Here is a 72,089-nt window from a genome sequence, read left to right on the forward strand (position 1 = left end):
ACGCTTAATCTTAGTTCCTTAAGCTTGCTTGCAAACCATGCTTTACAAGTGCCAATTTTCTATTCGTATATTTTTAAGGATTTACGAGTTAACATTTTTAGAATAGTGTAATGCTTATATACCTACTTAAAAATATAATTTTAGATCACAATTTATAAATTTGTTAATTACTACAATATTGGCTAACTTAAACCATATAGCAAACAAAAAAAATAGATGAAATGACTTTTTTGGTCAGACAATACAAATTTAGCGAAATTGTATTTTTTTCTTGTTCAAATGCACTTTTGAATACATAAATGAATTCGCAATTTGAAAACCCATGACACTCAAACTTTGCAGATTAAATAACTTAAAATCATGATTATTAAAAATAATTATATGATTTTGCATAAAATTGACTAAAAAATATTACAACAAAAAATTATTTTGTCTATTAGTTAAACAACAAGCTATTAAATGTATTCAAAGTTAGATATAATTTTTAAAATGATAAACATGAAGTGAATTAAAAAGTGAATAAACTTACCCTCTTCTTTCTTTTTTTTGGGTTAAAAAAAATAGTTTTAATTTATTTATTTTTTAAATTTCAATTAAAAAAAAAACTTTGAAAGCGAGGTCAATTAAATTTCAATTATTCTTATTGATTTATAAATATATTTTTAGCAATTTTTTTCTAAATTATAAATAATTAACTAAAAAATACTTATCTAAAAGTATAAGTGTTTATGAGGCATAGAATAGATGTGATGGGTGTAGTGTTAAAGCACTCCTTGATGTGAAGCTTGTGTGCAAAAATTGGACTATATTAATGTGGCCTAGGTTGGGTGTGATCAGAGGTGATTTTGACGGCTTAGATGTCCTTGGGTTGTAGCTTCTCAAGTCAAAGGTTAAGCGCGGAGTCATCTCAGGACTCACACAACTTGGAAAACGACCAAAAAAACAAAAAAACCAAAAAATGGGTCGTAGCTTCTCAAGTCAAAGGTTAAGCCTAAAGTCATCTCAAGACTCGCACAACTTGGAAAACGACTAAAAAAAAAAAAAAAACAAAAAAATTTAATAGTTTCGCAAACGTCAAAAAAAAGAAAAAGGAAAAAAAAGATACAACTTAAGTGGATTTAATAATTTGACCCAAAAAAGAAAGAAAGAAAAAAAGAAAGATACAACTTAAATGGATTTAATAGTTAAGAGCATGTTTTTTTTCGTTAAAAAAATGTAAAATCACAAATTTAAAAACAGAAACAGAATTTATACATTTGTGCAATCAAATTACGACACATCCCTTACCCTCAAACAAAAAAATCTCATACATTAATTTAATATAAACTTTGATAACAACATTAAAATTAAATTATTATATATAAACTATCATATAATTTATAAACTAAATTTATATTAATTTTTAACCTACATATTTTTTTTTCTCCCAATAAAATAAAAACATTAAACATTTTTTTTTCCGAATAAAATAAAACATTAAACATTTTTTTATTAGGTTTTGCTTCATTCAAACAATGTGAGGCATTTAAGTAAGAGTTTCTTGAGGCACACATGTGTCCTTGAGAATTGAGGTGTAAACTAAATTTATATTAATTTTTAACCTACATATTCTTTTCCCCAATAAAATAAAACATTAAACATTTTTTTTCCCAATAAAATAAAACATTAAACATTTTTTTTCCCAATAAAATAAAACATTAAACATTTTTTTTATCAGGTTTTGCTTCATTCAAACCATGTGAGACATTTAAGTAAGAGTGTCTTGAGGCAGGGCACATGTGTCCTTGAGAATTGAGGTGTAAACTAAATTTATATTAATTTTTAACCTACATATTTTTTTACCCCAATAAAATAAAACATTAAACATTTTTTTCTCAATAAAATAAAACATTAGACATTTTTTTAATAAGTTTTGCTTCATTCAAACCATGTTATTCAAACCATGTGAGACATTTAAGTAGGAGTGTCTTGAGGCAGGGCACATGTGTCCTTGAGAATTGAGGTGGGTGTCATATTATATGAAACGTAACTGTTCCCGAAATGGGCATTTTAGCGAGGCTGAGATGGGATGCCCACGTGAACTTGGCATACTTTCTATTTTTGGTATTTAATATGAGAAATCAGAGGAGACAAAGTTTGTGGTCCCTTTCCCATAGATCGCATTCCCTATGTCTGTCCTTCAGTGTCTTTTCTTATGTTTCTCTCTCTTTTCTTTATCTCTTTACCTTGGAAAGTGGTTGTACTTTTATGATTAAAGAAATGTCAGTTTGGTTTTATGTGACGTACGGATGTGTATATCATTTGTTTACTCTTTTCTATATACATGTGTGGGGTATATACACTAGTTACACTTTCTTTGAGATCTGAACTGGGTTTCACATATATATATATATATACACATGTGGGGTATATACACTCGTTACACTTTCTTTGAGATTTAAACTGGGTTTGACATAAACATAAAGAATATTCTCATAATGAGTAAAGATCAATGTGATTTTATATAATAATATGTATTAGGTTTAATTTATAAAATTGATGGAGAGCTATTAGTTTAATTAAATTTAGTAAGTCAATACCTAATATATATATATATATAAATAAAGTTAGAGGGTTAATTTTTTTAAGTATTTATGAGATTATAAAATTGGTTAAACAAGCATTTTTATTAAATTTAATAATTAAAATATAGAAATTTAGGTGAGCAGTTTTTTTTTACCAAATCATTTATAAGAAATTTATGATAAAATATACATATTATAAAATATCAAAAAGTATAGGTTAAAGAAGTTAGATATAATGTTGAAAAGTGAGACATTTTTTTAATTATTGGATAAGATTTAATTCTTGTGAGATTTACTTACTTTGGAAGCTATAAGGACATCTTAAGATAGTGGTTGAGCTTGTGGTTGTACCCAAAGAGATTGTATTAATGGTCTCATGATCTATGCATACATCAATGGATCAAAGTCCACCCCATGTCTTTTTAAAGAATGCCAAGTCCTGCTACTGCAATTGGATTTAGAGGGTTTTTTCTATAAGGCAACCACGATTTGAAACTTACGGTAGTTGGGAGGAGATACCAAAAAAATATAGCCATGCTAACGATTGGTGTGGCCTAAGTTAGGTGCGATTTGTGCATGACTTTGATGTCACATATGCCACTGTGTCATAGTTTCTTAGACCACAAGCTAGTCCCACAAGTCACAAACACTTATATATATATGTGTGTGTGTGTGTGTGTGTGTGTGTGTGTGTGTGTGTGTATGTATATGTATATGTATATGCATATGTATATATGTATATATATATATATATATATATATATATATATATATATATATATATATATATACACACACACACGTATGTATATATATGTGTGTATACATACACACACACACACACACACACACACACACACACACACACACACACATATTAACTTCATTAGATAATTTCCTAATTCACTTTAATATGTTCTCAAGGAATTTCTTCACTTTAGAGAAAACAACCAATCGTGACAACATAATAACCCTTTCTCAAATCCATTTTCATATATTCTCTTACCAAGTTACATTTTTTGTGATACAATAACATCCACATTGAAAGAAAGAAGACCTCTTCGAAGAATGGCTTTATGAGAGATGCTTGAAGGAGATGAGGCTTGGATCACATAAGGGCATGATTTCCTCAACGATATTGCAAAATGAGGATGTATTGGCAAGATTTGAGAATAAAGGAGATCTTACATGTGGTTGGTAATAAGTAGATTTGGAATCGAAGAAGCATAATACAACATACCTTGAATGAGTGAAATGACAATTGATGAGTGTGCCAAAAGCAAGAACATGCTACAAATGTAGCCTAAGACTCAATAGAGCGCTACATGAGGCAACAGGAAAAAGGGGCAAAACATGGATGAGAGAGTTTTGGATCCCCAAACATGAAGCAACATGGAAATACAAGTTAGTTAGAACAATACAAATATGGCAATGGCGAGAGATCATTATAGTTCCATTTGGGGAAGTTTAAAGGTTATGATATGAAAGGTGAATAATTAACGACACAAATACAAAGAGAAGTAGAACCATATAGATGCTACAAATTAAAGAGGGGTGGGATTGAGCTATTACATGAGAATTAAAAGGAGAGGCCTAAAAGGATCTAAACATATTGTTGGGATTGGCCTACCATGGCCACTAGTTTACACAATATGAACATACATAGAGTGTATAGTTGAGACAAAATAGAGGATTTTGTGTGTCCATACGGTAGGGATTTTTTTTAGCAATTTGATGTAGCTAGAAATTATGCCTATTCTCTTTGAGATATAGTGTGTAAGTCCTACAAGACAATATTTGATCTTTCTATTGTTTTGGATTGAGAACTTTCCAAAGCAATACTTTTCTCAATCTTGTTTTTTGTCTCTTCTGTGTCTCTCTCCAATTCTTCCCTAAGAGTTTGATTTTCCTCTTCTAAGTCCTTAATAGTGTCCATGCTTTGCATTTTCAAGATTTGATATTTCTATTAGAGGCCAACAATTAATATTATGTTCTCATTCATTTTTAGGAATGGTAAACAATGCAATTGTGCACTAAAGAGAAGAATAGTGCGACCAATGAGTAAAATGGAATTGATCAATCAGTGGCCAAAGCTTATAACATCCAGCTCAAATTTTGAAGCATTTGAAGGCATATCTAATAGCCCTTAAATGTTCCTCCTTTGGTATCAATTGAAATGAAAGGAATTGAATGCTCCCTTGCTACCAGATTTGAACCTTAGAAATGATGTATCCATTTTTTACCCAAGCATGTGCATGTCCTATAGGTTGAGGAGGTTTCTCTTGATTTGCATTGAGCTCGTTCCCACTGTCATACTATTCTATGCATGCATATAGATTTGCAAGAGTTCATAAGGAATCTTAGATAGCTTGGAGTGCTCTTTAAATGAACCCTTGTAGCAGTTTGAAGGAGTGAACCAACACATACATGTGTGAACCCATTAAGTGAAACCTTATATGCAATAGTATATGCTTTGCATATTGGTAGTATATGTTTCTTGCGCTTTGTCAAATTTTCACATTCCTTTCAACTCCACTTTGAGAGATATATGAAGAGTCTAAAGTTGTTGTTGGATTTCTCTTGCATTTCATTGATTTTCAAATAGGTACATTGTGAAACTCACGTTTTTATCATTTTGCTCGATGGTGATATTTTTTAGCTCTTTTCTCGAATTTTTTGTGTATAAAATTGCAATGTATGTATGCTTGTAATCTTGAAAAGGGACAATTATGGGCATGCTCCCTCACATTCAATTCAAATTTTAAACCTTTTGGGAATACATAGATGTTTTGTGATACTAATATCTTGAAGATGTCAATGTTCTTTGAAATGAGTGCTACTTTGATTCCTTGTATCCTTAAATTTCATTGTTGCAATGCAGATCATATTGTTCAACCATTGGCGTACATTTGATGCTTTATGCTTGATTATCATTGTATCATACCCCCTGCTATCCCTAGGCCCTACTAAGGGAAGAAGGATGCAGTTAGTTTGATGACCTGACCTCCAAGGCCCCGTTATGGAAACGGGGTCTAAATTTTATTGACCTTTTTCGACTTTCTCAAAATAGATGACATCATTTCGTTTGTCTCATTTAGACTTTTCCAATGATATAAATTTTGTCTTAATCCGACTCTTCAATCAAAATATATGTCCATTGGCCTATCAAGCAGTGCCAAATCATTTAACCTGCAACATGGTGCTTACACGGTCCCCACGTAGTTGTTCAATCCATGCGCCATGTCACACCATGTGGCAATTTATGACCCATTCATACCAAATCATAGATTAACCCCTCTCTACGACTCATAAAGCCCAAACTATAACATAATATATAATGTATATTCAATGTATGCAGGTGCAGACCCTCTATGGCCACGCCATACCAGGAATAAAATCCCAACGGGTTTTAGTTCAACCCCTCATTGAAACTACTAGGGATGACCTTCTGGGACTACATGGTGATATACACCTTACAATAAAGCTTCACCACCCCCCTAAATTATATGTAAAAGCATTACGCCATGCGACACTTGTCCCCACTAAATGGGCCCCATGCAAAAAATCACATTGGGACTTAAATCTTGGGAGTCCTACCATGCCCTCCCTCCAAAATATTTGGGGTACCAAACCTTCGGGACATGTGGGTAGCTATAAGCATTCAACTCTTGACAATTTAAATCTCTACATTGTTTAAACGCTAGATCATCATGCTTGACCATTGAATCAAAGAGGGTTAAGCCATTTCCTTGTGAAGTCTCGTGCTTCAGACTTAAGAATTCTCGACCCATGATTAGTAAATGTTATAGCACATATAAGGGCCTTCATTAAGGCCACCAACACATGGTCTATAAATATACAAGGGTATAAGCAAGCCCTTCTAGGGCTATCCCTCCTAAGCTTTACCAAGACTCGACCATGGCCTTTATCCAACGTGTATACATATATATGTATATTCTTACACATATGTGTATAAGTAATTACACTATCTATTATGATATTTCTATAATTACTCAGCTAACTCAACCTGCAACTTGCAAAACACGTATATTTAAATAATGTACATATACATATACAAATAATATCCCTCCTGAGCTTATGGGTAAATACTATCTGATAGCCAAAACATTTTGATGTAGGCATTTATTGATTAATGAATATTAATCCATCTCTTCATACACATGCCATTTAAACCAATTTGTAGGCTCAGGATGGAGACAGGGATTTCAATGCAATTAATTGTCTCTTTCAAAAAGCACTTCTAAACAAGAAATCGCATTCCTTATTATTATTAACATGAAAAATTTATCAACATCGTGACCAGATATCCAAACATGTTAGTATAACTATTTAATCATTAGCAAATATTCCCATCTCCTCATGCTCAAGCATTCCTAGGTCAACTTCCAGCTCAGAAATATTCACAAAAAATGATCCATTCCTTGAAATCATTGCACAAGATATTGACATTCCTCATTCATGAAGGAAAACAACACTCCTCAACATTAACATGACATTATTTCAACACAATAAACAAAGACATTATAATCACTTGCATAAAGACATAAGATTTTACTTATCTTATAAGAGATCTGACAATTGAGATTGGGAATCTAACTCTCCACCCAACCTTAGACAAGTTGCAACCAAGTATTTCTTGCAGGTGTCACCCCGAGCCATATTCCAAAGCTTGAGGATGGAGTGCAAAACCATGTAAGGTCAATAATTCCAACTTAAACAAGGCCTCAAAGGTAACCCACCTTTACCCACCAGCCAATCACATAACTAAATGCACATGGAATCACTTTCCTCAACTGTTCTCATCAACTACCCATTATCATATCATAGAGCCCGATCTCTGTTAGTTTCATCATAGGGGGCTTTTATATCATAGAGAATCACATCTCTGAACTAGGAGAGAAATATTATTATGTTATGGGAAGGTTCTTAGTGGCAAGCTATTGATCAATCAACAGGTTCTTCGAACCACAATCTTCCTAATGACTTCTTCAGTCCTAAGGTAAGCCACTCTTGGTGGTTTCTTCAACCGTAGATAAGCCACTTCTCAATTACCAGAGGAGGATATATCGATATGCAAATATGGGAAATTTCTTCAGTGGAAAGCTACTGATAAATCAATAGGTTCTTCATACCACAAGATTCCCAAAGGTTCCTAAGGCAAGCCACACTAGGTGGTTTCTTCAGTCCTCGGGAAACCATAAGAGGATGAGGGTTCAACATGGGAAGGTTCCTTAGCTGGATAAGCTACTGATGGGTAAAGAGATGACCTCTCCAGCTACTTCATCAATGATTCAAGCACCATAGATTCAACCCCAAGGCAACTCCTGGTGGTTCATCAACCCTCACAAATACCTGAGTGTCCCTTCCCAATTCAGTGGTTTCATCAATCCACAAACTTCCCGGTGGATTCTTCAATCCAAGGAAAACCACTCTTGGTGGCTTCACTAGTCCCTGGAAAGCTACTGCTCTCTATCCCCCACCAACAAAACCTCTTGGCTTAATCAATTGGTTTGTTTTCAGTTTTAGTTCTCCCTCTCTGTCAAGTTTCCTTCCTCTCCGTGAGGAATTTATTGCTTTATTTTCCCCTACGCCGAATCTACCCATTATAAGTGGAAGAATTGTTACCAGGAGCCTCTTGGCCTCCAATCACTTCAACAGGATCCTCTCATACTCCCATACCTTCAACAAGAGCCTCTTGACCTCCCATCACTTCATTAGGAGCCTCTTAGCGTCCAATCACTTCATCTGCATGCAAAAAGTCTTCTGCTTGTGTACATGAATTGTGTGTCATTACACATACCTTTCAGCCCCCTTTTTCATTCCCCTAAGGAGTCTCCCCCTGGTCTCCTCTTCCTTTTTCCATTATTTTTTATGTGCACCTAGGGTCCTCCCTCTTCAGCACGTAAGAATCTATTTCGAGAATGTTCTCTTTTCCATCTTGACCACGATGGTTCTATCCACTCTGAGTGGTTTACACGAACCCACCACTTGACAACGCAACCCATACTCTCTTTAACTCTCATCATTTTCTTGCTTGTAGTTTTTGCTCCAACATGACATGGGTGTTGGAATCACGATTTCTACTACACCAAAACCCATAGTGTTATAGACAATTTTGTGCCTTACAGCAACAAGCATGAATTGTCAATAATCCAAGGGATCCAAAGTTCCCTAAACATGATGTTCCTACCCCTAGAGGAACAAGGTCAGCAAACCAACAGCTCTCAGATCAGTTCTCCACCTGAAAACACTCAAAAACAAGCAATCCTGAAATCAAAGCAGGTGCTCCACTAGGCTTCTGCGCTGAAACACAACTGCTCCATGGTGTACCTGCGTTGCAAAGCAGGCAGAACAAAGCCCACCTGCGTTGGGCGAGTTTGGACATGTGGCACAGTGAGTCATTGCTTTGGAATCTTCCAAAAATGACACTTGGATCAGGTATTTCGCCTTGTGATGAGTCAGAGGCTTTGTTTCTCCAAGTGGAAGCAAGGTTCACCAAGTGGACTCAAGAACTGAAGATCAACTAAAGATTAACTGAAGAGAGAGAGGACACAAGGCAGCTACACATCAGTTGCAAGCTGACTCATCCTTTCTCAATTCATCTATATATTGAGCTCTCTCCTATGAGCTCAGGAGGCTGGAATTTTGTGCAAAGTAATGATATGCTGTTGGTTTCATTCTTGAGTTATTGGGTGATTGTTTGAGAGAGGTGAAGAAGAGCAATTCTTTCTGCTGGGAGGTGTTGCTGGGTTGGAGCCTGCAATGGTTGTAATCCTCTCAGAACCTTTATTTCTTCATTAATAAAAGCTATTGAGGTTCTTCTATGTGCTCTTGTTTCAATTATGTATTGTGATGATTGCATGTTTGGTTTACACTAATCCATGAACCAGTTATGATTGCATGCCTCTTGTAGTTTCCTTCTTTGTCATTGTGCAGGATCTTATTGCAGCTGGGCGAGCAGAAGGACAAAGAGCTAGGAGCAAGCGGCCAAAGAGGAGAGTTTGGATTCGACATTAAGCGCAAGGCAACGGTTAGTGCTTTCTCCATCCTCTTTTGCTTTCATAAAGAAGTAAACCTTCAGTAGTTTGTTTTACAGTTGTTGCTAAGGAACTGTCACCCTTAGAGTGGGTTAGGGTCATCCGAGTCGGATAATTTTCCCTACAACAAACTGGCGACTCCGCTGGGGATCGTATCCGTTTGATTGTGTTTGTAGTATCTTTGCTATTCATTTCCTGAAGAAAAGAGTACCAAATCGAAAAGCTTTTGACTATATCAAAAGCGAAGTAGAGGGCAGCTACTCTTGCTCATTTTCTGAGCAGATTCATGATTTGAAGAGCTGATCTACAAAGACCCTTGTAAGCTCTTAGTGATAGCTTTGCACCTTCTAAATCATCCCTTTGATTATGCTTGACTGAATGCTTCTGATTTGAGCAAAAACCGTGCATTTTTGAGAAAATTATGACCCGGAAACTGTGAAAACGCAATTCTCGTTTTCCAAAGCAAGTAGTACACAGGCTACCTGCTTTGCAATGCAGGTCCCGAACTAGCTACCTGCGCTGAGAGCCAGTTTGATTGTGCAGAGCCTGCGTTGACCCAAATTTGCTTAGTGCATTTGGGGTTTCCTCCTTTCTCTTGCCTGTTTTCACTTAGTTTTGCTGCTAGGTGTCAGTCTTGTGCCTGTTTTGAAACCAATATTACTTGCCATCATTCCGCCTCTGTTATATAACGAAATTGTACTTGTTCTTTGTATTTCTTACTCATTTACAATTTCCCATAACGAAAAGTAAACTAGTCATGCTTTAGGCCTCTTAGATCTGAACCTGTGTTAGGCGTTTTGCTGGTCTAAAGAGTTAGCTTGTTTGTTGTCCATAGCTGGTTGGTCGTTTCACTTTCGTTCGTATGGTTTGATTTCATGTATTTCCAGTGATTAAGCAAGTGAATCTTAAGGTGTCTTTTGATTTTGGACAAGCTTGTTTACTTTCGCTTTAAATCGAAATCAAAGTTATATAACCACTTTCTTTTTGTATCCATCCACATTAAGAAAGGGAAAATAAAATACATGCATTGTGCATTTTGCATTTGACTGTGTGCTTGACGATTTAGAAAAATTTGCATTTTAGTGTGTGCTCTATGATCTGTGTGAAAAGATTTGCCTTTCTTTTCCCTCAGTAGTTAAGGTTTTCAAAGTTGAAAGATTGAAAAGTTTGCTTCTCATCTTAGACTGCATTCAGGAATTTGTTATATACATCTCGTGGTGATCCTTAAAGGCAAACTGATAAGCAAGATCAACATTAAAATAAATCCAATTTACATAACAACGCTTTGTAACATAACGCAAACACATAGAGGTCTAGGTAGAGACGTGTTCCGGCGTCGTTAAACATAGTGACTGTCGATCTCTACGAAGGTGGGTGATTCCTCCTGAGAGTCGGTGGCACTAATACGGACTTGTGCTCCCACGTACCGTCGCATATATATTGGGAGACCCCTATAGGCATTATCCTTTATCCATAGGAAGCCGTGTCGGCCGCCCTACTGATCGCGATGCAGTGAACACAGCATTCACGAAGATCGACCACCCATACCGTAAAACGTATTCTGTGGTTTCGCGAAAAGTTTGGCACACCCTCTGCCTAGAACTCCAGAGCAGTTTCTTTTGGCCTTTTTCAAACTCTATAACTGAAAAAGTCCATCCGAGCATTTGTCACTTCGGGCTCGTTAAAACATCGAAGGCGACTAGAGTCATCTTTAGCTTTTTCTCGACTCTTAAAACATGAAAAAGCAAGTTTGTGTCTAAAAGCGTCGTTAATAAAATTTATTTTAAGCGGAACAAAATCACCTGTTATTCCCACGTTGATCTTTCAGTTGAAAAGTATGGAGCCCACCAACCAAGGAGGCAACCTTGGCGGAAGTCCAAATTCCTTCTCCTCTTGGGGAGATGTTGGTGCGCCTCATATGGCGACATTGTCACTTCCAGGATTGACAATTGGCCTACCTGTATGGCTCTTTTCAACTAATGTAGTCCAGATCGCCACTAATCCTGAGCAGTCGAATCAACAGTCAGACCAGTCTAGGACTACCCACCAGCCTTCCACTTCTTACAATACTTCCTCTGATCCTTCATCTTCGCAAGGTAGAGCTGGCAAAAGTCAGCCTCCCAAGGAGAAGAAGGAAAGGAAGAAGAGAGAAAAGAAGCAGAAGGAGCTTATGGCGAAGGCGACTGGGGGCAAGCAAAAGACAGCTGACAAAAACCCACACACTGCACCGACCGGGCCTAAATCGCCGTGTGTCATTTGCGAAGGGGCCCACTTCCATCGTGATTGTCCTTGTATTCCCCGGATACTAAGGGACTGGTCCCCAAGATTGCACAATCCGGTAGCATCAACCTCTGGCAGTCATGTTGAGTGCAGTCCGTCAACTAGCGAGAGTGAAGGACGAAGAGGGAGACCAAGATCACCCTGTATATTGTGTGAAGGCGAGCATGCCATCCACAGATGTCCATTCTTAGATGAGGCAAAGAGAGTTTTGGAAGATCGTCCGGTTTCGCCGTTACGACTTCCTCCTGGATACCAAAAACTCGCGCCTAATCCCTCGATAGTTGAAAATCCAGCTGACCCGCCCAGGTGGTCAGCTGAAGTGTCGGTCATTGAGAATGAATCTACTGAATCCAGACCAGACGAAAGTCTAAAGGTCGAAACGGCAGTTGACCCGGTTCTTCCTTCAAAGGTTTCATCGTCCAATGACTCCGTCATTGAAGACCCATCTTCAAATGACACCCTCACTGAAGAGGATAAGGATGACACCGTCCATATTCTTTTCATCAACACAGACTCTGATGAGCATCAGGGCAATGCGCCCATTCCTTTATCGCAGGAAGGAACATCGTCAGGGTCGTATCCGGCCGTATATTCGGTCCCACCACCAAGCAACCTAGTTGTATCCTTTGATTGGAATCAACTAGGTAGACCCCGGTTACCAGCCAGTATCCCATTCAGAATCATAGTCCAAATCTACAGAATGGTGATGGCTGGAACTATCATTGATGAAGGGGCATCTGTGAGTATCCTTTCCTCTGTTGCTTGGAAAGCACTGGGTTGCCCGGCGCTTTTACCTGAGATGAGAAATCTATCAGGTTTTGATAAAGGAACCAGTCACCCGTTAGGGATTCTCCCCAATGTTCCGGTTACATTGAAAGGGAAAACAGTTCGCATGAACATCATGGTCGTCTAGGGACCCTTGGCATATAACTTACTCCTTGGACGAGACTATATATATTGCATGGAGGCAATAGTGTCCTCACTCTTTAGAGTCATGTGTTTTCCGCACGAAGGAAGAATGGTCCAGCTAGTAGACCAACTTTCATTTCCAGGATCACGCATTGCAAATAGTCAAATACCATCCCTTAACGGTTTATTCGCTCAAGGAATGCCACCGCCCCCGGTTCTACTTCCCGATGAATGCGAGTAATTCGGAAAGAAAGAACTGGGACCCAGGGGGCATGCACCCTGGCCTGCCTCGGGCAGAGAAAACCTTAGGTATAAAGTTAATTTCCGCAGAAGGATGGACTAGTCCGTACCCCGTCCGGCAGAGGAAGAGAGGGTTGTTCTAGGATAAAATTCTTTTGTCAAAGTTATGTGAGCGAAGCAATCGCTCCCTTTGTCTAAAGAAGTGGGCTCTCCTAAGGAGGGGGTCTATTTGTGGCAGCAAGAAGCCACCATCTTTGAATGTCAAGCCTCACCCATTAAAACAAGCTGTTTTGAAGGATAAGTAGGGGCAGTCTTCAAAGAAAGAGATGAAATTGCTGCAACAAGTAGTCACCATCCTTAGCAACCTAATGATAGACATCGCCGAAAAGAGAGTTTAGTTTGCGGCAGCAAACAAAACCGTTTTTCGGATAATAAGTAAGAGATGGCAGAATCTCGAAATTATACTTTATACCTAGGGGCATGCAAACCTTTTGGAGTGCAAGCACGGGACGACTATTTATTTTTTTAAATTTTTAGGTCCTCCCTTTAAACCTGTAGGTCTAACCCGTTAAACTCGTAGGATTAGCCGTTTCTAGCTTGCATAAAGAAAGGATGAAGGGCAAAAGTTAAAACCTGCCAATTTGGAGTAATTAGTGAGGTATCGCTCCTTAAATAAGATTACCTCACCTAAAGCATTCCTTGTATTAAGACTGGTATAATTCGAGCAGTTTTAGCAATGTTCATGCTCGTTAAAAAAAATAAAAGCAATCATCGAGCAGTTTTTGTGCAGAAGTTCATGCTCGTTAAAAAATAAACGTAAATTGTGAGCAATCTTTCCCTAGCAGTTCAAGCTCATCCAGAAAAATGAACCGGTAAACAACCTCGAGAAATGTAACCTTTGAAAGCCATATTAAAAGCCCTTGGTCGTGTTTATATGCCATCACCTCCATTTGTTCATTTGGCCAATCGTTCACCTCCATATGTTTGTTTACCCATTTTGAGGAACAGCTGCGAAAAGTGATTTCACTTAGCCATCCTTGTGACACTGCCGTGATTGGAGAATTCCAACCTGTACCTGGAATCTGCTGCTATCCCTGTTCATCACTCGTTCCTCAAAAGACGAGTCTCCTTTGAGCTCTTTTCACTGACTCGTAAAATATGAAAAGTTTGCCGAGTTTTGGCCTTCCAGCTCGTTAAAGCGACCGGAAAGCTATCCCTCCTCTAGATTTTAATCTTTTTGGACCTGAGGGATTATTGCACAAAAAGATCGAGCGCTTGTTTGTTCGGCTCGTTAAAGCAACCGAAAATTCATCCCTTCTGTATTGTTTTAAACTTTTTCGGACTTAAGGGATTAGATGACGAAAAAGGAATTTTGGAGTTAACTTTTCGTACCTTTTCAGACTCTCTAAAAATGAAAAGGACCGAGTTTTCCTTGTCGTTAGACTCGTTAAAATGATTAAATAGCGACAAACTTGTCTTGAGACGAGAACGAGTTTCCCTATCGCTAGGCTCGTTAAAACATAGCGATGGGCTTACCCGAAGGGCAGGTTATAGAACAAGCATATGTTATCCTCCTCAAGATTGACAAAAATAAAGAGGTACTGGTCAGCAATGACTGGGGAAAAATTGGGAGAACCTCACAGCATTAATGGTAGCAAGTCGCTCTTGAACATGACACTTTGTCCTCCGTAGCACATCGGGTTGGGTTGTTTCATTCACCGGTCGCAGAATCATGGTCCTCGCCACACCATCCACCATTGGGGTAATGCTACCAATCCATCACATCAGTGTCGTTATATGTTCAAGAGATGTGGTTCTGTAAAGAGTCAACCGTGTTCCACCCACTGCCTTACATTATCCTTCATCCAATTCATGACCGCCACCCTGAATCATACATCACAGTTTGTTTTCACCTCATCATAATCACTAGCTCCGTTCCGTGTCACTGATGTGGGATTCATTAAGGCCCTCCTTTGACGGATCGCTCCTTGTCGACATCAGCTCATTATCCAAGGAGTTGATCTAGGAACACCCTCCTCAGTACTTTGAAGCTTGCATGCCTCAATGGCAAGTTTCTCACTTCCGGCGACAGGTATACATCAATGACCTTCGACCAGAAGATTTTGCATGGTGGTCGACGCCAAGTCCTTTATTCCCACCATGTAGATTGTACTGCCATACCTTGAGGGTCATCATCCTTATCGGTGATTCCTCTCGCGCTTGTTAACGGTTTACATCATTGACCGGTAATCAAGCGAGGTCTTTCCATGTTCGACTTCAAGAAATTCTCACATGGATCGACTTGTACATCGAGTGAAGATCGGAAGAGACTGAAGACCCCGGATCTAGTTTCATCCATCCGGGCTGCGATATATATTCAGGACATAAAGACATTTGATATGTACATCATTGCAACAGATGATCATCCTTTTCAAAGGATGGTAAATTCGGCAGAGAATTATCAGTCTAGCATCAGACGATCGTCTGTTCTATGTACCAAAATGTATTTATAAAGCTGAGCATGGGAATGCCCGCCTCAGCTAGATCATGAAAAATGTATGAAAAATAATGTATTGTATTGTATCTTATTACAAGACACTTCTCAGCAGATTGAATGAACTTCGGATCCTCTCAATAAAGCATTTCACCCGATAAACGACCTCATACTTTAGGGGGCATCTGTTATAGACAATTTTGTGCCTTACAGCAACAAGCATGAATTGTCAATAATCCAAGGGATCCAAAGTTCCCTAAACATGATGTTCCTACCCCTAGAGGAACAAGGTCAGCAAACCAACAGCTCTCAGATCAGTTCTCCACCTGAAAACACTCAAAAACAAGCAATCCTGAAATCAAAGCAGGTGCTCCACTAGGCTTCTGCGCTGAAACACAACTGCTCCATGGTGTACCTGCGTTGCAAAGCAGGCAGAACAAAGCCCACCTGCGTTGGGCGAGTTTGGACATGTGGCACAGTGAGTCATTGCTTTGGAATCTTCCAAAAATGACACTTGGATCAGGTATTTCGCCTTGTGATGAGTCAGAGGCTTTGTTTCTCCAAGTGGAAGCAAGGTTCACCAAGTGGACTCAAGAACTGAAGATCAACTAAAGAGTTAGCTTGTAGGTCGCCAGTATGGTCGCCAGTTTGTTGTAGGGAAAAGTATCCGACTCGGATGACCCTAACCCACTCTAAGGGTGACAGTTCCTTAGCAACAACTGTAAAACAAACTACTGAAGGTTTACTTCTTTATGAAAGCAAAAGAGGATGGAGAAAGCACTAACCGTTGCCTTGCGCTTAATGTCGAATCCAAACTCTCCTCTTTGGCCGCTTGCTCCTAGCTCTTTGTCCTTCTGCTCGCCCAGCTGCAATGAGATCCTGCACAATGACAAAGAAGGAAACTACAAGAGGCATGCAATCATAACTGGTTCATGGATTAGTGTAAACCAAACATGCAATCATCACAATACATAATTGAAACAAGAGCACATAGAAGAACCTCAATAGCTTTTATTAATGAAGAAATAAAGGTTCTGAGAGGATTACAACCATTGCAGGCTCCAACCCAGCAACACCTCCCAGCAGAAAGAATTGCTCTTCTTCACCTCTCTCAAACAATCACCCAATAACTCAAGAATGAAACCAACAACATATCATTACTTTGCACAAAATTCCAGCCTCCTGAGCTCATAGGAGAGAGCTCAATATATAGATGAATTGAGAAAGGATGAGTCAGCTTGCAACTGATGTGTAGCTGCCTTGTGTCCTCTCTCTCTTCAGTTAATCTTCAGTTGATCTTCAGTTCTTGAGTCCACTTGGTGAACCTTGCTTCCACTTGGAGAAACAAAGCCTCTGACTCATCACAAGGCGAAATACCTGATCCAAGTGTCATTTTTGGAAGATTCCAAAGCAATGACTCACTATGCCACATGTCCAAACTCGCCCAATGCAGGTGGGCTTTGTTCTGCCTGCTTTGCAACGCAGGTACACCATGGAGCAGTTGTGTTTCAGCGCAGAAGCCTAGTGGAGCACCTGCTTTGATTTCAGGATTGCTTGTTTTTGAGTGTTTTCAGGTGGAGAACTGATCTGAGAGCTGTTGGTTTGCTGACCTTGTTCCTCTAGGGGTAGGAACATCATGTTTAGGGAACTTTGGATCCCTTGGATTATTGACAATTCATGCTTGTTGCTGTAAGGCACAAAATTGTCTATAACACATAGGTGTTGGTAAATGAATGCATCACCAGAGTTAATGGATCCACGAGAAGCAGTTAAACATAGGTTGTGAAACACACGGGAGCGATATATTCAAATTCCAACAATCTCCCACACATTGTGAACCATGTGTGATTCGAACTTGAGACCTTTGGATCTAATACCACTTGTTGGAATCACGATTTCCATTACACCAAAACTCGCAGGTGTTAGTAAATGGATGCATTGCCAAAGTTAATGGATCCACAAGAGGTGGTTAAGCACATGCCATGAAACACATGGGGAGCACTGGTTTATCCAATGTCCAACAATGTGTCTATCCTTCTTTTTAGTTGAATTTAATACATAGTCAACCCTTATTAAACACATGTTAGTTATCCCATTTAAGGTAGATAATTTAAAATCCATGCTGAAATTAAATATTCCTAGCTTCGTCAAGCATTCTCCCTTCCCCAAGCTCTGGAATCCACGTCCCTTTATCTTGGCCATATTAATTTATGTTTACAAAATTATAAGGAAATGTTTACAAGTGGAATTAACCCATAGGGGATGTCACAATCCGCACTCCCTTAGCTGAACATCGTCCTCAATGTTCTCATTCCCAAACACCCAAGAAAACATGCTTAACCCAAGCACAATGATAGAGATATTTATATTTATAGCTCATGTACATTCAGTTGTTAAATACATAGTTGCTTGCCTAACAACTTAATGGATATATATGCTCATTAAATCAACCATCTTTCAGTGGCTCTATTGCATTCTTCTTGGTGCTTTTGTTGTGCACTTTAATATCTTCAAGATGCTACTTTTTAACTTTTCAACCAACTACATTCACCCCAAACCGGGTAGTGCAATGCTTTCCTACATCATGGCATACAATTTCTCATGAGATTCATCATAAAGAATATTGAAACAAATGTAAAACATACCCTCATGAGTAGACTTCACCATGAGGCTATCCCTACAATATGAATTATTTTTTTATCACAACAAAACCAAGTTAGTTCAATACCAAACTTTCATAAATCAACCAAGGCTTTCTCTTGCCCAATTTATTCCTCACACAATCGGTAATCTTAAGCATGACATCCGTTCATGTTTTAAGTTCATGAGCATAATTAATATTTCTTTCATAAGAATGATCCCTGATAAACCCTGTCAGTCACAATGACATTTCATATATTCGCTTAATCATCAACAAGTTGTAATTATAACATATATTCACATATGTCCATGAGATCAAAGTTTAGGGAACTCCTTGCACCTTTGCAAAGCATGCATAGAATTGTGAACAACAGTTCCAAATTCAACACATGAATTTTTTGCCCAAATTCCTTTCTTTTTACCTTTCTACCTCTCTGTTATTATCAACACTATCAATTGGCATCATTGATGTTGCAATAATCAACAATTCATTGGACTCTACATTTCTTTGCTTAAGTTGTTCACACGCAAATGACTTTCAACTTGCATATATTTTCTTACAACGTCGTTATTCCTTCACTGCATCATAATATAAGAGATGCATTTATGAGATCAAAGTTTAGGGAACTCCTTGCACCTTTGCAAAGCATGCATAGAATTGTGAACAACAGTTCCAAATTCAACACATGAATTTTTTGAACATTTCTGAGTTATCCAATGCGATGAAGATGGACGCAAGCACATCCGGTGAATGGGGTTAGGGCATTGAGCTTGGTGAGCGACCCTAGTTCAGCCCACGAAGCAGCCCGGAAGGTGCCTCCATTACTGCACACAATTTTATCCGACATTGTTTTAAGGTTCTATTACTGCTTGCAGTTTGTGCCAGTTAGTTTTTGGTCCTCCTTAGACGGTTTTGAGTTACATCTTCGACAAACCCGCAGGCAGCTGTCAGCTAGGTTTTTTGACAGACATGGAGGACAAAACCGGTTTTTCCATGATTCCGACGGAAAACCTTCCGATATGGTCACAGGCTGGGATCACTGTGGAGGAATTTTTAGATTTCGAATAGGAACTTACGGCAGAGGTTGAAGCCCTACCATCTCTTTCTCGACAACACAATCTTTCCATTTCAGTTCCTGTTGATGCGGCTGCCATCCAAGACTACGCTGGCCCTTCGCTCATTACTAATCCCCTGTCGGAGGCCGAACACTAGAGAATCCAGGAAGCACAAACCCTAGGGCAAGTTCTCGGACCTAATCCTGCGGGGGTCGGGGCAGATAAACCCTCGGAGGTTTGCCCTACAGTTCAAGTTATTCGACAGCAGGTTCAATCTTCTCCGCCGGTTACGGGAAACCCTCTCCCCGAAAATTTCATGGGTATAGGCATCGTATCGGGGCATTTTGATAACCTCAAGGCTAAAGGACCACTGTCAGGGAAGGACCCCGTCACTCTTGAGACTGTAAAAGAGGATATTTTGGTAGTTGGCACGAGTAACAAGCAGAAAGGGACTTCCAAAAGGAAGAAATGCCTCCCACTGTGCAGTAACGAAATCTTCCTCAAGCTTGCCAAGGACACTACTTTCTGCGAAGCCATGGATTCGGCTGAAAAGGTATTGGTGGGTCGTGTGAGGGGAAGACATTATAGTGTGGAAAGGCTCCAAAAATGGACAATGGAGGTATGGGGACATCATTTGTCGGAACCTCCAAGGGTTTAGACCTTTGTTCGTGGGTGGTTTTCTTTGAGATTCAAAAGTCTCACCCACACTAATTAGGTCCTCTCCACTATTTGGCATATAGACCAAGCTCCTGTCCTCCTTCGAAGGTGGACGCCAATGTTTGACCCTGAACTGGAGCGAGCGGGGGCTGGACCGATTTGGGTCTGGCTGCCGGCCTTCCTTGTCACTTTTGGATAGAGCAGATTTTCACGCAGATAGGGGATGCCATGGGCATGTTTCTTACATTTGATGACTCTTTTAACACCATGGGGAAGATGGCTTTCGCGGAACATATCGAGGAGGCAATTGCTAGATTATGAAGGAGTACCCTTCCGATGCCGCCGCTGCCACAAGGTAGGGCACTTATTCAAGGACTGCTCTCTGAACAAGTGGAATAGCAGGAAGTATGCGAGTCTTTCTCCTCTAGGTGCACCTGAGCAGGAGGTACAGTCACACAAGGACCCTGGCAGAGAGGAACAACCTCGAGCATTTGAGGAATTTCACAGGATTGCTACTCCAAGATCGGGAGGTACTGCCATATTTTCGAGCCCTGGTTTGGGATCGGCGGAACATGCCCAGAGCGCTCCAAGGAAGTGTGGACGATCGCCACATCGACCCCCACCTCATGTACCTGGTTCAGAAGTTGCTGCTTTGGGGGACTCAAATACTTCAGGGAGCGGAACTCAGAGGCTGACCATCTTTCCAAAGAAGGCACGATCCGGGAGTAGGGCATCTGGCTGATCAGGGAACAGATTGATGGCGATCTCTACCAGTTCTATCACAGGTCTTTTATGGACATTTTGAATTAATGCATTGATAACATAATTATTATATATATTTCTTTTTTTGTTTATGATCTGATATGCGGATATACTTGGACTGGCACAATACATATTTTTGGTATTATCTCCCTGCGTGGACCATGATTATATTCATTCTGCTGGTTTCTGTTATATTTTTGGACTCTTTTCCTGACTCTCTCTAGACTACTACCTTCCTGCGTGGACTAGGGTAGTTGGTTTTTGCTGCTTCTGCGGAAGCTGTGTCTATCGATAGAAATACCAGAATATGCCTATGAATCTACAAAATGTAATTTCTTTCACTAATGAAATTACGAATTTTCCATGGGAAAAAAAAATAAGATATGCATTTGTGCGCACACACACACACATATACACATATATCATCCATGCAACTTTTTAAGGATTAGAAAACTCACCTTTTGTACCATTCACATGGTTGTCATGTTGTTGTCCATTTATTCCCATGGACTAAACCAACCTACTTGGTTGTCATTCTCTTCCTTCCTTCCTTCACTTTCCCTTCATTCATGCACCGATTTTCATTCAGGTCTCATACTTCCTGTTGGGCTCCACTTAGCTCTTTCCTAGAGCTCCATTACTAGAATTGCACACCCAACAAATTTCCCAAGACCCAAACAACATATAAGGCAAGGACAAGAAGAAAATGGAACACAAACCGAGTGCATCACAACAATACGAAAATCACAATGGGGTAGCATGGCCATGCATACGGTTAACAATCAAAAGAAAAATACGAAGCCAACAACAAGGTACAAACAATATAATACATTCAACTATTAGCATTGTTATTGCAAAAGAATTACCAACTACTACCCTGTCATGTCATGCCAAGCATGCCGCCCCACAAATTCACTATTAAATAAATTCAGTCTCCTGTACCAAGGCCAACAACAACATTTAGAATGATCCCCTTTGTTAGGACCAACGACATTAATTAATATTAGTTTCTGAGACTATCATCATGACATCTAAAATTTTAACGATCAGTTAGAAACAATTGAACACATTAGCATCATTCATCATTCATTTCGTAGTTATGAAATCATCATGGTTTCAAAAATCTAAAATACATATATGTACATAGTATCATGTTTACCATCATGCTGTCACAAATTTTAGATATCAATCTTTTTACCAAAACCATCAACATTAGTTAAAATCAAGTTTCCTAATCAACCAACATTATCAATTTTTTTAAAAGAATAACCTTATTGCTAAGGCCAATAATAGTGGCATCTGCAATCCCAAAAGTCTTTGAGAAGGCCATCTATCATCTTTATAATTTATAATTATCACATTTATGAATTGCATCATGGGTATGCATGCAACTTGCAATCAATACATGACCATTCAATCACAAGGTTGCAACCAACACCCACTTGCATAAGCAAGAAATCGACATAACATATCACTCTTTAATAGTAAAAAAATATCATGCCTCCAATCCATTGAATCTCTTTGCCACATGACAAATAAATAATGAGATTTTCACATCCCAGTCAACATATACATCTATTTAATAGAGTCAAGCAATGTTACGCAGAGACAAGAAACACAAGGATTTCCCCAAATCCCTCATATTACATGCATACTTATTCCAAGTGCGTAAGATCACACCACTTATCCAGTAGTGTTAGTACACTATGAACAACCATACACACAATTATGCAGGCATTTATGCCAATACTAAGATTCAATGAGCATCCAAGGTCACAACAATAGTGTGTGCAGACCTTCAAATGCCAAATAGAAAATACATGTAATGCCATTTCATGCCAAAATCATTCTTGTAATAGACTTTCAATTCCATTATTTAGTGTTATGAGCGACACTGCCCTCTTTACATTCAGTTATTATGCTTCGAGATAGCTCTCCACTCATCTCCAAAGATCCAAGCATCGGTCCTACTACTATATTAATTCTATAATACGGCACAGATTTATTCCCAAAGGTTTAGAGTCAAGATTTTGTCTACATTTCTTTTCCGATAGAGCCCATCTAGTCCAAGTGTTGAACTAGGAAGCTCTGATACCACTCTATAGCATACCCCGTACTATCCATAGGCCCTATTAAGGGAAGAAGGAGGCAGTTACTTTGTTGACACAACGTCCAAGGACCCGCTGTGGAAATGAGGTCTAAATTTTCTTTCCCTTTTATAACTTTTTCAAAACTTAAAATAGATGAAATAGTTGCATTCATCTCGTTGATACCTTTACAATGATATAAAGTTTGTCCCAATCTGACACCCAGATCAAAATATATGGTTGTTCCAAGATTGGCCTATCAAGTAGTGCCACGTCATCTAACCTGCCATGTGGAGCCCACATGGTCCCTACATGGCACCCATGTGGCTATCCAAGTCATGGACCATGTCACACCACATGGAAACTAGCGATCCGCTCATACCATGTCACACACTCAAGCTTAGGGCCTCTGCATTATTGATACTTATGACAATAAATCCTTAAATCTTAGGGCCTTCTCTTCGGGCTTCAACTTCAAAAATCACCATCCAATCCACACTAAACTTTTTTGAAGAAAAATGAAATATGTACAATGGGAAGTAAAAAATCAGTAATTAGGTTCAAAATAGTGTTTGAGCATTCGGCCATTCACTGGTCCACCTTCTGCTTTTGTACCATCCATTTCTCTTAGAAAGAAAGCATTATTACCTCTGAAAGCATAAATTACATATGGGCCTTTCCATAGGAAATCAAATTTCCCATGCTTACCTTTATCTTCCCTCCTTGAATCCCATTTTAGGACTTTGTCACCAAGGTAGAAATCTTCAGCCTTGGTTCTCTTGTCAAAGATCTTTTTAATCCTTTCCTGCACAACTTGAGATCTGATGTATACTTCCTCCCTGGTTTGTTGAAGATGTATTGTTTGATTGATTCTTCTTTGGATACTATTTGGTTCAACTTGCAACTCTTGAAGCAACTTCATCACTGGTGTTCCCAAGGAGGATGGAAAAATAGCTTCCATCCCATAAACTAGTTGGTAGGGAGAGGTACCAATTGATTTCTTAGTGGTTAGTCTGTCTGCCCATAAGGCATTGACTAACTTTTTATTCCATGTTTTCTTATTATCCTCTAACAACTTTTTAATGATGTTCACCAGACTTTTGTTTGAGGATTCTTCCAGTCCATTTCCTTGAGGATAATAGGCTGTGGAGTGACCCAGGGTTATATGATACTTGTTGCAGAAATCTATCATTCTTTTGGATTTAAAGGCTGCTGCATTATCAATAATGAGCTTAGTTGGACATCCAAATCTTGATAGAATGTTGGTTTCAAGGAAGGTTACGATAACAATGTTAGTGGCTTGTCTTAAAGGTATGGCCTCTATCCATTTGGTGAAATAGTCTGTGGTAGTGAGGATCCATTTGTGTTGGGCAGAGGAAGGTGGGTGAATTTCACCAATGAAGTCTAGAAGCCATTGTTTAAAAGGTGTTTCAGCAGAGATCGGCTTGAGGGGTAAAGGTATAAGCTTTTTCTTTCCCTAAAAAATTTGACAGTTGTGACAGGAGGTCACATGTTTCTTTACATCAAAAAACAAGGTAGGCTAGTAGAAACCGGCTCTAAGAATCTTATCTGCAATGGTTTTCCAGTAAAGGTGTCTTCCACAGTCACATGCATGAAACTCTTGTAATACTTTATCAGATTCATCTTTTAATAAACAGTTGAGAAGAATACCTTCATGATTTCTCCAAAACAAAGCACTGTCTAATATACAAAATTTTAAGGATTTCATCTTCAAAAATCTACTTTTGGTCTTAGATAATCCAGTAGGAGCTTGTGAATTCAATAAAACATAAATGATATCAGTATACCATGGTGATTCAATAAAGGCCTGGATGATTAGTGGAGTCACCATCTCCTCTTCATTATCTATTTGTGCAATAAAGTTTATATCCAGGGCCTGACAGTTTGATTTATCCATGAGCTTGGCTAAACCTTGGCCCTTGATTAACTTAGTTGGTTTGATTTCTATGTCATATTCTAAAATAGTAGCAATCCATTTCCCCTCTTTCCATCTGGACCACCCTGAGTTAGGATGTCTTTGACTACTGAATTAGGAACATAGGCTACTATATGAGAATATAAAATGTACACCCTAAAATCCTTGATAGCTTTGACCAAAGAAAAGGCTTGTTTTTCCATTATGTTATATTTTAAGGGGGCATCTCTCAGGGCTTTGCTAAAGAAAGCAATAGGTTTTTCATAGCCTTGGTCATTTTTCTGCAGTAAAACTGCAACAATTGTGTGCTTAGAAGCAAAGGAAAATAAGATGAAATCTCTGTCAAATTTTGGACTGATCAAAACTGGTGTTCTAGTTAAGGCTAGTTTAATGTCTTCAAAGGATTTCTTAGCCTCAACAGTCCATTTTATGGTCGAATCTTTTTTCAACATATTGTTCAGTGATCTAATTAATTCTGCTAGATTAGAAATAAATCTTCTAAGAAAGTTAATTTTCCCTAAGAAATCTTGTAATTCCCTAATGTTCCTTGGATGTTGTATCTGTAAGATGGCTTCTATTCTTGAAGGGTCTATTTGGATACCATCTTTTGAGATTATATGACCTAGTAACTTTCCTTCTTCTAATCCAAACAAAGACTTCTTGGGGTTTAAAGAAATTCCATATTTCTTGCATTTAATAAAAACCTGCCTTAGATGATCCAAATGTTGGCTATCAGATTTTGAAAATACAGTAATGTCATCTAGATATATTACAAGGAAATCATGAATTTCTTTGGCAAAGGCTATATCCATAGCCCTTTGGAAAGTGGCTCCTGCATTCATTAGTCCAAAAGGCATTTTCACATACATGAATGTGCCCCATGGAGTAGTGAAGGCAGTCTTGGCTTGGTCATCAGGATGAACTAAGATCTGATTGTAACCAGAAAACCCATCCAATAATGAGATTCTGGTTGATCCAACTACCCTTTGAAAAATATGGTCCATTTTGGGGAGAGGGTAATTATCTTTAAAGGATACTTTGTTGAGGTTCCTAGGGTCCACATAGAGTCTGATCATGCTAGTTTTCTTCCTAGTTGGCACCAAGTTCGAAACCCAATCAGAAAATCTAATTGGCGCAATTATCTTAGCATCATACATTCTCTGGATTTCCTTTTCAATTGAAGGTAATAGGACAAGATTTATCCTTCTAAGTTTTTGTCTGAAAGGTTTTTGATTTTCTTTTATAGGGATTGTGTGTTGTATGATGCTGGTGTCATAGGATTTGAGGTCCTCATAACTCCAAGCAAAGACATCTTGAAACTCTTTTAATAACTCAATGTATTTTATTCTTTCAGTGGGAGGCAATTATTTAGAAAGTTTGATCAATTTTGGATTTTCATTAGTGCCACTATTACACTCCTCCATATCAGATTTTAAAGGTTCCATTTTAGGCTTTCTAGGAACATCATTTGAATCAAACAAGTCTTCCAAAGGGGTTAATCCCTTAGGTAAGAAATTGTCTTTGAGATTGATTACTTCAGTGTCTTTGTTAATTATTTCATCAATCTCAACTTGCTCTAGGTTTTCTACATCTGATTTTGTAAATTTAGTGGGATGAAATCTATCTATTTCTTCACCTTCTATCTCATTTATTTCTATTCTGTTTTTAATGTTAGGATCTATTGATGTGTCAATATCTATATTGCTATTTACAAATTCTTCTTCTGAAATTAAAAAATTGTTTATTTGTTTGTCATCAACAAATATTTTCCAGTTCTTCAAATTATCTGGAATTGCAGGTCTGTGCCTAACTTCAGCAGTGTACTGATAGTTAGGTTGAAAGGGTAACTTGCAGGTGCTGGCAAACATTGCTAAAATATGAGCCTGCATATTATGTTTTCTTGGAATTACAACAACCTTGGTTTCTAAGAAAGTGTTTAGTATTTCTACAATGGTTCCTCTGTAACAACTTAATCTAGGGTCCTTTGTCATATATACAACATTAATTTGTTTTATAACTAGTTCAGAGTCTCCCATGACAGAGACTCTTATAGCTCCTAGAATCCTAACTAATTTAAGACCAAAAATTAGTGCTTCATACTCGGACATATTGTTAGTACATTTAAAATTTAGTCTATATGCATGACCTTCTGAGCGATCATTCTCCAAATTGTATATCCAAACCCCTGCTCCTACTCCAAACTTATTGACTGACCTATCAAACTCAAGATGCCACAATATCTCATGCTCATAATTCACATCTTCTGTTTTCACAACCTTTTCCTCATCTTGACTACCTTGTTTAGTGGAAAGTTCTAAAGTTTGGACAGTTTCCTCTTGTTTTGAAACTGCAATTTCTTTTGGTTCTGCATCAACACTGTTTAAAAGAGTTTCTTGTGTGTGATCAACACTATACAGGATAAAAGAATCAATGTATGAATGTATAGAGTAGATAAGAAAGTTTTGAGGCCGATCCTGGCTACTTACCATGTATTTCATTAAAGTTTCTCGGTACATCTTCTTAGGTTGCCCAAAAACAAAAATTGTTGCATATTACATATCAAGTTGTAAAGATCCTTGAAGTTTGGCTCCCCATGATCTGGATAACAACATGCATACTTTGGTGGGATGTCAGCAACCACAATATCCATAAGGATGCTCTTGGTAGGATATTGAACTAAGGTAACACACAAATCTTTAATCAAACCCAGACACTTGACTTGACTTGAGTCAAATGAAAATAAGTCTTTGTAAGGCCTTGTAATGTCTAGGTTCAATTTTTCCATTACTGATTTGGGCATTAAGTTGTGGGAGGCCCCAGAATCCAACATTGCATTATGAAGAATTTTGTCATGGATGCTAAGGCTAATGTAGAAAGGTGGTATTCCTCCTTCTACTAGTTTTCATTAACATCTGGACCAAATATAAGTTCTAATTGGTCATCAAACAGGTTAACGGAATCCTCATTTTCAGCAATGTTCAGGGTCTGGTTTATTTGTGTTTTGTAAGTTTCATTCTTGATTAACTCTGTCAAAGGAAACGAAATATTTAGCTTAGCTACCTCTGCTCCTAGATTAAAAGGCAAAGGGGCCTTCTCTGTTTGAGGGTTTGGACTCTTGACAATAGGATTCTGAGTGGGATGGTCTTCTTTTCCTTTGTTGGGTACTTCTTTTTGTGAATTTTCCAATCTAGTGTTTTGAGATGTGTCTACTAGTTTTTTAGGGGGAATTGAAGTAGAGGGTTGCTCATCAGAAGGTTGATTAGGGGTTATATCTTCAATGGTGGGGCCAGAAAGGTCTTGGTTTTGTCTAGGGAGAATCTGGAGGATTTTAGAAGCTGGGGCTTCTTTGATTTTCTTTGGTTGGTTTGGCACTGTTTTCTTGGTTTGGTCAGGGATATTAGAATTCTTTTTACTCCTTAGGTTATAATGTTTATGCACTTCAAAGATGGTATAATCATAATCTTGTTTATAATAAAATGACTCTCCAGACTGGATTTGCAATTGCTGCAGCATATGCAATTCTTGATAATCTTGGGTCAGAAAAACAACACCTTCATCATCTAATCCCATCAGGTTAATCTGTGTGTCTTGCTCTGGGCCTTTAGGACGGGATGTTTCTGCATAATTTTCTTGGAAAGGAGGCCTAATATTCTGATCAGGTCCATTTTTCCCAGTATTTTGGTTTTGTTTTTGGTTCTTCCTAAAGTTTGGGTTTCTAACTGGAGGAGCTTGTTGATTATCCCACTGGGGTTTCCTCTCTATATTCTCTATTCTATCTATTAACTTTTCCATGCCTTTCACTAAGCTATCTATCTTAATGTCAGAGGGTGAAGGCTCATCTTTAGTAGTTCCTCTTCTTTCATTCCTAACTCTAGCTCTTTTAGCTAATAAATTAGCCTCTACACTTACAGCTACACTTTGCATATCTTCTAGGATTGGGGGGTTTCTTTCCTTAAGCTGGAATGCCATGTCTGTGTCAAAACCATCAGGGAACTTTATTAAAGCTAAGTCAGGTGGGGGTCTAATATTAACTAGAATTGCATTTATATATTGTTAAATCTGGTGCAATAATCTAGAATAGTTTCATTGGGTCCCCTCCTAATATTTTCATATTCTGAAAGGATCTGTAGAGGATTCTTTTTCTTTTCCCATCTATTCAAAAATTGCTGCTGAAATACTTCTAAACTATCAATACTATTATCAGGTAGTGATCTAAACCATTTCCTAACATCACCAGCTAAAGTCTAAGAAAATAGTCTCATTTGGACATCCACAATATCAATTTCATGAAGTTCAAAGTAGTCTATCATCTTATTAACATGGTGTTGTGCAGTGTAGTGTCCTATGCCATCAAATTGGACGATTTTACTCTGGTAGTCTGCTGGCATGGCACCAAGTGGAGCAGGTAAGACAAGGGGAGCATATCTATTTGCCATGGCTATAAGCTGGGAAGGGCTAAGATGTGGGGTTGAAACACTGGAAGATGATACAGTAGTGGAGGATAAACTAGGACTAGTAGGTGGTACCTAGGATATGATAGGTTGGTAAGGGAGTGAGGGTATGAATGGAGGTGGGGAATGGGCTTCAAATGTTGAAGGGAATAGTGGTGAACTAAGAGTAGTGGAAAATTGTTCAGAAATCTCAGGGATCTTGGCAGTACTAAGGGATGATTGTGGTGAATTCAGAATGTACTCATCAATTGATTTGTTGTCTTTTTGGACTTCAAGGTCTGCAATAAACTTTGGATCTATGAGAGTGTCACAAATTTCACTTTTAGACTTTGATTTAAATAATGACAAATCAAATTGCTCATCAAAGGGAAAATCTTCTAAAAACAACCATTCATTAGGGCATGAATTAGCTTTAACTAAGGGTGTGTGACTAGCTGAACTTTCTTCTGTTTTGGATTTTCTTGAAATCAGGTTAGGATTATCAAATACTGGGGGAGGGTTTGGATCTGGGTTAGCCCTAGTATAATGAGTTCTCCTCGAAGCCATAATTTCCAAATTTTTTTAATTGTTTTCTTTTTGCGAGAAATAACTTCTAATAAATTACTTTAAGAGGCTCAAAATACAAAATTAAAAATTTCTTAAAGATTTATTAGGACTGAGGGTTCTCCCTAGTATGGTCGCCACTATGCTATCACTTAGAAATTTTCCCTAGAAGTTATTAGAAGAAGGAAAAGACCGAGATAACTACAAACCAATCTTTTAAGTATAGGCTTTAGCCAACCTATGACTCAAAGAGGGCTCTCTCTATATGTTTTAGCTTTGTTTGCTGAGATTTTAGGCTAGTTCTTAAAGTTCAGGGGGTTTTGGATTTGTATTGGAAGTTGGATGGTGGAATCCTTACACAGATGGACAAAATGATGTTTCTGGCTATTGGGCTATGGAGTCAAAGAAGGGCAGTAGAGCTGGGATTAAATCATTAAAGGGTGTGTTCAATGGGTAAGCTAGCAGAGTGAAACACAGGTTTTTAGGTCGAATGGGTGAAATGATCTTAACTAGGGTGAGAGAGCACTTAAGAATCCTCAAACTAGGATTACAAGGAGGAACAGAGGATGATCATGAGCTAAGGGTAGTTAAGAATCCTTTACTATAGACCAGAGGAAAACTACCTGAACTAAGGAGCAATCAAGAATTCCTTAACTTAGATAATTTAGCAGAAAACATAAAAAATGCATAATAGTCAAAACAGAGTGCAGTGAAGCAAGTTTTGAGATATCATTCCATATTAAAGCATTTATATTTCAGATACATTTAAGATTATGGAAAAACTTTTAAAAGAAAAGTGACAACACAAAGAAGATACTTGTCTGTAATTCGCACTACACATGAATCCAGTGAAATGTCTTTGCTTTATTCAATAATCCAGCTTGCTGGTCCAACAATGATACAATAACTTACAGTCTTTGATCAAGAAAACTATAGAAATGTCTAAGAATTCACCCTACATACTTCGAATTGTGAAGTATTTATACAAAAATTTATTACAAAATATCTCAAAACAACTTGAAATTTAATCTAGGAAATACAAATATCTTCTTGTAAGAAGATAGAGACAGCTAATGAACTGCTTCATGCTATCCCTTTTATTAAGGTTGTGATAGCCTTTATTGTTGAAGTGTAGCCCTTTATGCTGGCTTGTAGTTGTGGAATTTGAGGCTGAATTCTTCTTTACTTTCATCTTTCAATTGATACTCTTTAAATCTGATACTCTTTGACCCTGCTACCCCGTTTTCACCTGTTTTACCTGGCTGCCTTCATCTTTATTGTGTAGTAACTTTTGCTGTAAATTTATCATAGTAAATCTGTCATTTTCTCCCACCATTCTGCATCTGGAAATTTCACATTCACCATTCTCCTGTAGATTTCATCATCCCCAGTATACTTTGCAAAATTTGGCTCGGTGAGGAACAAATGTCTCAAATGCGTCATATAACACTTTTCCTATTGGTAGGGCTTTAATGGATGAAGAACTGGCTTGTTCCTTAACCAATTTTTTGATTCTATCACCATAGTCCAGTTGTGTCATGAGTTTGTTATTGATGACCATAGGACTGGGCAGACCTTTCTCCCTCAAAATCTGGAATTTTTCCATGAACCTATCAATGGCTACCTGCATATTATGGCACTTTTCTTCCAAATTAAGCATAAGGTTCCTTTTGGAAAGGGCCTTCCTTAGTTCTAAAATAGTAGCAGTCCTATCTTTTATATTTAGCTCTTGGAGCTCATATCTGTTCTTGTTGTTGAGGAAGTGGATGAGTCTATTTGCATCCTCTAGCTTATTTCCCAATTCCTCCTTCACTTTCTGGATAGCTTCTGTAGCTATCTTTACCAGCTTTGTTTGTTAAAAAATTACTTGGATTGATGGCCAAATATCATTGACAGAGTCAATGATATTGGCCCACAACATTTCTTTGGTTTGTCCAAGTGGTTTCTCTAGTGTTAAATCTTTCTCTAGGATTTTGATTCTCTCACCCATTCTCTCGGCCTTTTGAGTTTCTTCTTTTTGCTTCAACTGGGCAAGTTTACAATCTATTTCCAAATTTGCAACCTTTTCTCTTAACTTGTTCATTTCAGTAGCCTGGATAGACATCTCTTCCATGGCTTTGACAAGTTTTGCTGCTTTCTCTCTGGATGCACCTGCTAGGCAAGGTTGTTGCAAGTGGACCTTTAGGTGCCAAAAATGCTGCTAGTGTGGATGGAACTGCTGTGGAGACTGTGGGGATAACATTTGTTGAAGAAGTGGCCACATCTGCCTTTTTTAATTGGATCAAAGCATCCAATTCCTTCTCAATTTCTTTAAGTTGGTCATTCAATTTCAGGACCAAGTCCATCAACTCCTCATGTCTGGTTTGGTTCTCTATGACTTCTAGAGTTTGAGGATGTTGCAGCCGGGGTATTCTCAATTTCCTCTTAAGTGCAACAATATTATCATTTTTCTTCTTAATAAGCTACTCTATAGCTTTTATATCCTTGGGACCGTGTCCCAATAAAGTCACTAAGTCCTCTAAGGACTTGATCCTTGTATCCTTGGCCTGTGAGGAGGCCTTCTCCAACTGGAATTGTGCTGATATGTTGTTCATGGAGTTTTGTAGCTGATGGATAGCTATGTCTTTACCTGTCTGGGTGGAGTATATCATCTCTCCAACCTGTTTGTGTAGCTCAATCTGGTCTATGGGATGGATATCCCTTGCCATCACTTTGAAATCTACCCTTTTAAAATCTGATGTTGTCTTTGGTTGTTAAGATGTGAGCTTCATAAAGGTCATCTGCAACTTCCCATCTTTAATGTCAAAGGCTGACATTAGCCTTGTTTGATTGGTAGGAGTGAGCTTCAGGTATTGTGCATATGTTTTGGCCTTAAGCCTCTCATTTCTAGCCTTGATTTCTTTATATCTTTCCTTGATATCTTGGTCTTTGTCAATAGGCATTCTGAAGGAAGATACTTCAACACTGAGCTGCCTTTCCAACATCTGAGTTTGTGATGTGGAAGGCTCTTGCATGCCTCCAGATGGAGTGGTAGGCCTACTTCTTTCTGCTCCTGTATTTGTGACTTGAGTTGAGTCTTCAGTAAACTCCTGCTCAAAGGCTAGATTTATCCTTTTCCTCTTGCTTGATTCCTGCTGCAAATCAAAGGTGGACCTTCCTAAAGTGGAGGCCCCTTCTCCATTTATTTTTGGGATCTTCTCCTCATTCTGAGGAGTCTGCATGACTGGTGGGGTACTCATGGTTCTTTCTGGTTCTCTTGGTACCTGCAGAAAAGAGTTGTCATCAAGCTGCTTTTTGAAATCAATAAGAGCATTCTCAACATCTACTCTGGTGCTGTCTTGGTCTACTAGGGTACCCTCCACCCATTCTAGCTGATTTGCATAAGCCTCTATCTCAGGTATGGGATGGTGAATGAAAGGTCCTAGCTTGACCTTTTGTCTCTTCTTTGTGATGAATTCCAAAGGATCATATCTCCAGACAAAACTTCTTTGGAACTTCATATTCTGTAATATCAAATCTGCCTCTTTGCCAACCTCTCTAGAGTTGCATATGAAGGGGCCTAGTTGGTCTTTTATTTTGAAATTGGCCTTCTTCTTGGCATTGACAAAGTTTATTTCATCTGCATTGATAATTTTCCTATAGTATTCTAATGCAAACAACCTCATTGGGAGGTATCTTGGTAGCTTGTATGGTGCTAGCATGCAACCATAAATCCTGATTTCTGTATGGTTCTGGTAAAGGTACTAGTCACCAACTTTGGTCTGCTTAGACAATTGAAGGACTCTCTTTATTTCTGGACTAATTCTAGGAGGAGGGCTTCCAGTCAACATTGTCATGATTGGGTGTACAAATAAATCAATGAAATCAGAGTAAGAGTATGGAGACTGGTATTGGTGGATCAATGGGGTCCAAAAAATGACTGACCTGGGCTGACCCTTGGTGTCGAGATTTTGAAGGGTGAATGCGAACTTCTCTAATTGATAATATAAGAACATATGGTATAAAACTGAGGAGTACTTAAAAACCCTTTCATTTTTCATTCTAAGGAATTGTTCATGCATCCTATCAGCTATATATTGGGCATAGTCATAAATGACAACAAGAGGCTGCCCTAGAGTGTAAATGGACATGAAGGCAAGGATTATTTCATCAATGTACTCACTGGTGGAGTAACCCAAAACATAAGATATCATGGCCATAATATTCTGGCCCCATGGAGAGAAAATCACTGATACATATGGAGGGGAGTCCTTAGGGATGTGTTTCTCTTCTCTGATGAAGGTTTGGAATAGTTGGGCCAACTTTGCAGAGCTAAGTTTGGGATACAAGTCCAACAAGTCTCCAATTGATAGTGGGGTTAGGCTTGGTCCTGGTTGGAGCTGCAACATTTCATTTATAGACTCAGCAATGATGGTGAAAAGGACCTTCTGGTCATGAGACATGACAATTCTGTGACCGGGGATGTAGAAATCATAGCACATATGCAAAATTTCAGGAAAAATGTGGACTTGGGGGAACTGGTACTTGGGCAAATTTGACTCCCAAAGCCCAATTTCATTAGCATGGTTCAGGAACTTGTACCTACTTTGGCAGTGTACTTTGAGTAGGGGTTCTAGGACAATGGTGTCTTTTATTTGGAAACCTTTATCTGCCAAAGGAAGGTGGTCCAGATCTAAATGAGGTGTAGTGATGGGCCTTACATCCATAGAAATTGGGGCAGCCATACTCAGTTCTTGTGGATTTAAGTGTTGGGGATGATTTCGATTTTTTAGGGCAATGGAGGTTTTGTAGTGGTTTATGGATCTCAGTGTTAAAATTTAAGTAAATTTGATCTTTTTTCTTGATTAACAGTGTCAAAGAGGGTGAATTGACTTGGAATTTGACAATGGAGCTAGAATTCCACAGTTAAATACCTGGAATTTGGGTGAAATTGACTGTTAAATGGTGGTTGAAGGCGGCTGCAGAGGTTCGTACGGTACTAGTATGGACTAATGAACGAGCTGGGCTGTCTGCGGCGTCTGTGGATCAATGGTGGAGGTTTGTGAGCAATTAGGCCATTTGCAGTGGTCACAATGACTTTCTGAGCTCTCAATGGAAAAATGTGCGAAAAGAGTGAAAAGATGGGTAAATGGGATTTTATAGGAAAACAGTTAATTTTGGTAGGTTCACCAATTCATGAATAGTGATGGTTTTTGGTTGGAAGGGGGAAGTGGTTTGGGAGGGCCATTGTACCAATTTTGTCGTGCGGGCGGTATTCGGGAGGGGTCACCCGATTCCATTCACCGCTTAACACGTAGCGTCTAGGGCTAGGGGAAAAACCACCTTATCGGGCGGGTAAAGGGCAGACGTCGGGCCACCCCGATATGCTTGTGGGACGTTGGATGTGGAGGAGGGACGATCAATGGTGATCGGGAGATGGGAGTTGCACGGGGGTTTAACCATAAAGTTTTTCGGGGGGCCCATGGGTCTAATCATCGATGGTATGAGATTAATTTAGAGCTTAATCTCATCGGGGACTCTTTAACACGAGATTAAGGACTGAGGGCAGGTTTTAAAATATTTTGTGGGATAAGGGGTAGTAATATAGTTTATAGATAAACTAAGGGGTGGGGTTAATTTATATAAAGAAGTTAAATATATACGGGATAATGGGTTTATCGGGATTTTTATATATTTAATTAAAAAAGTTAATATGAAGTGAAATGAGCAGAAGGGGCATTGTGCCTAGGTGTATGAAATGTTGTGTATTTTCCATATACCTAGTACTTATGATAAATGTATTTGGTGGGTTTTTGTACATAAAACATGTTTATAAAGGGGTTTTCCTAGGCAAAAGAAATTAACCTTAGGAAAAGGGGTTTTGTGAGGGGGATGAATGAATTATGATGAAATTTAACACCTTTCCTTCTTAAGTCATCAAGCCAAGGGTCTAGTCCCACCAGAAGTTAGAGAAATGCTCTGAGCCTTTTTGACTTAAAAACTATAGGCATTAATATTTTTATTATGGAAGGGAAGTTAGTGAGTGTCATGGGGGTTAAACTGAATGAGGGGATGTTAAGTAAACCACATTGTGAACCATTGCTCTTGTTTTGTTTACCACTTATGCATATTTAAATGATGCATTTGAAACAATGACATAAGTGCTTTCTGTATCAAATGACATTATTTTTCTGCAACCTTTCTACTACTTACCCACTTACTCATCCTACCATTTTTTCTTCACTTTATTTGGGTGCATTTAGGCTAGCAAACCCTTATCAATCTTTTTCTTTTCTTACAAAATAAACTATCTAAGTCTAACCTTATATCCTCCAAGGGCTTAGATTAAACTGATGAGCTCCTTTTATTCACTCTACCTATCTAAATATCTGCCAAGATTTTACTGTTTGGTCAGATTTATTCACTACCTATAAACATAAATTTGAAAGCATGAAATAGCCAAGTTTAAACATTTTGAATATCATGGATTGTGACACAAGCAACAAGCTACACATAATCATTTATTATGCATAAAAAGTAAATAGTTTTGGCATTTTGACTTGCACACTTTCCTGGTCTCTTGTTTTCTTTTGGGGTTCATATATTTCATTTTTTTGACCTATTTTCATTCTTTTTGTCCTTTGATTATTCTTTTAGGACATACCCTCTTTACATTTTTTAAACTTTAATATGGAAAAAATTTGCAGAAAGAAAAGGTATGTACAATATCACAAGGCTCAACATTAGTCATTCACAATTATGACTCCTATTGGTATAGGAACCTAACAGAACCAACACAAAAAATTCCACTTGATGTACTTTTTGGTCTGATGGACTCCCTGCCCAATCTGCATCATTGAAGCCACACAACTTCGCTCCCTCTGTTCATTTGTACCATAGTCCAAATTGGGTAGTGTCTCTGAGGTACCGTAGAACATGCTTAGCTTCCCTCCAAAACAATTTGGTTATCCTAACCATAGCTTGACTTAGCTGGTTGACTACAAAGCACATGTTTAGGTGTGTGTTCAAAAGATATATAAGTGAACCCACCAACTGCCGATAAATAGTCACATCCACTTCCTCACCTAAAGTGGCATCCTCTTTCCTCTAGTTGGCCACTAGAGGAGTCTCCATGGGTTTGCACCTGTCCATGCGAAACCTATGAATTATCTCATTGGTATACTTTCCTTGAGAGACAAACAATTCCCCATCACCTTGCCACACTTCGAATCCAAGGAAGTAATGCATGAGACCCATGTCCTTCATCTTAAACTCTCTTGCAAGGTTGTCCTTGTAAGATCTGATCAACTTCTCATCACCATTCAAGATCAAGCCATAAACAAATAAAAAATAATCAACAGTTTACCTTCTGCCAAAATATGATAGAAGTTTGCATCCGCTTCACTTTTGGTGAAGCCCAAATCGGTGAGATAGCTATCGATCCTAGAGTACCAAGCACGAGGTGCTTGCTTGAGACCATACAACACTTGCTTGAGTCTGCACACATGAGACTCTCAATCATAAGTCTTGAATCCTTCTGGTTGCTTGATCTACACCTCCTCAATAAATCCATTGAGAAATGCAGTTTTCACATGCATCTTGGGGATCTTCGACCCCATATGTGCAACCAAAGAAAGGATTGATCTTATGGATGAGTACCTTGCTACAAGAGAAAAGGTCTCCTGATAGTCAACTTCCACCTAAGAGTACCCCATTGGCCAAAAATCCAGCCTTGTACTTTTCTATGGGCCCATATGCTGCCTGCTTCACCTTGATGATCCATCTCAAACCCACAATTGATTTGTATGTTGGTCTTGGTACCGCTTCCCAAACACTGACCTTCACAATGGATTTGTACTCTACCACCATTGCATCAACCCATATGAGTTTCTCTACTATCTTAGTCATTAGAGCCATGTATCCAGTGTACCGATCTTATAATACCCCCCTCCCAGGTCAATCCAAAGTAACCATGCCAATCGGGGTAAATATGAGGAGAGATGTTACTATGATCATATTCAACCTCCTATGTCACCTTAAGGAAGCAGAATTGATAAAAAATCACATACAATCATTCAACATCATCAACATAACCCTCAAGAGACAATTCAACCACTGAAACAACTTGTCCTTGGGTCCCACTACTATTCTACAACTCTTAGGCCATAGTCACTCTCATGATGTGGGAAAGGGAGCAACTAGAAACCCAAATTAGCTCTCATTTTGTGGGAAAGGGAGCGACCAAAATCCCAAAGTCACTCTCACAAGCATGCCTGCTAGTGAATGTGGACCAAAATTGCTAGTTCTGTGCCAACGACCCTGAGATTTGAGCCACGTTTCTAGCCAAGAATCCCGGCCTCTGCACAAAACTTATTGTAACTTCTAGAATTCATTAAAAACATGATAACAATGTTGATCAATCAAAATCACCCTAAGGAATAGGCTTGAGCATCCCAACTGGGACTGACATTCTGTCAAACACTCGGCATTAATGCAACCTACAGGTCTTGGATACAAGATAGAGCACAAACGACTGAATCAACTTATGAAACATAACAAAAGGATCACCTCCTTCTCCATTGAACTACTACATCATCAATTAGGTCTTGCATCCATCCAATTAATAGTTACAAGCAAATATATGAAATAACCCTCACATAAACTAGTCATTCAACCATGGTTGTAACCAACATAAAACCATATAAATATCAGAGATATGAAAACCATTAAATCCACATATAAATCAGTGCAAAAGTAAGAGAACTTAGCTTTTATTAATCATATGCAAATCCGACTAGGTTCAGGACTTCCACATACCAACGACCATAGACGGTTGAACCAAATCTCTCTTTCAGCCAATCACCCTCGTGCCCTATTCCAAGCATGAATGTGGGATCTCATAGAAAACCAAGGGAATCTAGAGGTCAAACCACCTCCACCCTCATCAAACCGTGATCACACCAAAACCAGTGCTCCGATCACAATCGAACAGAACTTGGAATGCCATCTGTAATCCATCACTATCCTTGGGGAATTTTCCATCTTCTTGTCTCTCAAGATTTACCACAATCCAAACCCGGATCACTAGGCCCTAAACCGAGACTTCTCCCTCATGTTTACTGTGTATCCCGCCAATATCGGTCAAGGGATTCCTAGGCCTTTGGGAATGAAGCTTGAGACCACCTCCGCCCTAGATTTTGAAATCCATTCGACAAACCAAAGCTCAAAATTGAATTAAACATCCCAACACCATGGCATCCAGAAAAAGGTTAGGCTAGGCTAAAATCCACTATCATAACCTGACATAACAATGCCACCAACAGCAAGAGAACCATACACCAACATGCAAAGCCATGAATGTCCAAAGAAGATAGGAAATCACACATGCAAAAGGTCATCTACAAGTATTCCCATTGAAGCTGTTTGATCTTGCTTTTACTTTCCTTGGTCCTTGCTTTCCTTCCTTTCCCTTTACTTGTTTTCCCTTCCTTGATCCAAAGTTACAGTGCTCTTAGAAAAATCTAAGTGATCAAGAGTGAGAGAGAGAGAGAGAGATAATGAGAGAGCTCCAAACTTGAACTCAAAAAAGGTTGATTTGACAAAAGGTTGAATTGACAAAATCCTGAGCCAAGAGCTTAACATTGAGCAACCTGACAACTGATCCTCAGAAGCCTTTTTATCAATGAGGCCTCTTATTTTCTTCATTTTCCATTATTTTCCTTCAAGTTCCTCCTCACATGCAACTTGTGACATTTTACCTTACTTTCCTCCTAATTTCCTTTATTTTCATAAATAAATGTGCCAAGAATGCCTTTTTCCCTTGTAATGCCTTTTCCTTAGCCTTTGCCTTTGCCAATTCCCTTAGCCAAAACACACATCCAATGATGTCCACTAGGATATCTTTGCCCAACATTCAGCTTGGAATACATGTCCCTTACCCATGGTCCTATTTTTCCTTTATTTACTTTATTACATGAAAATTTCACCAAGGTTGTTACAGAACCCTCTCCCTTGGGGGAACATCATCCTGGGTGTTAAACCACACCAAGACCTCAACAAAATCGTTGAAAGAAAACATACTGCCCATGGAGCTTTATAACTTAGCTCATTGCAGTATTTATAATGAATGACCCACTCAAAAGAAAAACATCATGACAACATGACCAGATAACAACCATACCGCATACTAGAGCTTTATAACACAACTCATTACAATATTTACAATAATCGCATATATACATATGCACATTTGCTAAACCAAAAAATAAAAGGATACGATTTTCGTATCAATCAACAAAGGAATCCATAGGATCACACCTCCACCCTCAAAGTAATAGTAGGATCCACCTCCTTCCGAGGAAGTCCAGAATCCACTGCCATAGTCAAAGCTACATCCAATGTCAAACACTACAATCTTGCACCACTTGTCCACTCATTGAACAATTATAGACTCATTGTTAGAGGGCGCACTTCCAATGAGCATATGATTCCATCTAGCAATGCTAATGACCAAACCAATATATCCACGACCTTCCCTTCTCTGCTACACAGTCCCTCAGGAAATATGGTCACCACTTCCGTGCAGTCACTCACCTTCCAAGTTACCCGAAATCCCCTAACCCAGGCAATCTATCCCGTGGCAAGGCTTGCTCGCATCAGAAGATAAAAAACCAAGGCATATCCCTACCTCATCATATGAGTCATAACATGCTCATGGAAATCAATGGAAACGATTGGGTACCAGTGTCCCACAATGGCCCTACTCCTAAAGTTCTTTAGCAACATACTTATACATGTTTCAATTTATTTTATTTCCGCTGCTAATTCTTGCAGTCGATTTCAACCACCAAACCGGCATGTTCATGCATTCCTGTTCCAAGCACATAATTTCTATTAGATTTAAAATAACTTGAAATAACTTCAAATCATACCTCATTAGTGGCTTGTTAATAAGGTACACTTGTAATTATGTTCGCTTCCTGCCACAATAAGTCAAACTAACTATTTCATCAAAACATCATGTATAAACATTTCACATGTGGTTAGCTGATCCAGGTGGATATTGGTGGCCACCTGCCAAGTCCACCTGGACCCCCACCATTGTTTCTCTCAGCATTTTCAGTTTCCTTAATTGTAGCACAACTTACTATTTTTAGTAGTTTTTCGGGTCCTAAACTTTTGGAGCCGTTTTGAGGCCCTAAACGACGTTTTTTGGGAAATCTGGGGGAAACATGGGTCCATGGACCGATGTTGCCCTTCCCAAAGTGGTAGTGCTCAGATAGATCTTTCTAACGAGCTATTGTACGCGTCAAACGAGATCGTATGCCAAAGTTACGACCCCGGGAAGTTGATGTACCAATTTACCCAAACGGGGCCCACATTTTGGCGTTTCATCTCCTAGGGTTAGGTTTTGGAATGTTAAGGGTTTTCCATTGTTTCTCAACAATAAATAGGCCTTCGAGCCTCATTGTAACACAGTTCAGAGGCATGTAGCCACCACATCTCTTCTCAGAGATAAGCTACCATCGCCCTAGCTGGTTTATTTCCATTTCTGGTTGTAAGCATATTTCAGTATTTTCCATTAATGAAATGAAGTATTATTTCTGCTGCATCTTTGTGTGTATGGTTATCTCTGTAATTTGTTGTGTTCCTGTTTAAATCCGGATCAGTGGTATCAGAGCGGTCTGCTTTTCTCTGTTTTTCTTTGCATGTCCCCAACAAGGTCGGGATATAAGGACTTAGGGCTTGAACTGGTTGAACCTTTGCAAGACCAGCCTCGCAAATCCCGACGGCCTCCCATGGCAGATGAGAAGAAAGACGAGGGGGCAGGAGATCCCATCAAAATCTTGCTCGAAGAAGCCCTCGAGCGACAACGGAACGCGATGATGGATAGCTTTGCCCAGATCCTTCAGCGGCTACCCAGAAGCGACGCATCGGCTTCCAGCAGCTACTCTGGAAACACCACGCCCTTTAAGGTACAAGTTAACTTTGAAATCCCCATATTCGAGGGTTAGATAGACGCATATGCCGTAGATAAATGGTTAAATCTGCTAGAGGGTTATTTTTCTGTTCATGAATTTTCGAGTCGGGAAAAGATTGTTTTCGCTCTTCTCAAAGTAGCCCCCCACGTCAAGGACTGGTGGGAAACCTACTGCGAGCAGAAGGATGAAAGTACTGGCTCACTATTTTTAGCCGCACCCACCTGGAATTCATTCCGGGATGCCATCAAGGAGCAGTACTACCCTGTCGGAAGCTATGAGGATGAATACATAAAGTGGACCACGCTGCGGCAGGGAAGGGACCAAGACGTGCCGGAGTTCACCAATCTTTTCCATACCCTTCGCACAAAGTTGGGTATCAAGGATTCAGAGCAACATTTGATACTCAAATACCGTGGCTGCCTGCACAAGTACATCCAGGAAGAAATACAATTCCTGAACATCTCCTCGCTCGGCGCAACATACCGATATGCCGTCAAGGTCGAGCAGAAGTTTAAACAAAAGAAGCGAGACTTTGGATCTGCGAATCCAAAGCAGGGGAAAGGTGCCCCTAAACCACAGAACAAAGGACAAAGCCAAGGCGGGACAACCCAAGACAACCCGCCGAAGCTACAAGCAAAGAACAGCGCCGCGAAGCCGAAAAAGGACACTAGAAAATGGTGTGAGTTCCATAAGAGCTCCACTCACAACACAAGTGAGTGTCGGGCCAAGCAGTCACTGGTGGCTGAGCTAAAGGTTTCAAAATCAGATGCATGTTCCGACTCTGAGTCAGAACCCGATAAGGGGAATGAAAAAGGGAAGCAGATCATTGATGCAGATCCCAATGCCACTGTTGCTACCACCAAGATCCAGAAAAATGAACTTGAAGATCCAGAGGAGGAGGAGCGTCTCTTCCACTCCCAGATGTGGGTAAAGGGCTCCCCGATACAGTTCATTGTTGATAGCGGGAGTCAAAAGAACCTCATTTCGGCAGAGGTCGTGAAGCGGTTGGGCTTACCGACCATAGCACATCCACAACCATACACCATTGGGTGGCTTCGCCAAGGACGAGATCTTCACGTGAGCCAGCAGTGTCGCCTTCCATACAACATCAAGCCCTTCACGGATGAGGTATTGTGTGACATTGCTCCCCTTGAAGTTTGTGATGTATTATTAGGACAACCATACTTGTGGAAGCGACATGCTGTGTATGAATCAAGGCCCCGTGCTGTTATTATTACATTGGGAAATAAGTTGTACAGGATACCAGAGGTAGCACCACCTACCGCCATCTCTTTGATTACTGCAAAACAATGCAGTAAGATCATTTCCAAAACCAGGAAATTTGTTTTCATGATGATACGCCCTCAAGGAAAGAAGAAGACGGTGGCCGCGGCCTCCAGACGGGGTCTCTCTACACGACAACTACAGATGGACAAGGTTGTGGAGGAGTACGAGGACATCTTCACCTCCCCTGCAGGGGTTCCTCTGCACTGTCAGGTCAAGCACTCCATCGATCTGACCCCAGGTGCGCCGCTACCCAATGGACCAATTTATCGGCGCTCCGTTCTGGAGAACAATGAAATCAAGAGGCAGATTCAGGAGCTCCTGCAGAAAGGTCACATCCGTCCGAGTTCATCGCCTTGTGGGAGCCCGATTGTGTTGGTATAGAAGAAGGATGGGACGTGGAGACTCTGTATTGACTATCGGGCGCTGAACAAGATCACTGTCCGTAATAGGTACCCGATCCCGCGGATTGATGACCTCCTGGACCAACTAAAGGGGGAAAATATTTCAGCAAGATCGATCTGAAGTCAGGATATCACCAGGTACCAATCGAACCCTCTGATGTGTGGAAGACTGCCTTCAAATCCAAGGAGGGCCTTTTCGAATGGTTGGTTATGCCTTTCGGATTGACGAATGCTCCTGCAACCTTCATGAGGCTAATGGATGACATCTTGCGGCCATTCACCAACTCCTTTGTAGTAGTATACTTGGATGACATTCTGATCTTCAGCCAGAGTTGGGAAGAACACCTCCACCACATCCGACAGGTTCTCCAAACACTGCGGCAACACAAGCTATGTGCCAATTTGGAGAAATGCACTTTTGGCATGACCCAGGTTCAGTATCTGGGATACATCATTGATGAACAGGGGGTGCATGTCGATCCAGCCAAGATCCAAGTCATTCGGGATTGGCCATCTCCAACCACTCTAACAGAGCTCCGCAACTTTCTAGGTCTTGCCAACTTCTACCGCAGGTTCGTGTTGGGGTTTTCTCATATTACTTGGCCCTTGAGTCAAGTCACCAAGGGAGGGGCGAAAGCAAAATTCTTTTGGTCTGAATCTCAACAGAAGGCATTCATGGAGTTGAAGGATCGCCTCTGCACGACACCAGTGCTCGCGTTACCAGATTTACAACAACCATTTGAGGTCGAGACAGATGCCTCTGACTATGCTATTGGGGTAGTCCTTACTCAACATGGACATCCAGTGGCATATCACAGTGAAACACTTTCAGACACAGTCCGAAAGTACCCCACTTATGATAAAGAGATGTATTCCATTGTACAGGCCTGCCGACAATGGAAGCATTACATTTTGGGGAAGGAAACGGTCATCCACACAGACCACCGACCCCTGCAGTTCATACAGACCCAAGGGAAATTGCAGAATGATCGCCATCAGAAGTGGTCTACATACCTGCAACAGTTCCACTTGAATATCAAGTATAAGAAGGGCAGCACCAATAATGTTGCAGATTGCCTTAGTCGACCACCGATCATGGCGTTAACCACCGTGCTCAACTCTTGTGGGCACGAGACTTCTGATTGGCCACTTCTCTACAAAAGCGACCCAGAATTCGGCCACACATACCAGACACTCTTGGAGGGTCGGCATGTTCCAGATTTTCACCTCCAGGATGCCCTGTTATGCCACCTGGGTCACCTTTGTGTTCCTTCAAGCGAGCGTGCCAAGATGATTTGGGAAGCACACTACAGTCGGGCTGCTGGGCATTTCGGGGTCGAGAAAACAGTGGCAGTACTGCAAAATTATTTCTATTGGCCGAATCTTCGACAGGATGTTGGGAAGTACATCAGATCATGTACTGCCTGTGCCATTGCCAAACCGACCATTGAGAAGCACGACCTCTATACCCCGTTGCCTACCCCTAGTCGACCTTGGGAATCCATCTCCATGGATTACATGTCAGGCCTTCCTTCCACTAAGCATGGAAATGACTGTTTTTTTGTGGTCGTCGACAGGTTCTCGAAGATGGCCATTATGGTGGCCTGCAAGAAGAATATCACAGCAGAAGCCACTGCTAAACTCTTCTTTGAACGAGTGTGGGTGCACTTTGGGATCCCACAGTCTATCATCTCAGATCGGGACAGTCGGTTTCTCAACACATTTTGGTCCAGTCTCTGGTCAATGCTGGACACCAAACTCACAAAGTCCACAGCCTTCCATCCTCAAACTGATGGCCAGACAGAGGTTGTCAATAGGATGATTGTGCACATTCTGCGCATGTATAACTCAAAGCATCCACGCACATGGGACGAGAGCCTCCCCTATGTTTAGCACAGCTACAACCGAGCTCTTCACAGCTCCACTGGCCATAGCCCTTTTCAGGTGGGTTTGGGATTCCAGCCACTATGCCCCATTGATGTGGCCATGCCACTTGCAGCTACTCACATAAATTCAGCTCATGTCCAGTCCGAAACTGATAAGGCCACCAGCTTCATTGAGCGCATCCAACATATTCGCCAGCAGGTCCATGACATTCTTGAGAAATCAAATGCCAAGTACAAGCAGCGACATGATCAACATCGGGTGCCACACAAGTTTCAGGTGGGCGACAAAGTCTGGTTGCATTTGCAAAAGGAACGCCTTACTGGAGCCTATCGGAAATTGAGACCACTCCGATATGGTCCTTACACCATTACTAAGGCTATGGGAGACAATGCATTTGAGCTCAGCATTCCCCCATTCCTTGGCCTGCACCCAGTGTTCAATGTGGACCGCCTTCGGCCATACTTTCCACCATTGCTAGACACATCCGACATTGCAGAACAGCTCAAACCCACAGAATTAAATCCAGATTGCATGGAACAAGCTGCAACTGATCGGATCATGGACACACAGATCAAGAACACTCACCAACAGAATATCCAACTGTATCGAGTTGTCAAAGCAGGCCAACTCCTTCAGCAGGGCAAGTGGCTCACCAGGGAACAAGTTCAGCAAAAGTTTCCTCATCTCATGGAGGAACTCAACGCAATGGGGACCATTGCTTCCTAAGGGGGGAGGAATGATCCAGGTGGATATTGGTGGCCACCTGCCAAGTCCACCTGGACCCCCACCATTGTTTCTCTCAGCATTTTCAGTTTCCTTAATTGTAGCACAACTTACTATTTTTAGCAGTTTTTCGGGTCCTGAACTTTTGGAGCCATTTTGAGGCCCTAAACGACGTTTTTTGGGAAATCTGGGGGCAACATGGGTCCATGGACCAATTTTGCCCTTCCAAAAGTGGTAGTGCTCGGATAGATCTTTCTAACGAGCTATTGTACGCGTCAAACGAAGATCGTATGCCAAAGTTACGACCCCGAGAAGTTGATGTACCAATTTACCCAAACGGGGCCCACATTTTGGCGTTTCATCTCCTAGGGTTAGGTTTTGGAATGTTAAGGGTTTTCCATTGTTTCTCAACAATAAATAGGCCTTCGAGCCTCATTGTAACACAGTTCAGAGGCATGTAGCCACCACATCTCTTCTCAGAGATAAGCTACCATCGCCCTAGCTGGTTTATTTCCATTTCTGGTTGTAAGCATATTTCAGTATTTTCCATTAATGAAATGAATTATTATTTCCGCTGCATCTTTGTGTGTATGGTTATCTCTGTAATTTGTTGCGTTCCTGTTTAAATCCGGATCATTAGCTCAACACAACCACCATAAATCAACATCATAAATCATATGTAACCATCATAAACCAGAATCATAGATCACAATAATCATCATATATCATAGTCACAAATCACATGCATAATAAAACTGAAATAAAATGCGGATACTTATCCTTTCATCAATCCTTAGCTTCTACCTTTGTCCTTATCCCATATGCATTTCGAATTAGTTGCCACACCTGAAAAACACCCAATGTCTTTTTCTCAACCATGTGCACATACACATAGTGTGCATCACACACATACAATCATACACTACATACAACACCATGCAATACATGCACCTACACCAGTGCCATATGTACGACATGTACACAATACCACTTGTCCACTGTAACCACCTGCACAATGTGTGCACAACATCAAATGTACATGGCACCACTTGCACAAAATGTACACAATGCCACATGTACACTGCACCAATGTACAACATGTACACAATACCAAATGTACACAACATCACATGCATGACACCACATGTACATAGCATCGCATGCACGACATGTACACAACACCACATGCACATAGCACCACATGTACAACATGTACACGAAACCACATGCTCACAACACCACTCGTACAATCATGCATACAACACCATATGTACATAGCACCATATGTACAACATGCATAGAACACCATATGTGCATAGCACTGCATATCCAACATGTACATAGAGTCATCTGTACACAACATTGCATATCCAACATGTGCACAACACCATATTCACACAACTTCGCATATCCATCATGTACATAGCACCATCTATACCCAACATTTCATATGCAATATTCACACAACACTATTTTACTATCCTGCACATAACATTGCATAAACAACATGTACACACACTATGTATACACAACACCACATGCGCAAAACATCATAGATGCAACATGTATAACATATACAACATATGCACAACAATAGTACCTCACATCCAAAAACACACTGTCTCTACCAAGAAACCTTTCTCCCATTGTCTTATCTATTCTTGTCCCAGCATGTTGCAGACCACACTGCTTTCATTTTGCTGATGTATCCTTCCACATTACCTGTCATAAACATAGGCATAATATAAGTATACAATATCAATTCATATCCACATGATACTAACCTCGTATATTTGTCGGGGCTACTCTTCCCACTTGATTTCTCATGAACCAGGAATCTCTTCATACCATTCACCTGCATAAGAAATCATTCCTCCATAAGGACGATTCTTGATGACCCTGTCAGACAATGACATAGATACATGGATACATACATACATAATCATTAGTAGAAAACAATCACCATCCTATCAAACAACGACATACATACATACATACATGTATACATATATAAACATCAACATAATCATGATCATAACATAATTACGAGATAACACAAGGTCTGGGTTAAGTGAACTTCCCTATCTGTGCATAACATGCACAACATTGAGAACCATTTTTCCCAACTTAGCCAGGGCATCTGAAACCTTCTCTGATTACCTTTCTCATGTCTATACTGCCATCGTCCATTTACCACAATGGACCAACAAGTCCAACTAACTATCATAGTCTCATCTTCCGCTGCGCTTACTCATGTACTAAGATTCATCCATGTCTTACCTTACCTGTTGGGTACCATACAACTCTCCCCGAGCTCCACTAACTTTCCTCTTTCCCAACCAATTCCCAAGACTCAAAACATAAAAGGAAACCCAAGAAACAAACAAGAAGAAGATCATGAAAAACCATAAAAACAATACGACACTGCAACAAAGTGGCATAACTATGCACCAGACACACGCAAAATCGCAAATGAAGCGCAACAATCGCAAAAGACCAAAAGCACAAGAATAAAAATAGACACCATCACTCAATCCCCATGGTTCCCAGTGCTTCCAAAGGAAAGCTCAACCCGAGCCTTCTTCAAGATTCATGGCAATCTCTCTTGCCATGCAACTCCTAGCATTATACCGCCATATTCACATAATGTTAGTGCATAATTAAACATAACAATACACTAGTTACCTTACCTTGCTATTCCAAGCACATTGCTTGCAACGGAGCACATCCACACCATCTCTCAAGGGCCTCCAATCCCCTTGACAAATCCACATGTAAGTAGAGACTAGCTAACACACCTGTCAAGTACATGTTCATGAATCTAGCACACATCGACAAATTTCAAACAAAACCAAGGTTAAGAAGACTTCCTGTGTGCAAAGTACTCATTCGTTTGGAATTAGGGTTTCCAAACATAGCCAAAGGAATTCTTGTCCAATTCCTTCCTTTTACCTTTTTAGCTTGCTATAATCGAGGCTTACTATGTATTGTCACATCACCCAACTGTTAGTTATATAAACACATCAACTATACCTTGTCATGCTAATAGCAAGCGTGTTTCCTACAACTGCTCACACATTTCAATTCCATGTTCCAAATATCAAGACAATCATATCTATCAATTTGAAATCAAACTTTACCAAGACTAACAATCATGTCATAATCCATAGTCAACTCATAGTCCTTAGACACAATGCTACAACTATCACCTACTATACTCAAGTACATATCAATTTTCTCAACACATATGCGTTAGTACAATCATCCTAAAACAAGATCATTTAAACACATACTCATATTATGCAATTCATCGAACATTCAACCAACTTGCAAACATACCATGTTAAATAAATCAACTAGACACCAAACACTCAAACACCAAATAGATGTCACAATCAAACAATCAAGCAAAAGGTAGATGACATAAACAAGTTCATACCTTAATGTATCTTAGGGGAAGCAATCTTGTCTACCATGTTAAATAAATCAACTAGACACCAAACACTCAAACACCAAATAGATGTCACAATCAAACAGTCAAGCACAAGGTAGATGACATAAACAAGTTCATACCTTAATGTATCTTACGGGAAGCAATCTTGTCTAGGCATTCAATCCATATTAGCACGATATATCTTCACAATATATTAACCCAAACATAAATAAGATTGTGATATCCAGAATAGTCACTAGCTAACATGTTTACATCATAACTCATACACAATTATCATTCACACATATGCAAAGTCAATCTAGACTATTACAACACCATATCACAAATATGCCTGCTCATACCTGAATATCCTAACCATAACCATCTACACAGGCTAATCCAATTTAGCATGATACATATAACATCAAGGTCTTAGTGTAATAACCCTAATCATCAAGCTAACTATCATTTAAAAAAAACAAGTTAACCTATAAGATACTTCATCAATAACATATAAGATAATCATTGGGTTATCTAATATAAAACAACAATAATAATGCATACAACTACATATTACTATCATACTATACAACACATGTGCATATAACTACACTAATCAACTAACATCTATCATGAATGTAACCATAACATCAAAAGACATGTACATAAACCTAATGCATATAACAATCCTTGACTTGCATACCTGCATGCCAAGCATACAATACATGTATGACGATCTTCTCTTACCCCAAAGTCCAATGCGACAACTTCATTATGATTATCTGCATCTCCTGCTCTATCTCAACCAACACATTAGCATCATAACATACCAATATCACCCTGATGACCTAAGTTGCATACCATGACTTCACAAGGCATGTTTGACCTACTATTCATGCATAATTGTAACCAAGACCATACATGCAAGACCACAACCATTACTGCATTGCACACACTGCCACATGCAACCATCAACATGCATACGCAATGCCCAATCAACTACACATATGTATGAACACATGTAGTTGAGCATAAGTGATCAATTCTTGTAATAGACCTAAAAGACTGGTGCATGTAATCAAATAACCAAAAATGAAACCCAACATACAAGGTTGTAATCAAGCTGCATATAATCCTTTAACCAGTCATATACTTCTGACGATGCATTCCATAAAATCAATCATCAAGTTCCTCATGACAACTCTACTACAACCATGATCAACATTATGCAACGCAACAACCACATAGAATGTAAGTGTAAGAGACACACATGCAACTGACATGCATGCATGACCAACACGGTCACCTAAGGAGAGTACAACCACGCTCTGATACTACTTTGGTATCATATATGACCCAAAGAGAGCACAACCATGCTATAATACCAATCTGTGGTATCAGATATGACCCAAAGAGAGCGCAACCCGCTCTGATACCACTCTGTAACACTCTCCTCCCAGGTCCACCAAAGTAACCATGCCAATCGGGGTAAACATGAGGAGAGCTTCTACTATGATTAGATTTGACCTCCTATGTCACCCTAAGGAAGTGGAATCGACGGAACATGACATACAATCATACAACATCATCAATAGAATCCCCAGGAGACAAGTCAACCACTTAGACAACCTGTCCCTGGGTCCCACTACTATTCCGCAGCTCTTACGCCATAGTTGCTCTCATGCTATGGGCAAAGGAGTGAACAGAAACCCAAATTCGCTCTCACAAGCTTGCCTGCCAGTGACTGTGGACCAAAATTGCTAGTTATGTACTAGCGACCCCGAGATTTAAGCCACTTTTCTAGCCCAGAATCCCGGCCTCTGCCCAGAACTTGTTGTAACTTCCAGAATTCATTAAAAACATGATAACAATGTTGATTATTCAAAGTCAACATCCCCAACCAAGACTGACATTTTTCAAACACTTGGCATCAATGCAACCTACAGGTCTAGGATACAAGACAAAGCATAAACGACTAAAACAACTTATGAAACAAAACTAGAAGTATCACCTCCTTCTCCATTAAACTATTACATCATAAATTATGTCTTGCATCCATCCATTTAACAGTTACAAGTAAATATATGAAATAACCATGACATAAACCAATCATTCAACCATGCTTATAACCAACATAAAACCATATAAATATTAGAGATATGATAGCCATTAAATCCACATATAAATCAGTGCAAAAGTAAGAGAACTTAGATTTTATTAATCATAGGCAAATCTGACCAGGTTCGGGACTTCCATGTACCACCTGACCATAAACATGGCTGAACAAAATGTCTCTTTCAGCCAGTCACCCCCGTGCCATATTCCAAGTATGAATGTGGGATATCATAGAACAACCAATCCAAGAACAACCAAGGGAATCCAGAGGTTAAACCATCTCCACCCTCATCAAATCGTGATCACACCAAAATCGGTGCTCTGATCACAACTGAATCGAACTTGGAATGCCATCCAAAATCCATCACTATCCTTGAGGAATTTTCCTTCTCCTTGTCTCTTGGACTTTACTGCAATCCAAACCCAGATCACTAGGTCCTAAACCGAGACCAGTCTCTTAGGATTTACCGCAATCCAAACTCGTATCGCTAGGGCCTAAACTGAGACTTCTCCCTCAGGATTTACTGTGTATCCTGCCAAAACCAGTCAAGGGATTCCTAGGCCTTTGGGAATGAAACTTGAGACCACCTCTGCCCTGGATTCTGAAACCCATCCGACAAACCAAAGCTCAAAAATGAATTAAACATCCCCACACCATGGCATCCAGAAAAAGGCTAGGATAGGCTGAAATCAACTATCATAACCCAACAAAACCATGCCACTAACATCAAGAGAACCATACACCAACATGGAAAGCCATTCATGTCCAAACCAGCTAGGAAATCACACATGCAAAATGTTACCTGCAAGTATTCCTATTGAAGATGCTTGATCCTGCTTTTCCTTTCCTTGGTCCTTGCTTTCCTTCCTTTCCCTTTGCTTGTTTTCCCTTCCTTGATCCAAATCTAGAGTGCTCCAGGAACACTCTAAGTGACCAAGAGTGAGAGAGAGAGATAGAATAATGAGAGAGCTCCAAACTTGAACTAACAAAAGGTTAAACTGATAAAAGCTTGAGCCAAGAGCTTAACACTAAGCAACCTGCCAACTAATCCTCATAAGCCTTTTTATCAATGCCGTCTCTATTTTTCTTCATTTTCAATTATTTTCCTTCAATTTCCTCCTCACATGCAACTTGTGACCTTTTACCTTACTTTCCTCCTAATTTCCTTTGTTTTCATAAAAAAATGTGCCAAAAATGCATTTTTTCCTTTTAATTCCTTAGCCTTAGCCTTTGCCAATTTCCTTAGCCAAAACACACATCCAATGATTCCCACTAGGATATCTTTGCCCAACATTCAGCTTGGAATACGTGTCCCTTACCCGTGGTGTTATTTTGCCTTTTTTTACATTATTACATAAAAATTTCACTAGGGCTGTTACAGATCTAGTGACCTTCTCTGCCTTCACTAATTTGAAGGAGCTCCCACATTCTCCCTCCCATCCTGTACAAGTCTCTTAGCTTCTTTGGATCTCTTCCAACCTTCTCTGGATGGTTCTATTTGAGTGGTTATCTCCACTCCCTGCTCCTCAACTTGTGGTTTCTCTACAATATCCTGAGGCTCCTCATTTGGAGTTAAAAGCTCCTCCTATGGTGGGATCTGAAGCTCCCTCTCAAGAGAGCACCAAATGGCTTTGTCTTCATCAAATTTCACGTCCCATCACACAACTGCCATTTTGAGGGATGGAAAATAAACACGGTAGTTGTGGGGAGTTTCTGTGTAACCCAAAAATACCCCCAACTTTGATGTTGGCTCTAGTTATTTCCTTGATTCTTTGGAGAGATGACAATAGACAAGGCTCCAAAAATCCTGAAGTGCAATACATCCGACTTCCTCCCTCAGAAATCCTCCTCTGGTGTGATCATGCCAAGAATCCGATGAGGACTCCTGTTCTGCAAATACACTGTTGTGTTGCATGCTTCAACCCACAAGTGTAGAGGTAGGATTTGGTCATGCAACATCACCCGTGTTTCTCCCACAATGCTTCGGTTCTTCCTCTTATCCACCCCATTCTACTGTTGGTTGTGGGGTGTTATCAACTCTCATCGAATGCATTCATTTGCACATAATTTTTTCAACTCATTCGACGCGTACTCACCTCCATTATCACTCTTGAGAGCCTTCACTTTCTTGGATTTTTCTTTCTTAGCCAGTGCCTTGAACTCTAAGAACTTGGAGAAAGTCTCATCCTTCTTCTATGTGAAGAATATATAACACTTCTACGAGTAGTTATCAATAAAGATGACAAAATACTTGTGCCTGGAAGTGGAGGATGTCGAGAAAGGTCCATAAACATTAGAGTGGATCCTTTCAAGGAATGTATGTGCTTTGCTGTATCGATCATGGAAAGTGACTTTTATGTACCTTCCCAAGGTAAACCCTTTGAATTTGTCCCAAGGTAAAATATGACTTTACCACAATCACACCTTCTCCGGTCTAGGGATTCCTAGGCCTTGTGTTCTTTCTTTTAGAGACCACCTCACTAAATTTCGAAACCATCCAGAAATATAGCTCAACCAAATACAAGAGAACCCATCACAACTTTTCTATCTAAAAATTGCATGGAAAGGCTGAAGAACACTGTCACACCTGGAAAAATCCATGCCAATGACAACAAGCAAACCAAATACACGCATGCATGTACCATGCATGCAAATATAGCAAGGAAATCACACATGCAAATTGATACCTACAATTAATCCTGTTGTAGTTGCTTGATCCTTACTTCACTTTGCTTTCTTTGTCCTTCCTTTTCTTTCCTTGATCCAATGCTAGAGTGCTCCAAGAATGCTTTAAGTATCCAAGAGTGAGAGAGAGAGAGAGTAGAAAGAGAGATCTCCAAAAATGAACTGACAAAATGTTACCAACTGATCCCTAGAAGCCTTTTTATTGTTGAGGCCTCTATTTTCTTCAATTTTCCATTATTTTCCTTCATTTTCCTCCTCACATGCAACTTGTGACCTTTCACCTTCATTTTTTCCTAATTTCCATTAATTTGATAAATAAAATGCCAATTAGTGCCACTTTTCCTTTTCAAAGCCTTTGCCATTGCCTTTGAAAATTTCTTTTATCCATAATAAGTGAACACCCACTAGGATGTTTTGCCCAAGATTCAACTTGGAATATGTGTCCCATGACCTTGGTCTTTTTATTTTATTTTATTTTATTTTTACATGAATTTTTGAACATGGATGTGACAGAACACTCCCTCTCGAGGGAACATCATCCTCAGTGTTCAATGACACCTACAATAGAAAAATTGTTGAAACCAAAAAACACTGCCTATGGAGATTTATAACATAGCTCGTTGCAGTATTTACAATGACCACTGCTGAAGCATGACAATTGTACTATTTACTGGAGTTTTATAACACAACTCATTATGATATTTACAGTAATAACCACATATACTTATGCACATTTGCTTCAATCTACAAATAATCATAATGTCTATGAAGCTTTATAAATCCATCTCGATACAATAATTACAATAATATACACATATACACATATGGACATTTGCTCAACTGGAAAATAAAAGGATATGATGCCTACATCCGCAACAAGGGAATCTAGAGGCTTACACCTCCACCCTCAAAAGTATTACCAAGATTCACCTCCTTCTGAGGAAATTTAGAATCCATTACCAAATTCAAAGTTGCATCCAATGTCCAACACTACAATCCTGTGCCACTTGTACTCTTAGTGAACAAATATCAATTCATTGTTCTAGGGAACACCCCAATGTGCATCTGATTCCATATGGAAATGCTAATGACCATAACAAATCTATTCCGACCTTCCCTTCTCTGCTACATAGTCCCTCTGGAAATCTGGTCACCCCCTTCCGTGCAGTCACTCACCTTCCAAGTCCCTCGACATCCCCTATTCCAAGCGATCCATCCCTTGGACAAGTTTCCTCGCATAGGAAGGTCCAAAAACTAAGGCATATCCATGCCTCAAAGTTATCATAGTAGTCATAACATGATCATGGAAATCAATGGAAACTATTGGGTATCAGTGTCCCACAATGACCCTGCTCCTGAAGTGCTTACCAGCATATTGATGCCTATTCTAATTCCTTGTGCTGCTACTGCTAATGCTTGCAATCAATTTCAACTACCCAAATGGGCATTTTCATGCTTTCCTGTACTAAGCACATAATTTATATTAGACTCAAAACAAATTGAAATAAATTCAAATCATACCTCATCGGTAGCTCGTCAACAAGGTACACTTGCGATTTTGTTCACTTCCTGTCACAACAAGTCAAACTAGCTGTTTGATCACATCATCATGTACAAACATATCACATCCAGTTACATAAAAACACAACCATCATAATCAAAATCATAGATCACATGTAACCATTATAAACCAGAATCATAAATCACATGTAATTATCATAAATAAGAATCACATATTGTTGGGCCACTAATTTGTCATTATTTCATCCATTTCTACCATTGTTTATCACGTCATTTATCATAGTTTATCATATAATTCCATTTTATAATTATTTATGCTCTTATGGATAAATACTATTTTCTCCTTTATTTTTAATATATTGAAGATTATTATGCATGATTTTTCCAATGATGATTTATTAATGAATTTGTTGTAACATCGCTCACGATTTTAGCCTCCAATATATTTTCCAGATTGCAAATATGATTTCCAGCTCATAATCAAATATTCCAACTCAGAAATTCGTTGGAATAAGAAGTGACATTTTTTCATTGGACATTTTGGACAAATGAAGGAGAATCTTGAAAATAAGAAACATGGGTTTTGTCCAGAACGGACCAAACTAGCTTCTAATTTAGCAGTTTTCCAAAATTTGGTATGTATTAAGAGATACACAAGGTTCTTCGAAGATGATTTTCTCAGATTTTCTGTTGCGGTCATTTTCCAAATTCTCCCAATTGCAATACCAGATTTGACTTGTTCCAACTGAATCATGATGGGAAGATATTTCAGGTCTGATATTGTTTGTTGAGATTATGTAATCAATCCAAAATTGTAATGGAAATCATTTTGTAATCAACTTTGTTGTGACCTCCCTTTGCTCTCTGTGTATTTAAATGAAAACAGAATTCAAAGAGAGGGGGATAATGGAGGGATAATTAGAAGTTAGGAGATGGACAATTCTTAGATAGGATGTAGGAGAAGAGATAAGAGATGAGATATGGGAGATGAATAATTGTTGAATTTGAGGCAAAGCTAAGAGTTTCATTATGCTATAATTATTTCTCTCATATGTTTTAATGAAGGAAGTTATCCACTGAGTTCTACATCTGTTACCTGTAATCTGATCTAAGTTATTTCTCAAGGCGGAACTGAGTCTTGGGCAGTTGGTTCCACTACCTTGGACGAGGTGCTACCCTGAACATGTAAATTAATGTAGCTATGTGTTTGTTTATTTGAATTGCAATTGTCATTCATTAAAGTAGATTTCTTTTCTTTTAACTAATTTGTTGTTTGCTGCATTTTCCAGATTTGTTACTTCATCCAATTTCTAGATTTCATTTAATTTACTGCTCTAGATTAACATTTGAATTATGTTGGGTGCAATACAATAAATTTCCAATTAAGCAATGTATGGTTTAATTTATCAATGATTCAAGTTGTTTTATTAGCATAATTGTTTTTCTTGTCATTTACATTTTTCTTTTTAATTTTAGTTTTATTATTCAAGTCTTATATTTTATTTCTTGTTAAATGAGCTTGATATAGAACAAAATCATATAGAATTAGTGTTAGCTGTTGGTATTTTCTATGCATATATTTTTCCGATTGCCTTGAAATAAAAAGACACTCCTTGGGTTGATAATTAATGTCTAAATGACTAGTTGTTTTATTTATTTATTAAGCAATTAATTTTACCCAACATTTTGGCGTCGTTGCCAGGAAGACAGTCAAATTTCACTACCACACTAATATCTGGTTGTAGATGCATCTGACTTCATGAGAGCTGGATATTGAAGATGGAAGGTAAAAACATACGTGCGCATCATGGGGAACCAGTGATGGGTCTACCCTCAGTAGTCAGGCTTAGGTCATATAGCATGCACTGATAGAAGAAGGAATTTTAGAGGTAGAATTTTAAAAGAAAAAAATCTCATGATTCCACTAAGTGGTGATGTAAGCACCACTCATTTCACTAACCAAATGACAGGAGGAGCCTCAAAGCAACACATGAATAACATATTCTATTATGGTAAGAAATGACTCACATTGCTACCTTTGAATTCCATATCAAAGATTTAGGAGGAGTGACACAAATGCACATAATTCCTCCATCTTCTCTACCAATTTTTCATGGTTTGGCAAATGAAGATCCAGATACATTCTTATTTGAGTTTGAAGTACTTTATAGAGGATATGATTATTGTACTAATGATTAAAGGTTGAAAGCATTTCCTCTTACTCTAAAGGGAGCAGCTCTCTGATGGTTCACGAGCCTTGGTGGGAACTGCATCCAAACATGGGAGGAAATGAAGAATGTATTCTTGAAGAAGTACCAAGACTCTTGCAAGGTCAATGAAGATATTTTTAGAATCATACAATGGGAAGATGAAAGCTTGGAGGACTATGTAGAGCGATTTCGATATAACCTTCAAAAATCAAAACATAAGCATTTGGAAAAAGACGCATTGAAACCACTCCTACTCAAAGGAATCAAAGATGAATTTTTAGAACTCTTAAATCTAATGGGAAAAGGTGATGATATGATGATGTTTGTGAATTATGAATAAGGTATTCAAGAGGAATCTCCAAGGCTGGTAAGAATTATAGAGAACTTTATTCTTTCTTTTCCAAATCTACTACCAGAACATGAAACATAAGAGCTGAAATCAATGTTTTATTTGAAAATTTTAAATATGATTTTATTAACTCTCTAAATTCACAATTTCATGTTTTGCAGGTTAAGAAAAACCAAGTAGAATTTGATGAAATGTTTTTCCCTCATTACCGAAAGGAGCATCCCATAGATAGTCACTCTTCCTTATCTAAGATGGAAGTAGCATATCAAAGGGATGGGAAGCTGCAACAAGGTCAAAATTATGGAAACCGTGGTCTACATGTATGGTTCAAAACACTTCCTCTCCATTTTCTTACTTGCATAATCAATTATGGAATGCACCTATGTTAGGGCAACCATGTCAATCTCAATATAACCCTCACCAATCTTGTCCACAATCTTGGCATGGCTCATCTTATGATTACATGACTACTCTCCCTCATCTCGTAGAACAAACAAATCATCCATATTCTTTTCTAGCTTTTCAACAACATCTTTCTTGTCTATCAAAACCATCCACATGACCCAATTAACTACATCATCAAAATGCCTCATGCCCTACACAATTTTCTGCTCAACTCATTCCACACCCTCACAGTAATAAGCCAATACAACATGCTTATAGTGTTGAACTGCAAAATTTACCTACCCTTCCCACCCATTCTATCTCACATGCACCATTGCAGAAAACTTATATTGAGATTGGGAATGTTTCAAATCCAAAAATTGTAGAAGCTATGGAAGAAAGTGAGGTTTCTTCTAGTCTGCATCAACAAGCCATTTTAAAAACTCAAGAACTTCATGATATGAATGCTATGGGAAATCAAGAAAGTAAAAGATATACTGAATATTGGCTTCAATCCATCATTTGTTTGCAGCATCACTCCATACTTCAACAATTTTTGACACCATCTTTTCAAGGGAATTTGGCCTCTCATACCCTACTATTTATTAACATGCATTTTTCAAATTTGGGTATGTACATGAGGCCTTATTTTGAAAATGGCTCCACTGGAAGTACTCGTATATGTAAGGATATTAAATTTTCAAAGTAGAGTAGTTTAGTGTAGAAAATAAAATAAATAAGGACATATGGTATTGAAAATAAGAGTTCTACAAACACTCATATTCATTTTTATCACCAATTTGGAAAAACTGCTTGAATATCATATTTTTTTTTGGCTTGTGGGCTTGATGGAAGTTTTGAAAACATAGTTGGGACAATCATGTTTTGAGGGACCAAAAGAAAACATTTTTAAAACCTTTTCTATCCTAGGTAGCCCTTGATGTCTACTTTCCAACCCAATTTGAATCATTCCATTTGGATTTGAAACGAAGAAGTTATAACCAAAACATTGATAGGGTGTCTAGTAAGCAGCTCAGAAAAAGAGTTGGGACAATCATGTTTTGGAGGCCTAAATGACTATATTTTTAAAACATGTTTCTATGGTATATTACCATATGAATATAGTTTACAAGGAAATTTGAATCACTCAATTTAGATATTGTATGAGAGAGTTATGACCAAAACATTGTCTGTCTATCGTAAATCTGCACTTTAAAAACTCTATTTTTCCAGATGTTCACTTGCATATTTGACCCATCAAATTTTCTTGTATTCAAAAAATATTTCTATTGGAGATAAATAAATGAATCTAATTTAATATCCAATTTGAATAATTTGAATCTGTCATCTAATGAAAAAGTTATGCTTAAAATATCCATTGTTGGTCTAAGCTGGGGAATCGAAAATAACTCTGTTATGCAGGTCGTTATAAGTAAATTTGACAAATCATATCATGAAATTTTCAAAACATGTTTCCATTGGTGATACAAATTTGAAGTATCTCTCATTTGGATTTGGAATCACTCAAATCGGACAAAAAACAAAGGAGTTATGATTAAAACATTGCTTGTTAGTATAGTCGACCACTGCTCCCCTGCAGGTGTCAAATAAAATTTTCTTTGTTTATCTTTATGTGGATTTGTTTTATAGAGTAAATACTTGTTATTTTTTTCATATATCTTAGATTATGAGAGGCCGATCACCTCTTTTCTTCCACTATTTCATGTTTTATTTCAGGTAGACACTCGTTTTTTGCAGGTTCCAAGAGAATAAAAGAAGTCAATTTATGAACGAGCGATTCTTGAAAGAAATGTGAATGAAACAAGGGAATTTCATCGAATTCCTTACCTAACAGATTCATAACAAAAGAAATGGAGAATTCATTTCCATTTCAAGATTCATGTCATTATTGCCAAAACATTTTTCCAAGAGATCATTTTTTGTCCATTGACAAATTGCTATTCCCTTAGGAAATAACATCATAGCTGTTGTAACTTCATTAATTTATTTATTTACTGTTTTTAAATAAAGTGTTTTTTCTTTTTTGATTTCTCTTATGTTTTTGTGTTTCAGTGTTTCTTCTTTCAAAGTTGTAGTTTCCGTTCCGTTGGCAAATGAACAACTGTTGTTCAATCAATTGTATAGTTCCAATTTATTTATTTATTATGTTTTCTTCGTATTTTGTTGTTCAATCGATTGAATGTTTGTTGTTCAATCCATTGAACACACTAATTTCCTTTTCGTATTTTTCTGTTCAATCGATTGAACGATTGCTGTTCAATAAATTGAACGACATCAATTTATTTTTGTGTGTTTTGTTGTTCAATCAATTGAACAACACATATTCTTTTTGTGTGTTTTGTTGTACAAATGATTAAACGATCGCTGTTCAATCAATTGAACAACACCGATTTCATTTTTCGTATTTTTCTATTCAATTGATTGAACGATTGCTATTCAATCTATTGAACAACATTGATTTTATTTTTCATATTTTGTTGTTCAATCGATTGAATGATTGTTGTTCAATCAATTAAACATCACTGATTTTTTTTTGTATGTTTTGCTGTTCAATCCATTGAACGACACCAATTTCTTTTTGTGTGTTTTGTTATTCAATTGATTGAATGATTGCTATTCAATCAATTGAACAACAAAAATTTATTTTTATTGTTTTGCTGTTCAATCAATTAAACAACACTGATTTCTTTTTTTTCTTCATATTTTGTTGTTCAATCAATTGAACAACACCAGTTTCTTTTTTCGTATTTTGCTGTTCAATCGATTGAACGATTGCTGCTCAATCAATTGAACAACACCAATTTCTTTTTGTGTGTTTTGTTGTTCAATCAATTGAATGATTGCTGTTCAATCAATTGAACAACACAGATTTATTTTTGTGTGTTTTTTTGTTCAATCGATTGAACGATTGTTGTTCAATCAATTGAACAACACAAATTTATTTTTGAGTGTTTTGTTGTTCAATCAATTGAACAACACCGATTTTTTTGGTGTGTTTCGCTGTTCAAATCAATTTAACGATTGCTGTTCAATCAATTGAACAACACCGATTTATTTTTGTGTGTTTTGCTGTTCGATTGTTGTTCAATCAATTGAACAACACCGATTTCTTTTTGTGTGTTTGCTATTCAATCAATTGAACAATCGTTTTTCAATCAATTAAACAACTGTTGTTCAATTGATTAAATAGCTGCTATTTGGTAGAACGAACAACTGTGGGTTCCATTGTCGGTCATTTTTTTTTGCGATTTTCTTTCTCTTCCATGTTTTTAGTGAAACCATTTGTTTAGATTTGGAATTTGTACCTCAGATAAAGAAAAACAATAATATTAATACCATTATGATTTGTAAAACTTTTAATGGTTATCTTTATTCCGAAACTGACCTGGTTCATCTATATAATGACTAGTTGAATATCTTCTCTTTGGACACATCATAAAATGATTTACTATCATAATACCATGCTGATTTATCTTTCACACTTTCAATGGATAAATCCCTTTTGTATGATGATATAGGGATAAAATCATAACTTTCATTGGCATTTTTTTTACTTCTTACACATCCCTGACTCTTAAGGAGTAAATGAGTCTCCCTCCCTTTTGAAAAAAAACATAAAAATATGAAAATATGAAAATGAAACACACATATTTTTAAATAGGATAGGGGGTCTCATCATTAGCCAACCTACCATGATCATGAGGGTGTAGCAGGTGACATTCCATTATGGCCACCACGCCAAAGTAATGACCTTCTTGATAGTTAAAATCGTCAGAAGGGCAGGGGGTCTCATCATTAGCCAGCTTGATCACTTTGTTATACCCAGGTGAATGGCACTATCATTATCTGGTTACCATGCCAGCATAGTGGTCTCTTTATAGCAAGGAAAAGGAGAATCATCTAAATACTAAAAGGAGGACTCTGGCTCATTTTTTGGGGTTAAAAAGCAATCCTGTCGAGGCTATGAATGCCTGTTGGAAATAGTGGCTCTGCTTGTGGTATTGAAGTACTATGTTACATTGTCAAATACTCTCTATTACCCCCTATTGATTTGTTTCTAAAGGTGAATTTATCGATTGAACAACGTTTATAACTATATTAACCAATATGCATGGTAAACTACACTTTTATATGCATTATATCAATACCGTCTGATCAATTGATACCAGAAGTCATTATCATTTATTGCCAATCATGCTTTCATCATATTTTTCCACCTAAGGCAAATATCTCTTCCCATAATGATCCATTCTCTATTTTATTCCTTTTACGGTCATTTCCAATCTTTGCGACTTATACTGCTCTGACAGTCTTTTGCCGTATTTACACAGCTCTGATTGTTTTCCTACCACATTAATGAACCCCCAATGCCCTTTCCCTTTTTCTTATGCTTTATGGTCGTGGAAGCCCTTTTCTCATTGGAGGGGAAAGGTCATGCACTTTGATGATATGACAAGATATAATTACCGAACTCCACAATAACTTGTTGATTTGACAAAATATTATTATTGCATTTTCTTATTGAAATCTTTGCATGCGGATTATCTGTTGCTGTTCAAAACTAAAACTGTGGATTCAATAAAATTGCATGTAGAGTAGGGAATTGTTTACATGAGAACAACAAGTATGGGGGGAAACTCTATTCGCAGCAAGTCCACACTATTGCAACTAATAGAAGAGGCTTGAACAACTTGCGAATGCAAACAATTGTTCAGACAGGATGTGCTTGCATGGCTTCCACCTTTTGCATCACTTTCAACATCATCTCAGCCTACATCAGCTTCAACGAATACCAATCCATACATGTCATTCCACATTTTTTCGGAGGTAAAACTTGAGGTAGAATAGCATAAGTTTACGATTTATTAAAAATTTAGGAGAATTTCATGAAAATCCATTGAGGATTATTTATCATCATTCATTCCACATATTTACCACTTCCCATTTTTCAGAGATAGAAGATTTCAGTTTGGGGGAGTGTTACTTTCACTCATTTATTTATTATGACCATGCCATCATCCATCGATCTCCTTATTCATTCTCAAAACGTCCCTTATTCCATGTTGTTTTACACCAAGCATAGATTTCAACAATGATTGTAGCAACCACCTTAATCTGTTTTCTAGCATTGCATGAGGGCATGCTATTTCTCCAGTTTGGGGGAGGAATTGCTACACATGATAGATGTTTTGTACTTTATTTCTCATTTAAGGAATACAATTTCATTTTTATACAGTGCAGAAATTGATTTGCGTATATCTTTAAAACTATGAATCGAATTCTTGTGATTTTGGACAGAAAAGGGGTATCATTAAAATACACAAACCCAAAAAATTTCAAGTTAAATTAGTTTGTAAAATTTTAGAAATCATGCACCGTCACCTATAGCCATTTTGCTTATATCTCATGATCCATGCATCAAAACGATGTGATATTTGGATTAGAGAAACATTAATATAGTAGAAATCTGATTGCAAAGTTTCAACAAAATCTAGTTTGCAGTTTTTGAGAAAATGGTTAATGAAGTTTGCTATTACTTATATCATATTTTGCTGCAACTTCATATCCATATGGTTGAAAGTCAATGTGAAAATTGTTACGCCTTCATCAACATTGCTAAAATTGAATATTCATTATTTGAGGAAGAACTCATTTGTTCCATCAATTTCATGAGTTGGGATGAACATTTTTGTATTATAGCTTGGTTAATACAAAGGCTTTGGGTTGCATGAGGACACACAACATATTCAGTGTGGGGGTATGTTGGGCCACTAATTTGTCATTATTATTATCACTTTTTAGTGTTTATTTCATCCATTTCTACCATTCTTTATCACATCATTTATCATAATTTATTATATAATTCCATTTTATAATTCTTTATGCTCTTATGGATAAATACTATTTTTCTCCTTTATTTTTAATATATTGAAGATTATTATGCATGATTTTTCCAATGATGGTTTATTAATGAATTTGTTGTAACATCACTCACGATTTTAGCCTCCAAGATATTTTCCAGATTTCAAATATGATTTCCAGCTCATAATCAAATATTCCAACTCAGAAATTCGTTGGAATAAGAAGTGATAGTTTTTCATTGGACGTTTCAGATAAATGAAGGAGACTCTTGAAAATTGGAAACTTGGGTTTTGTCCAGAACTGACCAAATTAGTTTTACATGTAGTAGTTTTCTAAAATTCGATATTTATTAAGAGAAACACAAGGTTCTTTGAAGATACTTTTCTCAGATTTGTTGTTGTGGCCATTTTCCAAATTATCCTAATTGCAATACCAGATTCGACTTGTTCCAACTGAATCATGAGGGGAAGATATTTCAGATCTGATCTTGTTTATTGAGATTATGTAATCAATCCAAAATTGTAATGGAAATCATTTTGTAATAAACTTTGTTGTAACTTCCCTTTGCTCTCTGTGTATTTAAATGAAAACAGAGATCAAAGAGAGGGAGCTAATGGAGGGATAATTAAGAGATAGGAGATGGAAAATTCTTAGATAGGATGTAGGAGAAGAGATAAGAGATGAGAGATGGGAGATGAATATTTGTTTAATTTGAGGTAAAGCTAAGAGCTTCATTATGCTGTAATTATTTCTCTCATATGTTTTAATGAAAGAAGTTATCCACCAAGTTCTACATTTATTACATGTAATCTGATCTGAGTTATTTCTCAAAGCGGAATTGAGTCTTGGGAAGTTGGGCTCACTACCTTGGACGAGGTGCTTCCTTGAACATGTAAATTAATGTAGTTATGTGTTTGTTTATTTGAATTTCAATTGTCATTCCTTAAAGTAGATTTCTTTTCTTTTAACTAATTTGTTGTTTGCTGCATTTTCCAGATTTGTTACTTCATCAAATTTCTAGATTTCATTTAATTTACTTCTCTAAATTAACATTTGAATTATGTTGGGTGCAACAGATTAAATTTCCAATTCAGAAATGTGTGGTTTATTTTAGCAATGATTCAAGTTGTGTGATTAACATAATTATTTTTCTTGTCATTTACATTTTTCTTTTTAATTTTAGTTTTATTGTTCAAGTCTTATATTTTATTTCTTGTTGAATGAGCTTGATAGTATAGAACACAATAATATAGAACCAATGTTAACTGTTGGTATTTGTTATGCATATATTTTTTCGATTGCCTTGTAATAAAAAGACACTCCTCGGGTTGATAATTAATGTCTAGGTGATTAGTTGTTTTATTTATTTATTATGCAATTAATTTTACCCAACACATATCACACGTAAAAGTTATAAACGAGAATCATAAATCACATGCATAATTAAAATTGAAATAAAATACTGATACTTATTGTTTAATCGATTCATTGCTTCTACCTTTGTCCTTTTTCCTTTTCGTACACACACTAGATCAATTTCCACACCCGACAAGTACTTAGTGCCTGCACTTCTCTTCAAACATGTACACATACACACAATGTAGATCACACACATATACCCACACAAGACGTATGACACCATAAAATACATACACCTACACTTGATATACAACACATATACTTACACCCGACATATAATACAACACATACACCTGCATCCAGTGTACGACACATCACAATACATACACCTACACCAGGTGTACAACACAACACATACACCTACACATGGTGTACAACACAATACACATACATACATAGAGTATAACACAACAAATACACATGTCACGATACAACGACTACACAATACACATAACACAGTATAACATGTGAAAAACACACATATACAACATGCACACAATACCACATTCATAAGAGTACCACATGTACAACATGTACACAATATCGCTCGTACACAACACCACCTACATAATGTGTACACAACACCACATGCAGAAATGTACACAACACTACATGTACACAACACCAAATGCATGACATGCACACAACACCACCTGCACACAACACCCCATGTACACCATGTACACGACACCACATGCACACAACACCACATGTACAATCATATACATAACACCAGATGTACATAACACCGTATTTACAACAACACACCATGCCATATGTACACAACACTGCATATGCAATATGCACAAAGCACCATATGTGAACAAGACCGCATATCTAACAAGTACATAGCACCATCTATACCCAGCACTGCATAAGCTATATGCACACAACATCATATATATAACAAGCACACAACACCATAGGTGCAATCACTAAATATACAATATGGACAACATATACATGTTGGATGATAAAATGTGTCTTTTAAAACTCCTAATTACCTCACATTAATCATCAACTCGGGCAAGTCCTTTTATTCCAAGAGTGTACACAATATGTGCATGCTATGAATCCAGAGAGTAATGTTTCTTAGCATGAAGTATGAACCTTTGATACAAGAGTAAACGGATGCATTTAAAAACTCAAACTGCAACTGTTAAAGGAAATATTACATCTAAGCATCAAGACTTAATGCTCTGCTGAAATTGTAATCAAATCTCAAACAAGCAATTCAATTGAAAATGGCATCAACCGAGAGCGTAGTAGCAATAACCAATCTCTTCGTAGCTGATTCAATCTAGATCACACTCAATCTCAATTAAGCAATCCAAAGGGAAATGATGTCAAACGAGAGTTCAATAGCGATAACCAAACTCTTTTAGCTGATTAAATCAATAAGGTTCACCGTCTTAACGGCTAATTAAGTTAATCTACAATAAGCATAAATAGAATCAAATGACAATGCTACAAGACATTTAAAGAAAATGTACTAGCTTCAATATAGGAAATCGGTAAATAGCAAATAAGATAAACTCATAGAAAATTGGAAAATATCAAACCACACAAACTTGCGTGAATCAGAAATATATAACACAAGGGGTAGCAGTTCAATCTACTAGAGGCCGAGCCCTTAGCCACCAGCGAATATTGCTGAGCTACTTCAGAGAATACAAATGAACAACAACGTAAATTATATATTAACCATTGAACTCAAGTCTCATTACAATACGGTCGTGTTCTCCAACAACACAAGTCTGTAAATTAAAATTACAATTGGAAATAAACAGAGATCGATCCCCTTTCCTCCTACAGTCTTTTGCTTTTATAGTCAGAAAGAGGTAAAAGATAAATGTGATCCCTCAGGATCGCAACTGAATGCTATCTTCTGACACCATTCATATTTAACGCTGATCCACCTAATTTGTCCTCTGACCTGACCACAACTGACGTGCCCCATTCTTCCTTTGTTGGTTTATGCTATTCTGTCTCTAGGGAACAACAACTGTCCCTTTCGTCGTTTCTCTGCATAAAAGGAGTAAAAGTTAGTTACGGTGGCTAAATCTTAATCAAGAGTAATTCATCCATTTCTTATTATAATCCATCAATATGCTAGCGTATCAAGATATGAAAGAAATAAGAAAAGAGGAAAAAGGTGATGGAATTAAGGGTAAACACATACCCATTTCGTAACTCAACATATTCCCCTGCTTACCTTGTTTTATGTCCTCATGAAAAGTAAATAGTTCTTATGCAGTGTAGTTAAAGAGTAGGCTGGAGGGAAAGCTTAAAAAATTGGTCTAAAACCATGATGTTGAGCCAGGTGCACAAAGGCGAGCCCTTCCTTCCCTTCAGGAAATTCATAGTCAGCTTGATACCCTTCAGGGGGATACCAAATAATGGGGCTCCGAAACCAGCATCCTAACCAATAAGGTCCTTCTCTCAAAATAAGATTGCTATAAGTGACCATACGGGCCGCAACAAATTTAAAATTTCTGTAATTAAATGGTTCCCTATCTTTCACACTATTAGTGGAGATCTTCCATCTGTGCTTAGATGCAGTCAAAGAAATTTCTTGAATGGAGAGGAAATATGATATTCCTTTCTGCACAATCTCCTTATGTATGGGCCTTAAAGTTTTAATCACCCCTTCTCATGTCATCAGACTCTTATGGTTGGCAAACATTTGTAAGGGGTGCTTAGGTTCACTTCTCACCCAAAGATTCAATCCATTTTCCTGCCTTTGAAATGCATTATAAGCTTTAAACCATTTGAGTTGGTTAACTGCAAATGAAATAAAAGCCTGGAATTGAACATCTCCTACAAAAGGGTTAGGGTTCTTTTCCACTTCGTTCTCTAATATAAAATTGTGCAGATAAAACTCACAAAGAAGCCTTTGGACCTTTACACCATGTTGCTTGCAACAATTTATAAAATATCAAATTTTCCTTAATTCAATTGGCTTACCAGTTCTTACGGATTTAATTTTCAATAACAGGTACTGTTTTAATAAAAACAAGGCATAATTGGTGGCGGGAGACCTGCATGCCAGGACATCCGAGTACAGTGAGCAGATGGTGTTTGTCTGACTTATGACTCTACCTAGCTTGAGCTTGATCTTCCTCAAATTTTCTTCTGCCTTTCTGCATCTGTCAAAAGTCTCGCTCTCTGTGGTATTCATTTCTCGAAGTTGTTTATGCAACTCTTGATATTTCTGCCGGGAAACGGTTTCTTATTCAAATCGTTCCAACATGATCTGGGCTTTTGCCAATTCCTCCTAAAGATTTAGTAGAAGGGGGTCATGGTGCTTCATAATGTCTTTGGCTTATATGTCCATATGAGTGCCTATGCTATAAGAGGGGATATCTTCTGTCTGTACTTCTTTATTGTAGGAGGTCCAAACCTCATTCTGAGTGGCCACTTCGACTAAATCTGCATGCATTCCTTCTTGAGTGATGATTGTCTGAGTAGGTATGAGCTCAGTTTGAGTTCCTGTAGCCCTACCTTCATATAATTCCGTTTGCACGACCACATTTACTACCTCAGGGGTATTGTTTGGCACCTTTCCCATTTTTATTTCTTTTATTTTTCTTCGGAGCCTCTTGACCGTCTTACGAAGCTTTTGGTGTTCTTTTCTAAGCTTCTTCAAATTCGTTCCAGCTCTATCCCTTTTCTGAGGAGTAATTGGTCTGCTAATAGTCTCGTTAATGGATTCTATCTCTAAAGAGCCCAGTTGTTCACCCTGGCTTTGTTCCAATAAGACCGTGTCTCTAGATTGATTATCAGACTCCCGAATAACCTCTATCTCTGCTTCCTCTTCTTGGCCTATGTTTTCTGTGTCTAGACCTTCATGACTGTTTTCCACTGGGAGCATGTCACCAGATTGGTTCTCTAATTTCTGAATAGCCTCTGTATCTGTTTCCGCTTCATGGTTTGTATCTTTTGAGGAAGACATAATTTTGGTATAATGAGAATTCCATGGAGATTGGGTTTCTCCTAAGTTAAGATTAAGCGGTTCTTTGGGCTGCATGTAGACATTCATGTTAGCTAGGACCTGGGTCATCCCTCCCTCAAAATCGTGCAATAGATCATCTTAAGAACTCATATTTGGTGTTGGAGGAGGTCCCATTTCATTCTTTCATTCATCGTCAGAATGCCCTGCTCCTTCCTCAGGTTCTGGTTCAGGGTTATCTTGTCCTCCTAACTCCGGTTGCAGGTCCTATTCATTTACCGGGCTAGATAATTCTATGGGTTAACTAGCACTGCCTTGAGGATTTTCGGACATTCCCTGTTTTGACTTAAACCTTGTAGATCGTCTGTGTTTGTGAGGTATGCTTCCTGAAAGGGTAGTCCTTTTTCTTTTTGGAACAGGGTTAGGTGCTGGCAGGTTTTCACCTCTTTCAAGGGCCAATATGAGATCATCCCAGGTTGATTGTTGTTGGGCAAGGTTGTGACTAACTATTAACCTGATCAGACAATGGTGGCTAACTACTGTTTCTGGATGTTGAGACCGTCTCAGCCTCTTGGCAGTGTCATGCAATAATGAATTCAACAGTGCAGGCAAATTAACAGAGCATTTTTGTTTTAAAATTGCTAAAATTTTGAGTTGTTGCGACCTTACCACGTCTCTATGCCCATCGTAGGTAATATAGTTTTGGACAATTCGTGCCAATTCTCCCCATGGCTCTCTAAGAGAAGATGGCTGAGTGCCTTTACCCTTTTTGATTAGCTCCTGTCCTTCGTCCCTAAAAACCTCCATAACGTCATGCAACCTTAATCGCTTGCCAGCCCATATTGGTCCTTCTGCCGAAAACCTAGACACTTCTGTTATCACAACATCCATTATAGTAATTTGTCTACCTCTTACCAAGGATTGTCCATTCTGTAGATGCTGTAAAAATTCTATGGGGATTTCCTCATTGGGGGGTTGAAATCTTGTAAAATATGCTGTCCATCCTGCGCAAGCTAGAATTTCCCTGGCTTCATCGGAGATAACCAGTGTTAAAGGTTCTCGATGCACTGTTCTTCCTCCCATGATGCTTAGCTTCTACAAACGATTAATGCAGTGGAGAAAGCACAACAACGAGCAGAGTCGAGAGATGGAACAACAAATGGTTGTAATGGCTCTATCAGGTGATGCTTTATAAACATAAATACCGTTATCAAGGACTGTTATAATGCCACATGCTCTATGATTATGGGATGTCGTATTATTCTACAAAATCAAATGAAAAGATGACAACACATGCATGAGTATACTAGAGGTCCTCGCCCCCTCTCGAAATGATAGGTCGCCTATGACCGAATGAATGAAAGGATGACGCACTGGTGGCGAAGTACATGGGTGATGGATTGGGTAATGAAAGTGGCAAGGTACGTATATTAATGAAAGGATCATAAAGGATATTGGAGTAATGAAAACAAGGCGTGTAACGAGAATTATTAATAAGTGATAAGATGCTGTGAGGTGATGCGATAAAGAAAAAGGACAACATACGTAGGAGATAATACTTTACCACCGTTATTCCACTTAAAAATGTTGTGATTGATTTTAAAAGATTAACTCATGCATAAAGGTTCAAGGTAAGTTAGGGACATAATCTCTCCATAGAAAAAAATAGAAACATAAGAAGAGGGTATTATAATAATTATTGATGTAGAAAATAAAACTTCAATACCATAAGCAAAGCTTCTGTTGCCTGCAGGCATCCATAGCCTCAACAGAGTTGCTTTCTAACCCTTGGGAACCATGGTCCTCTATGTATAATTGGGGAAGTGCATTATGATGTCCATAGTAGAGACCAATGTGCTGGCATGGTAACCAGATGAACACATTACTATTCACCGGAAAGTAGCGAAAGTGGTTAGACTAGCTCGTGATGAGATCTTCTGTTCCAAGGAATTTGTTTCTTGATGCATCCATTGGATCATATCCCTAGTGTGGTAGCCATAGTGGGAATGCCACTTCGCTCGTTCCTTATGATCGTGGTAGGCTGGTTCGTGATGAGACCCCCTATCCTCCATCTGTGGACAAAAAAAATCATAAAGTTGTTAGTGAATATATACATACATACATACATACATATATATATATATATATATATATATATATATATATATATATTTTTAAACACTCCTTGTTTAATATATAGAG

Source organism: Pinus tabuliformis, chromosome 1_1 (genome assembly GCF_031772625.1).
Source record: "Pinus tabuliformis cultivar Carrire ecotype Pingquan chromosome 1_1, CPIR1, whole genome shotgun sequence".
NCBI lineage: Eukaryota > Viridiplantae > Streptophyta > Pinopsida > Pinales > Pinaceae > Pinus > Pinus tabuliformis.